Source organism: Dreissena polymorpha, chromosome 1 (assembly GCF_020536995.1).
Source record: "Dreissena polymorpha isolate Duluth1 chromosome 1, UMN_Dpol_1.0, whole genome shotgun sequence".
NCBI lineage: Eukaryota > Metazoa > Mollusca > Bivalvia > Myida > Dreissenidae > Dreissena > Dreissena polymorpha.
Genome location: NC_068355.1, coordinates 167,523,925 through 167,596,013, shown reverse-complemented (window position 1 = coordinate 167,596,013; position 72,089 = coordinate 167,523,925). Strand labels below are relative to the sequence as shown.

Genomic DNA, 72,089 nt, shown 5'->3' with positions numbered 1-72,089 from the left:
TTTTGTGACCCTCAGGGCAGGGTCAAATTTAAGCTCAGGGGAATAATTTGAACAAATTTGGTAGAGGCATATTAGATATCAATACACACCAAATCTAGTGGCCCTAGGCTCTATAATTATAATTAAAGAAGAATTTTAAAGTTTGCACAAAATAGGCCTTATTTAATCATATGTTCATTTTTGTGACCCCCAGGCCAGGGTCAAATTTGTGCCCAGGGGCATAATTTGAACAAACTTAGTAGAGAACTATTAGATGTCACTAAATACCGAATTTGGTAGAAATAGGCCCAATGGTTATGGACAGGAAGATTTTTAAAGTTTGCACAAATTGGGCCCAATATAAGCATATGTTCAATTATGTGACCCCTGGGGAACGGTGAAATTTGATTTAAGGGGGCTTAAGTTGATGAAACTTGGAAGAGGACTATAAGATGTCACTACATACCACATTTGGTAGCCCTTGGCCCAATGGTTATGGATGAGCAGTTTTTTTTAAGTTTTCACAAAATAGGCCTTATTTAAGCAAATTTTTCAATTTTCTGACCCCCCAGGGCAGGGTTCAAATTTGACCCTAGGGAAACATTTGAAGAAACTTGGTAGAGGACTATAAGATGTCACTACATACCAAATTTGGTAGCCCTAGTCCCAATGGTTATGGACGAATTTTTTTAAAGTTTTCACAAAATAGGCCTTATATAAGCAAATTTTAATTTTTTTGACCCACTGGGGCAGGGTCAAATTTGACCCCAGGGGCATAATTTGAACAAATTTGAAAGAGGTTCACCCCAGGAACATTCCTGAGAAATTTCATCAGAATTAGACCAGCAGATTACGAGCAGAAAATGTTTAAAGAAAAAGTTTACGCACGCTTGCACGACGGACACAGGACCATGACATTAGCCCCGCTGGCCTCTGGTCAGTGGAGCTAATAAAAGCAAATGAACTCAGGGTTCTTCTATAAAGATTAATGTATTTAAAGTAATGTTATGGGCATTTTTCACTGTTGAATTGAGCTGAACAGAATTAACAGGTCAAAATAGTAAGTTAAAGAAGTGTGGTTACTGACCAATTCTCTGCAACTTATCTTGCTACCAGTTGTTTATAAAAATATATTTTATATTCGATATTTTACGTGACTCACCCAGTCCTGTAAGCCGAACTGATCCGTAAAACAAAATTGTGTCTTTGTGTCGTATAAACGAATCTGCACTTTCACTAAATTTTGGTTCACATTTTACATGCATGATCAGTTGTCAAACGATAGTACGGTTGATATTCAAATGCATTATTTTTCTCTTTCCGGGATATTGTCTTAGTATGTTGATGCTGCATTAACTTATATAAGTGTATATGAAGTGAAAACACCAAAAATAAACAACGGTTGCGATATACACATATAAACGGTTAGATGCCCATAATATCACTTTAATGGTACACTACAAGCTAAAAGTTCAGAATAAGAAAATTTCCTTTTCCGAGTAAGCAATTTGATCTTGTCATTTGGTTACTTTTTTGGCTTTTTTTAAACAATCACTACACACATTTATTCACGGTGTTAGTTCCACATCAAAAGTTTTCTTTACTCCCTAATTTACCGTGAGGTTCATCCCATGGCCATGAAGCTTCATGAACAGTGATGAATTTGCATTTAAGTTAACGGGTGTGGCTTGGAAACAATTGCGCGAGACTCACCATGCCATTTGGAACAAATACATTAAAATAATATTCATAATAACAGTTGTCCAATTGTGTGCAAGTGTATGTTTCACTACATTTTTAATGTGAATTAGTAGATTATTCTTTTATATATTTTACACTCAAATAATGTTTAGTGTAATAGTTTGTGTTTGTATGCTCTACGTGAAAAACCTATGCGTTATTAAACGATCAATTTCAAAATAAATTTTTTCGAATAGCAGTTCTAATTACAGCAGCAAAATAAGCAGTGTAATTAAAAATACTGCCTTATTCGGGATTTGAATCTGGAAGCAAAAGCTAGTACCATACCACTCATCGTTGGAAACCCTCTGTCTATTCACTACGTTACTCTCCATTCCTAGATAGATGGGCGGAGCGTAATCAGCAGCCATATGTATCCGACGATGAGTAGTAGTATCAGTATAAGTAGTAGTTGTTGTTGTTTTTTGTTATGTGTAGTATTGCGCAGCCATTTCTCAATCAGCTGAGAGACATGATTATGACAATGGATTTTATGATGGGATAATATACTATGTAAGTAAGCACCAACAAACCGACCGGAGTGCTTCATGGAAGTGTGTTAAATGAATTCAAACTAGGCATTTAATTAATTTAATTGATCACGAAAATGTTGTATACTCTACTCAGTACATGTATAAACGAACGTCACGTACCGGTCAAGCGCAGTAAGTTATTTGTGTGCTCGACCGCCGGGTCATGTAATGCTGCACTTTATTTTTAGTTTGAGGTCAGCAAAGATCAGTTTGCGGACGCACGCTTGGGTTTAAAAAATCCAAACAAAGACCCCGATTGTTCAGAGTTTGTGTGCTCAGCTGCATAATTTGTTAAGTTTAAATTTGATATTCAATAAAAAATGAATTCAGTTAGCATAGTGATAATGGTTTTTAATGTTTAATTAGTAGTTAAAGCACTCTTTAAAACTTTTATTGTATGATTAACTTGATAGAATTACAAGTGGAACCGATTCAATTACAAGTCAACATAATTCTGACATAAACGTCGTGAATGCTGGCTATATCAAGAGCCGGGCACTTCCTTTTCACAGAACGACCACAAATTACAGTTCCGTTGAGAGGCTAGAGCTGTGCAAGTGCGACGCTGCCCCGGACGGCGGGTGGGGGTGGATGGTGTGCTTATCGTCATTCTTTGTGATCTTTATACTGGACGGAACGATATTCTCATTCGGCGTGCTCCTGCTTCAGCTCATGGACTCACGATATCGGTCTTGTTCAACGCAGAAATGAATTTCCTTTCTGGAAATGTATATGTCTTGCAATATTTTTACACATGCTGGGTCAACTTTTAAGAAATAACACGATACACAACTCACATGACCCAGATGACACTGATCAGGCAGTATTTAAGACTGAAATCTTCACGGAGTAAAGGGCATTTTCCCTGCAAAGTTCACGAACCTCGATACCATAATTCAATAAAACGTATGAAAAACAATTATAACCGTGCTTGCCGTTACATTATGCATCAAAAATTCAATAAAACGTATGAAAAAAAACATTATAACCGTGCTTGTCGTTACATTATGCATCAAAACTAACTGTCCAGTGCCGTTTGAAACCTTTGTTTATATACATTTCAACTAACTGGCATTTTAAACACACGAGTATATGGATTAATACATATTTAAACTGATGCTCCTTAATGTGTGTAAAAAGATATGTTTTTGTTTTTCCTGATTTATAGTTTTATACTAACTCGTTATACGATAACATCAGTAATAATAAGCGCATATTTTTGTTTCGTTATTTGACGGAATGCGACTTAAAAGAAATCAATTTTGCACAAAATATACATAATTAAAGTGATATAATGTGTATGGAACAGTATATCGGTGTCTATCGCAACCAATGTTTATTTTTGGTGTTTTTACTTCATATACACTTATATTTGTTAATGCAGCATCAACATACTAAAACAATATCCCGGAAAGAGAAAAAATAATCCATTTGAACATCAACCGTACTTTCGTTTTGACAACTGACGACAGAAATGATTCGATACACGATGTGAGTCTAAATGTAGTTTTCATGCAGATTCGTTCATACGACACAAAGACACACTTTTGTTTTACGGATCATTGGCTTAGAGGACTGGGTGAGTCATGTAAAATATCGAAAATAAAATATATTTTTTATGAACAACTGGTAGCATGATGATATGTAGATAATTGGTCAGTTACCCCATTTTTACGAATTTTTTGACCTGGTAATTATTTTCAGCTCAATGCAAGTCAGTGAAAAATTCCCATAATATCACTTTTAAGTAACAAAATTACTTAAAATCAACGAATCGTTTGCAACATATTTCGTAGCAAATAGTTATGCCATAAAACATCCGTGTTCCATATAGCTATAGCTCAACATTTAACGCTAGATGTGGTATGGTAACATAGATTTAAAGTGATATTATGGGCATCTAACAGTATATACGTGTCTTTCGCAGCAACCGTTGTTTATTTTTGGCGTTGTCACTTCATATATTTGTTAATGCAGCGTCAACATACTAAAGATCCCGGAAAGAGAACAATAATGCATTTGAATATCAACCGTACTATCGTTTTGACAACTGACGACAGAAATGATTCGATGTACGATGTGAGTCTAAATGTTGTTTTCATGCAGATTCGTTCATACGACACAAAGACACATATATACGGATCATTTCGGCTTAGAGGACTGGGTGAGTCATGTAAAATATCGAAAATAATATATATTTTTTATAAACAACTGGTAGCAAAATGAGTTGTTGATAATTTGTCAGTTACCACATTTTAATTAATTCTTTTGTCCTGTTAATTCTTTTCAGCTCAATTCAACAGTGAAAAATGCCCATAATATCACTTTAACGAGATACAAAATGCTCGTTCTTGTTTTTTTTGTGGCACAATATAGTCAATTTTAATTTCCTGTTACGATATCTATTCATACGACACACGATCACTAACATGGTACATGAACATATGTTGCACATATTGTCCCATTGTATTTCGAAATATTGTATGAAATATTCGTTTATTTTTGAGTGTTTACGTTCTTTTAATTAATATCGACATATTTAACAACGCTTTCAATTTTTGAGTTTATAGATTGGATTTTTCTAACTACCTAACTTTCAAGAGTGACCTAGATCTTTATATTTTTTTTATAATTGCAAAAATAACATAATCATTCAATGCCAACATGGTTAAAGTGATATTATGGGCATCTAACAGTTCATATGTGTTTATCGCAACCGTTGTTTATTTTTGGTGTTTTCACTTCATATACACCTGTATTTGTTAATGCAGCATCAACATACTAAAACAATATCCCGGAAAGAGACAAATAATGCATTTGAATATCAACCGTACTTTCGTTTGACAACTGATCACGCATGTACAATGTGAACCAAAATTTAGCTTAAGTGCAGATTCGTAAAAGTAACATTACTATTCAAAATCAACGAAACTTTCGTACAATTGCTCGTAAAATAAACTTAACCAATTAAAAATCAGTTTTCCTTATGGCAATTGCCGAAATTTCAACGTCAGATGTGGTCTGGTAAAATAGATGTTTGTAGATAAAAAATGCTAGTTTTAATTAATGTTTGCATATCTATTCATACGACACATGAACACTGAAACTGTATTCGTGTGTCGTATGAATAAATATATTCGTGGGAATTAATTGTGGCCACAAATAAATAAAAACGAGCATTTTGTATCTTCAAAAATCTATGTAATCATATCACATCTAGCGTTGAAATGTTGGCTATTGCTATAAGGAACACTGATTGTTAAGGTGTTAACTTTATTTTACGAGATACTTAAAGCGGGTATATACGATTTTTTAAATGTGTTTAATTGTAATATATTGATTAAATATGTTACAATAACACAAAATAGGCAAGAAAAATTATACATTAAAGCCGAATTTTATAAAATGCAGCAAAGACAAATTAGCGCCCGAGCCGATAGTGACGTACATATTTTCCTACAATAACCGAAGCATTCGTCTTTGTATTAGGATCGGAGATAGTGTTCGTGTGTCGTATGAAGAGATATCGTTGCAGGAATTCAAATAAACCGTTAAACTAAGTTTAGATGCACATCGTACATATATGGTATACATGCTGGCGAATTCGGCTGTACAGCCGTTTTCAATTTCAGAATTAAATATCTGGCTTATTTCGCATTTTTCGACACATGTTCTTCTTAACTTTTATTTTAATTTATATTGAAATATATATATATAATAAGTTTTTTACATTGTTTATATAAATTCATAAATATTTGACAAAATCGTTTATACCCGCTTTAAAGAATTTATTGTTGATTTTGAGCGTTATAGAGACTTTAATACGACACAAAGACACAATTTTGTTTTACGGATCATATCGGCTTACAGGACTGAGGTTTAGTAATTGCCAAAAACAATTTCGCAATATATCTTTCACTGACACATCTATATTTTCTGTACGCCTCAAGTAATATATAAGTGTCCTCTTGAGATCCAACACTTTGTCACTAGGAAAATGAGGCACAAAATTATAGTTAATCTGATGATTAGGCCTATCAGTTTTGGACAAACCAGTTCTCAAAAACGTGGCACCATGTTTAAGAACATTAACTAACCCTTCTCAAAGTTTGAGAGATTTAAAATCACTACACCTCCTAAATGTTGTTATCGCCGGCAGGAAACAGGCTTTCCATGTGACATACCTCAAGGACGCCGCTCGCATGGGTTCGAAGAGCTTGCACAAGGCTTGAAAAATGGCACTCTCGAAGGTTGATCCCATGTCTGTGTGAATTGACAACGGTGCACCCCATCTGGCTATAAACTCGTTTGCAATTTTTTAAGCGCAGTCATTGGCGCTCAGTGTCGGTACAGCAATTACTTCTACATATTTGGTTAAATGGTCTGTAGCCACCATAATGTATCGGTTACCCCGTTTTGTTACTGGCAATGGTCCCAAAAAATCAATTGCTAAGGTGTCCCATGGTGCGCCGCCTGGTAAATGGCCCATCGGAGCTTTTGCTTTCTTCTGTGGTTTCTTGTCGCATGCACAGGTATCACAAGCTTTGATGTATACTTTCAGGTCTTCCTTCAGATTAAACCAGAAGAACTGTTGCAATATTTTTTGAGGGTTTTCTTGATTCCGAGGTGCCCAGATATTACATTGTCATGTGCCAACTGCATCAACTCTTGCTTCAACTCAACTGGGACTATAATTTGAGTATATTGTCCTGTCCCGTTCTCTTTCTTGAAACGCTTACATAGCACCCCATCTTCAAGATACAGTTGTTCCCAGAGGGTCCAGTAAAATCTGGCAGCAGCACTTTCCCTTGCCATGTCACCAGCTGTTGGTCTCTCCACTTTGATTTGTGCTTGTTTAATGATTTGAATGTCAGGATCCCTGTCTTGTATTTTGGACATTTCCTTTGGGGTAAATTGTTGGAACCAGGGTTAAACTGTACTTGTAGTGTCAACGGTCCTTAATTTTCCGGTTTCCTTTTCAGCAAGCTGGGCCACCAAATCTTCAGACTTCATCATTTCTGCTCTTCGTCGACACTTCGAGCATGGACTACAGGGTAGAGATTCACTGGTATCATTCTTGTCACATTCACAGTCTCTTGGTACTTCACACATTGACAAGGCGTCGCAGTGTGGCTGATGTTTACCAGGTCTGTATTCAATCGAAAAATGGGATGCTGCTAATATTTCAATCCATCTGGCTATCTTTCCATTCGGCTCTTTCATACTAAACAACCACACTAGAGCCTGGTGATCTGATCTTACTATAAATTGTATACCCATCAAATACTGTCGGAAATACTGAACAAAGTACACAACGGCAAGAAGCTCTCTCTCGGGTACACAGTAGTTTCTTTTAGTCTTGTTCAAACCACGGCTGGCATATGCTGAAACACGTTCCTTATTGTCTTGCATCTGAGACAGGACCGCACCAATTCCAACACCTGACGCGTCAACGTCAAGATAGAAGGTACCTCCATCGTTTAGATGGTAGCTTTGGGACTTGTAAGTTGCCCTTTCAGTGCCTCAAATGCTTCTTGACAAGCCTCTGTCCATGCAAATAGGGCATCTTTACGTGTCAGGTCTGTCAATGGTTTGGCAATTTTTGCGAAGATTTTCACAAAACGACGGTAATATGATGCTGTTGCGACAAATTGCTTCGCCTGCTTTTGGTTAACAGGTTGTGGCGAGGATAGTATTTTGGATACATTCACTGGGTTTGGCCGAACACCGTCCTTGGAGACCACGTGCCTTAAGAAAACAACTTCAGTCTTTAGAAGGTGACATTTGTCAGGACTTAGTTTCAAGCCGGCCTCTACTATCCTTTCCAAGACCTCATAAACCCTCTTAATGTTTTGCTGAAATGTAATTGCATAGACAATAATGTCATCCACATATATGAGACATGTTTGCCATTGCAGACCCTGAAGTACGAGTTCCATCGTTCGCTGAAAAGTGCTGCCACTGTTGTTCAGTCCGAAGGGCATACGCGTCATTTCATAGTCCGTACTTGCAGGTAAATGCTGTCTTCGGGATATCCTTACTTTTCACAGGTATTTGAAAATACCCGGTTGTTAGGTCGAAACTGCTAAAGTAAGCAGAGCCTGCAATTGCATCAAGACAATCTTGAGTCCTTGGCAAAGGGAACCCATCAGGTTTGACCACCGCATTGAGCTTTCTGTAGTCTACACAGTGTCTGGCAGCTCCAGACTTTTTCCTCACAAAGACAATTGGGCTGGCCCATGGAGACGTGCTTTTCTGTATAACCCCCTTTTTCAGAAGATCATCTATTGCAGATTTCTCCTCTTCTGCGAATGCGAGTGACACGCGTCGTGGCCTCTGCTTGATCGGCTTAGCATCTCAAATGTCAATTGAGTGTTCCGCAACATTGGTAAGGCCTACATCCCATTCGTTCTTCGAAAATGCCTCACCAAATTTGCATAGAAGAGCTGCGACAGAACGCTGTTGTTCTTGGCTCTTGTCATCAACAGATTTTTCATAAAGGTCTTTTAGATGATCCGGTATTGGTTGATCCATAAACTGATGCAGTTTTGTTTGCGTACTGCTTACTTCAAAAACATTTCTCAATTGGCCATGTTTTTGCTTTACTTTTTCAGGTTCTTCTTCAGCGATGACGCTTACAATTCTTTTAATCAGCTCCTCTCTACCGACATCAGCTTTCTGCCTCAAGGTAACTTCAACATCCATCGGGTTCAAGACCCTGACCTTGCATGTCGACAGTTTATTGATATCAACAAGAGTGGAAGCCATGACCAACTTATATTTGTCCTTAAAGTAATTGCTAGGTTGCACTATGTATTCCGCAGCCATTAAGAAATCGTCTGATTCTTCTCTCTCTATGTAAACGTCCAACAGTGCTTCCGTTAATCCAGAGATTTTCACATCATCCGCCACTGTCACTCTTTTGGAGCATTTTCCTCTACCCACTTGAAAAACCGGGATCTCCTTACCATCTAACACGATCTTATTTTGGCTTAAAATGATGTCAGCCGGTCCCTGACCGCTACCCATCAGTATATCATATCCAAGTAGGGCTTCATCCTCGATGTCTGCCACAATCACTTCTTTGATAAGTTTGTGTGGCCCAAGTGATATTTCAAAACTCCCCTTTCCCACCTCAGGCACAGGAACACCCCCTGCACCTACTAAATATGCAGACCGCACCAACTTTTGCTGCATGGTACTAGGTAGTTTGTCAAATGCCTTACTGGATATTACAGTTCGAGATGCCCGAGTATCCGCTGTAAAGATCAACTCCATCCCGTTAACCGTTCCATGAACGTATACTCTATCTGCTAATGACCGCCTTAAGTCTATCAATGCTTCCCTTGGAGCTCCTTGCTCCTTTGTTATCTCCTTTGTTCGGCCTTCTACATGTTTTTGGACCTCCCCTTGGCCAACAGGGCTGGTCCCTTGAAGTTTAAAGGTTCCTGCCTGTGTGTTTCTTGAGTACTTGCCTTTTGTTCTATTTTGTTGTCATCCTTCTCCGGACATTCACGCGCAAAATGTCCAAGCTTGTGACAGCTAAAACATTCAACACCAGCCTTCTTCAGCTGATGCCCCTTATTATAAGCAGGTTGTTTATGCTCCAAATTATCGACGCGCTTTAGTATTTCGTTTAAGAGCTCAGTTTGATCAACATGTTTATTTGTATTTTGCGCAACTCTGTTGAAGTGCCTTTTGTCCTTCATGACTGTTTCGGTATGTGTTTTAGATGAGCCCCGTTGAGAGAACTGATCTTCTCGCACTACCCGAGCAAACGTCCTGCGGCGTTCTGAGTCTTGAGACTTTCTCACTTCGCTTAATGTAACGGCATAGTACACGGCCTCGTCAAGAGTCGATGGATCCTTGTGAAATTCAATTTCAAACCGTGCCTCCTCGTCACGTAACCCATCTAAAAATCTTCGCACAAGATCTTTATCCCTGGTCTTTTTATCCCGACGTGCATGTGCCCTGTCATATAATTCTCGCATATTGGCAGCATATTCTTCAACTGACTCCCCTTGCCGTTGATACCTGTGTGCAAACTTTGAAGCAAATGACTTCGCTGTTTCGATGACTCTGAAGCGGCTATTTAGCTCACCAATCAGTATATTATAATTGTGCATCACATCTTGAGGGAGTTGAGTGAAGACAAATTGTGCTGCTTGACCTTCCAACCGAGGTAATAGCTGGTCTATTCTTGTGTCATCATCCCATCCGTAACGCATACCTATTGCCTCAAACCTCGATATCCAAACCTGCCAAACTTCCTTTTCTGTGAATGGGGATATCTTCACATGCTCTGGGTTCACTGTTCTGTATCCGTGCCGTTGATACTGACCTATACCACATGGCATTTGGCGATTCCAGCGACCTTGTATTTGACCTTGGTTGCACCGTTGGTCATATGGAACTCATCTATTCTGATTTCTGTCTCCATATGACCCATCAGCCCTCCCATAGAAAGTCTCGCCCCATACCAGCATCGACAGGTACAGTGTTGGAGCGACCTTCCATAAGAGAGTGTTGTCCAGGGGGCTGTAAATTATTCTCACAATATTCTTGTGATTGGATTTATTCTGCTTATTTTCTTTCATGCACAGAAGCTCTTTGACCGAGTCCTTGATAATAAGCGTCAAGCTGTCTATTTTCTCTTTGCTACATTGACTTGGACAGTTGGTTTCTCCTGATGCAGGATGATCACTATCGCCAGACGCTTGCGACACAATGTCCAATTCGGAACAATTATTTCCAAACGATAAATTTTCACTACAAAGTTGTTTCTCCGCTTCACAATACCTTCTGTCCCCAGCAGTCCTGAAAACAATTTTACGATCACAATCGTCATCCATGGTTGTTGCACCAGACTAGGTCCGGATCACTGGATCTGTTGTAGTTTTAAAAACAGATCCCACTTCTGACTCCAAAAGATGTTGCGAGTCGGCCTTGACCTTCGCCTTCAGAGGTGACTGGTCTTTGTCAGGCTTGGCCTTCGCCTTCAGGGATGACTGGCCTTCGTCATCCGTTAGTACTTTTTAGTGATTGTGAATTTTTTGTGTGTGTAATTATGAGCGAGTGAGTGATTGCTGTTGTTAATGACTCCAACTTAAAGGATTAAAGACGACAAAGAGTTTGAAAACAGTTAAGATTTTTATTGTAGAAAACTCGTTAAGATATAGCGATAATAGTATAATAAAACCTTTACACAGTTTAGTGAAGTGTAGCCTATCAAAACGTACTATTATTGAAAAGAGACTAACTGGCTCAAAGTGCGTTACAGATATTCAAATATATTCAATTCATTAAAATATATTATAATATATTTATTTACTTAATAGTGTTTATATATCTATCTATAAGTTACTAAGTAAATAATAAGTTTGAAATACGCGCACCTGTTTGCTAAGTTTTAATTAAGAAGTTCTAGTTAAAAAAAAAACCGAGATGGAGTTCAGGCTCTTTTAGAAATCTTGGAGTCCCGAATGAACGTGCTCGGGCTATTTATACTCGTCACGGTGCCACATTGTGGCATGCCACATGCCACACACCCCAATGTGGCACCACACTGTGTCGCGCCACAATTTTTGTGGAACGCCACAGCTCCTGTGGCATGACGAAGCAAATCGATACTAATGTGGCAGCTAGGTGCGCGTCGTTTACAATAGCATATCAAAGGCCAATGTATTATTTTCTCGTAAAAACAACATGTTTACAAATAAATGGGTTCAAATTACACATGATAAATTAATTTAACGTTTTGAAGACGAACCTCAACTCGTTTTCGGAAGAAAAACATACTTTCGCTACTTAGCCGATACTGACATTTCAAACAAGATGGCTGCCACGAAAATGTTGGAAAGAACGCTAAGACAATATTAACAAATTACATCATCACAAAGTATTTTAAATGAACCCTGCTGCACTGTTATGTAGATAAGTATGCATTGTGTTGAAAAAATACTAACATTTTACAACAAAATCGTCCATGAGTTTGGAATCGAGCGTAACATAGTTCAAGAAAAAATGCATGGATACGAAGATCCATTACATAGCTTAAAGATATATGATAGTGGAAATACAACAGGCAAACCTAAATATAACTGGCAAACATATGCATTAAGTATGTTGTTTCGTGATAATTAGGAAACGACTACATAATTCTTGTGGTTCAGCCAGTGGAAACCAACATAAGTAAGTATAAAAGACTCAACAACAGAGTTTCAACTCAAGTCAATACAAGGTAAGTGATTTTGATCATGTTAAATTTAATAATGCTTGTTTGAGTTTTCACTGTCGTCATATTTGAGTTTCCACTCTCAACAATATTGATATAGAATATTGCAAAATACGCTGAAATCACTGATGAAACATTGTTTTTATCCAAGTTTGATCGTGAAAAACTAAAATATTAACATTATAATAGGGATTCCCAGTATGAATGCATAGTGCATATTTGCACAAGCACGATCAGGTACCGAAATCCCCGCTGTAAAGATCTGTCAAAAAGTGTCAAGTGTCAAAAAATCATCTGGGGCTATTTTAATATTATAAAGCAGCGGTACACTCAAAAACTTAACAGCAATATCCCACTTCTGTTGAAAAATATTGACTTATAGCGGGGATTTCGGTAATTCTACATTCGCCTAGCAGAGTTGTCGTTCGTGTTTCAACATTCAACAATGGCCGCCCCCCATGAGAGTCTCGTGTCAAAACTTTGTTACAGCATAAATTGGCTTGTTTCGCTATTTAGAAGCTGTCATTTATGATATATGAATTATTTATTCACTAAATCTCCGCTTATGACAATAGATGGAATTCGAAGGATATATACTCGATATGAATCAAGGACTTTCTGGATCGTAACAGCTTGACACGGCAAAACTGGCATACTGGGATTTTTAGTTATCATTTTAAGTCACATTTTGCTTTATAAATTGTATTCGAGCATTTTGCGACTTATTGAATGACTATGATACCCGATATCAACATTTCATCGGGGATTTGCAGATCACCAAGCTGTCCTGAAATTCAACATTGATTTCAAACTCTTTCCTGGTAGCAACCACCACATATTGTTAATTGTACCATATTAAATGGCAAATTATACATTTTCTTAAATGATTAATGAATACTAATAAGAAAATGTACACTTTGTACCCTATAAGTAAAAGAGTAAATGTTTAAATAAAGAATAAAAAATTGCAAAATTCAGGGGAGATAATAAATGGATATACATTTTTGAAAGAAAATCTATACCCACATGAAAAAGTACTATATATTTGTTTATATTACAGAATTAAATATTGCTTAATAATATTTTCTATATATCAAACATTTCACACAGAGAAGGAAACCCGGTTGGCTGCAACAGTGCTGTATACGAGTTCTTTACATCTTACACCTTCTGGATTGCACGCTGTGATGAATTGAAATGCACATTTTTTTATGATAATAATGAAAAATATTGTGTATATTTTTGCAAAAGAATAACCTCATCAAGATAAATATTATGTTATAATATAATAATTTAAGGTGAAAAATTGTGTTATGAGTATTTAATTTATTATACCTCCACAGTGTAATTTCATGACATGAAAGTTCATGGATGTGACATTTTATGACAAACTTATTTTTCAAATAAATGGTTATATATGTACAATAAATAGCACATGCTAATCAGGGAAGACACTTTCCGCTTTTATTGTGTTTTTCGTTTAAGGATGTCTCTCCTTAGCAAAAATACAGTTTTGGTAGAAAGTGTCGTGCCTGACGAACCTGTGCGGACTCACAGGCTAATCTGGCAGAACACTTTATGTACATGCATTAAAGTCCATTTTTCCAGAGTGACGCTCATGTAAATTCATCGTTTAAAATGATTACAATGTGTAGATAATTAAAAAATTGGGACTGTGAAGATACTTATCTAAATATATGAACATAACAAACAATGCTATGCTATATGTATTATAAATACATTAAATATATCAATAATACCTCATTTGTCTACACTGTTTTCTTATTCTCGGATCACCATAGGATGGAAATCAGATAAGAATCCTTAAATGGAGATAAATATTAAATAATACATGGTTTTACTTTATCCCACAGTACTGCTGCATTATCTATGATGGCAAATATTGGAGATGAAATAAATATTCAATACGTTTCGATTCATTTAAATACAATGATAGAAATGAAATATGTATAAGCAATAGTATATCATTACCAAATACATGTATTTGCGAACAATGAAATTCAAAAACAACCATTACCTTATTTTCATTATTAAACAAATTGAGCTTTTAGTTAAACATTTGTTGATGATAATTAAAAAGCATGAAAAAGGCATTTATACAATGTGGATGTGAAAAATGTTTATCCATTTCAGTGCTTAATTTCTTCAATGACAACACAATACTGATGTTATTGCTGTGTGTTGATGAAAATGATGTGAATATTGATGGAGTCTTATAACTTGGATGATGGCTTACATATGATTGCAATTTGCACCTCCTTCCACTGACATTCTATGTAAAATATAACCTCAAAGCACAGACATGTGAAGCAATATATAATTTGTTATAAAAATGAATGGCATTTACAAGTTGCTTCCTTTAGCATTCTTCAATAGTTTTGCCATGTTGATGCACACGGCAATATTATACATTTTTCAAAATAAAAATCGAATGCGATGATTGTTTTGTTCAAAATCATTTAACATTCGAATTTATTTCACTGTGTACATTGTAGAAGATTCATATTGAGCAATTAATTTCACAACCTTTATACACTTCAAGTATCAACTATTATCTTCAAATCACCAGATTTAATTTCCTTTAAATTAAACGCATATATTGTACTGTCATTTTCATATTTAACATTATACCACTCATTGAAGCCTGGTACAACTGATATAACAATACCTCTATATTTTACACCATCTGAAAAGAAATGTTCAATATGTTTATCAACCAATAAAGGAACATCTGTACTTAATTTCTCATGTGTTGGTTCAGCAAGAGTGTCTTGTATGAGAGACAATAAATTTCGTTTCAATTCTTCTATGCTTAATTTAACATATCTTCCACTATTATTTTTTAATGTTAAATTGTAGATTTTCTTATTTAAATGTTTTTGCTTCAGTACATTCTTGCGAAAGCGCAGTTGTGACTGTAATGCATTGCGTTGCTCACTGTCTGAACTAAATACATTTAACCCTTCATTCATTTGCTCTGCACTTTGCCAAAGTCCATAGAAGCATAACTCCTTTGTCATTGTCTCTAAACTAACTAACCGTTTTCTTTCTTGTTCCTCCACTTTGTTTTCCTAATCTACATTACTTCCAACCGCTTTTCCTCAATATTATTCAACCTTGCGTGAAATTACCTCCTAATCAATTTACCTTCCTTCCTGCACTCTTCAAGCAATTTTTCCTTTTCTTCAAATGGAAGTACTGCTAACCACTTACGATTTTTTTTGTGTGAATAGAGTTAATATGATTCATTCGTCAGAAGTGTTGAATTGGGTCTATACCTAAGTAGTTGATCAAGTTGGCCAAAGATAAATTCAGGCAGCTTGTTGTGCTATCTGGCTGAGCGAGTTTCATCTCTTTGCTGATCTAAATGCTCAAAAATGTTCCTCCTGGGAGATGATCTGCTACCATTCTGTAAAGCAACTCGTGAATGCTAAGGAACAGTGCTTGGAGCATTGGACACAAAATATCGGACAAATCTCCATCATCTGTTAACAAACACTGTGTTAACACGTCATAACATAACACAGTATGAAATGGACTTTCATACCCTGTTACAAAATTACAATTTTTTTCTACAGCATGTGCCCCTTGAAGCAAAAAATCTACAAGTTGTTTGTAGTTGTCATTCATGTCTAGTATGTGGCCACAATCTTCCAGTAATTTCCATAGAGGGCCCGTAATTAACTTCGATATGAGACTAAATGCTTTCAGACCTGTTCGATAAAGTTTGTCTTTAATGTCATCTGCCACTGCTTTGAGTAAATCATTTGTAGTTCCGTGAATCTTTTCAAGGAAATAGCTCGCTATGTTTCTGTGCAAATACAGACTCAAGGCAGAACTAAAAACCAGATTAAATCTGTTATGTTTATATCTAACAATAATTTTTTTCGTTTATACTATTTAAAAATGTCTGCCAAGCTAAACTAACTCCGTTTTTTTCATCTTGTCCCACTGCAAATGTTTTGGATGCTGTTCCAATCAATCTTAAAGTTTAATTTTAGTTCTGGCTTCAGAGCTGATCCAATTTCCTTGCCACTTAAAAAAATTCTTTCAAATGTTTTCATGGTGTTTTCACAAACATCAGCTATTCCTACCAAAAGATGTAATCCACAAAAAAAATATTCATATGCGAAACTTTAACCCGTTCCTCTTCACACAAATCTGTCCATCCTGAAATAACTGTTGGCAAAATGTCATTTCTATAATCTGCCAACAATTTATTAAAGTTTTTTTCTTTGGAAGCTCTGTCAGACATGGTATCTCTAATATTTGCAAGTAATTTATTACCACTTTGAACTCATTATTTTTTTCTTTTTCATGCCAGTAATTTGATATGTCATTTAGAATTTCTTTGAAAGTGTCTAGTGTGCTTTGGCAACTTTTATCTACCATTTTCCTTAAACCTATAAGATAAGAATTGTCTTCATTATCAGTTACAAGATATGTCTATACACATTTACCAAACTTTCTTGTCTCATCTGTATAAAGAGTTGTTTCCATTTCCTTTGTTACTTTTGAAGCAATGTGTTTATGAGCCAGGGCAATTTTACTGTCCACAAAACGATTAACAGTTGATGGTGCTGGTACTCTAGATACAGTTTTTCCACATAATAATGCTACAGTTCTTATAACTTCACCTACTTTTTCAGACGGCACTTTAAGGTCAGTCAAATTCATCACACACTCAACCGTTGCCATACTGTAAGTTTGAGAAATGGTGTCAAATAGTTCTAGTTCAATTTTTGTAGAGTCACTCTGCAGAGACTGTAAATAGTCATTACTGGCCTTTGCTTCTTTTAATTCTTTTTCATTGTTTTTAGCTTTCATTATAATTTCATTATTTGCAAACAGCTGAACTTTCAAACGTTCTATTTCATTATCTTTCACTTTCAATTTCCAATCATAATGATTTTCTGTGAATTTCAAATCCTTTAATCTTGATTGTATCTCATTAGATTTAAATTTGTATTTTACTAATGAAGCTTTAAACAGCTTCATATTCCTTTTTATCTGTTTGATTTCATGTTCATTGTCCTTTAATTTTTTCTCTGCATTTTCAAGCTTTGTATGCTTAACACTTAATTTTATTTCTGTCCTTTCAAGTTTCCTTTTTATCTGTTTAGAGCTTTCTCTTACTTTAATGGCAGCTTGACTACGCTCATTTAATGTATATTTGGTAGATTGTAACTGATTGAATGTTTCTTCTAATTTTAAATGTTCTGCACTGCCATTGTATTCAATAAAAGAATTATCAAAAATTGTATTTGTTGGAATCACAAAAATCTTACTCAAATATTCTCCTTTAGAAATACTACTCATTCGTTTAATCTTCAATGACTGAATTATTTTGCATATTTTACTTAAAAATGCATTCTCATTTATTTGTTCTAATGATTGTCCTGATAATTGAGAAAGCCATTTACAAACATTAATTTTAACAGTGACATTATTTTGCAATGCAAAATTATTTAAATCTAAAGCTAGCCCGATACACACATTTCCAGAATCTAATTTTATTAAAGGCACATTTGATATTAAGTTATCTAATCTGATGTTATTTTTCTCAAGGAAATTCATTTCCCCAAAACTGGTACTTGAATGAAAGTCTGTGTAAATTTTTCACACGTACACTACTCAACAAGGTTATGGATGTAAATCTGTCCGCTGTTCAATTGTATTGGCCCAGTTGAAGCTGTCTGTGTAGCAGCATCCACAATGGAAGTAATTTTTAAATTTTTTGCCTTGGGTTGATAAGCTTCAAGTGCTTCAGACACTAATTGAAGGTTGTTTTCCAGTGCTTCTGTACCTAACTGGAGACTGTGAGATTCATTGATCACATATGTATAAAACTCCTCAAGGCTTATTTGAATTTCTGTGTCCTGTGATGAAAACGTTAAGCTTAAACTGTTTTCAACATTTAAACCATCAGCATGACTTACATAACTTGATGAAGACTGCAGGCATTCTGCAACTTTGCTGTTTTCTTTAATTGATAACTCTTCTTCGGAGTCCGATGTGGCCAGCGTAGCAGAGGAACAATCAATAAATATAAATATTTTTGTTAAACTGTTGATGTATTCCAATCATACTGTATATGAATATTGCTTTATTTATTTAGATATTTATATAATATATCAAATTAGTATGCTTTTCATAATAAACATGTATTGACTTTATAGTATGTAATGTAAACAAGGGCTATTTGTAAAACATGCATGCCCCCATATGGGCTGTCAGTTGTAGTGGCAGCCCTTGTGTAAATACGTTTTTTTCACTGTGATCGTGACCTTTGACCTTGTGACCTGAAAATCAATAGGGGTCATCTGCGAGTCATGATCAATGTACCTATGAAGTTTCACGATCCTAGGCATAAGTGTTCTTGAGTCATCCGGAAACCATCTGGTGGACGGACGTACGGACGGACATGCGGATGGACTGACATGTGCAAATCAATTTTCCCCTCTCTTCTTCGAAGGGGGCATAAAAAGCACCACGATGATCACCTATGTGTTAAATACATCTAAGTGTGTTGTGTGATGCATAAACATGATTAAACCACAACGTCAGGCTGTTAATGGTTTAGTTTTTAGCCTCAGAATATATACTTATATGAATTTCACACTTAATGTTAAAATATTGTGGAGATTAATATTGTGAATTTTAATGAAATTAATTACTAACAATTAACACCATATACTATATTAAAATCAAGTGAATTACACTCAAAAATTGTGTTTTATTTTAATATAAAGAATATTTGAAAATACATGTGAGTTTTAATTATGTTTGAATATTATGTAAAACAAGATGTAATAACCGTATGATAATTTCAGCAAGCAGAGAATGACATTGTCACCTAGTGACACATGGGAAGTATTGATACAAATAGCTTCTGTATATTTAAGGTAGCGTTTGATGACAATGATGCTATTGATACGCAAATAATTGGGTTGTAAATTGATATGAAATTAAATATAATTGATTAATTTAAAAAATAATCAAGACCTGTCACCATAGGATGACATATGCCCCTGCAAAACGATTTTTCCACATTTTTTCCAACATTTTACAAAATCTAAACGAATTTTTTCCGCAAATTTTTCAAAACCTAAACGCAAAAGTATGACAGAAGGACAAACAGACAAACGGAAATGCAATCACTAGATGCCCACCTTCGGGGGCATACAAATGTAGTCTTGTTCAAAATCACTTGACGACTTTTTAACTTGTGTGCCTTTACCATGACTTACAAAATATCCTAATGGTGACTGGGACCATTCAACTTCCTGACCACATTCATCCAGAGGTGGCTGTGTTTCTGTGTCAGGTGGCGGCTGTGTTTCTGTGTCAGATGGCGGCAAAGTTTCATCCGAATCTGTAATCTTTATAAAAAAGTTTTATAACACTGTAATAAATGTATTAAAACACATTTATTTATTTATAGTTATTAGTTGTATACAGTTACTTTAAACAGTATGATAATGTGTATGATATTTTATTTAAAATACAAACAAGTTATTGTTTCATGTCAAACACAAATAGGTCAATGCGTTAAATAATTTCCTTTCAACTTAAATATTATAAGTGCCATATGTATTAATGTCATGATCAAATCAATATCTTATTTGCTAATTTAATTAAATTAGTAATCTTATATCTTTTGAAGAATATAAAATAATTATACCTAACAAAAAGATGTACTGCATAAATTGCATTGCTTTTAAAACATAGCACTTATATAAATTGTTGAAATATTTATGAAACGATTTTCTCGAATAATCCTTGCTTTCCCCTTGCTTGCCAGTGTTTGTACCTCGATAACTGCATCAATCCCATCAGTTCCTTCATAATCATAATCGTACAGGTCTTCACTCATAGTTCATTAGTGACTGTGCAATATATAAAATATACAAAATGTCATTTAATAGGTACGACTTTCTGTGTCAATGTTATTTTCCATAATTATGTAAAATAAGTTAAAATTGGTACGAATGAAGTTGGGTACAAATTTTAAAATTTTGTTTCATATATTAAACAGTTATATTCGATTGCTATCCTTAATGTTTACACAAAAACAAGTTCAATGGGTTCAAATTAAATAAAAACAAGAATATCAGTTGTAAGTATTAAAATTATTTTATTAAACAAACCAATAAACTTCTCGCGTGTTGCAGCCAAGTTGTTGTTGTTGTTTGTTTACAATATAACAGTTACCTCCCTTGTATTTTACCTGGTAGTTATAAAACAAGAAACATAACATATACGTGCAAAATATTTCATGTTTATATTTTTGTATGTAAATTATACATTTGTCTTATAAATAAACCCATTAAATACAAAGAATTCGTAATATAACAAATAAATGATTTACAATGAAAACTTACCATAAAAATCGGCAAAGAAATCAACGCGATCGCGAAATATTTTGGTCAAATTCTTCAAGTATGTTCATCGTTCTATCAAATCCATGTACTTTTTATTTGCTAAAAAAACGTTTTCAACGATTAATTGACGCGTATTTCGGCGACCTACAGTGGGGTCAGTTTTCGGGAATATACAAAAAACTTATCTCCCCTGAATTACATAGGTGCGGCGGTTGCTATAACTAGTTTGTACTCTTTCTTCTAAAGGCGATGCTAGGTGGCGTGAGAGATGTTGCACTTCCATTATTGTTCGATTGTTCATTGTCGGCTCGGGTACTACGTACATGTACCCCGGGAACTCTTAAGTATACTTACATGCATCCCGGGTACGGTAAATTTACTAAAATGTACCCGGTAAATTGAACCCTAAATCAGTCGTTGTCGTTTAATTTTTGTATTAATTATGTATACACATTTATGTCAATTTTCTCTAGAATGGCCTCTATATTATCGGAACACATACTCAAAAATCATGTTGATGCAGTGTTTTTTGAAGAGGAGTTTGTTTTAGATAATCGGTTGCGCGTTTTTTCGACATCGGATTTTGGGCGCGAATACAACTCGGGTACAGTCTAATATGGACCGAGTACAATTACGTATATTTACCGTACCTAGGGTACATGTAAGTATACTTAAGAGTACCCGGGGTACATGTAAGTATACTTAAGAGTACCAGGGGTTCATGTAAGAAGTACCAGAGCCGACAATGACCAATCAAGCTCCATTATCTCTCATGAACCGACTCAAAAAACCGAGTCAGCAATATTTGACTTAATTTTATGTTTGGTTGCTCTCGAGAGATCGAACAATTTCAGAATCTCCCTAAAAGCCCTACGGGTTTGATCCTCAGAAGCGACATTGAAAACTAGACAACTGTGTTATCTAAAAGGCTGCTAAACCTGATATACAATGATAATGTGAATTTTCTCTCACATGATGTTCATCAGTTATATTATATAAAAACTCACAGCAGTAGTAAACAACTGAACAATAATTAATGAACGCATCTTTCATTTGTCTTTGACACTTTGATTTTGTCATGGCCTAGATTTAAATATGTGACTTGACTTGACCAGCACTCTTGCAACAGAGCTAAAGTTTAAATGTACCATTGAAGATCACCTAAATCCAGATTTGCTATTATAGAAGTATGGAAAGTTTTAAGGGTGTGACAAGTAAGCAAAAAATTGGTCATTACCCAGAGGCCACAACTGATCTACGACTGTTTTAAAACAAGAAAAATAAGTGCCTGATTTAGATTTCCTTACATAGTTCAATAAAATCTAATTTCAGAAGCCTGGTAACAGTTTAACGGTAATGTTACCAATGTGTCAGACCAGGGTCTTGGTTTTGAAATCTAGGACATGCATGGTCATTTCTTCATGAAATCTGGACAAAAAATTGTATTTTAAGTCCTTATTTGACCTGGCTATAGTTCTCAGATTATTATAAGCTCAATCAGTATAGTTATATCATTATTTATGCTTTGTGTATTGTAAACATATACACAATCATGCAGTTAAATGATAGCAATTAATAATATCAAAGCTACCCATACTATAAAGGTCATTGACAAAGCCTGTGGTAAAAATGTGAACACATTGAGTGTAATCGCCCTCTCGTGCCAGCAAAAACAACATGTTGACAGGTTGTCATTTTTGACAGTTCTACTTTCACTTTCATTTTGTGATATCAAACTATTAACAATTATGTGGCTGAGAAAATATCGCCATTGCTTTTTATGCCCCCGGTAGGGTGGCCTATAGCAGTTGAACTGTCCGTTAGTCAGTCAGTCAGTGTGTCAGTCCGTCCGTCCGTCCGTCCGAAAACTTTAACGGCCATAACTTTTTCAATATTAAACATAGCAACTTGATATTTGGCATACATGTGCATCTCATGGAGCTGCACATTTTCAGTTGTGAAAGGTGAAGGTAGAGGTCATCCTTCAAGGTCAAATGTCAAATATAAAGCGTCCGTCCGTCCGAAAACTTTAACATTGGTCATAACTTTTTCAATATTGAAGACAGCAACATGATATTTGGCATTCATGTGTATCTCATGGAGCTGAACAATTTGATTGGTGATAGGTCAAGGTCATCTTTCAAGGTCAAATGTGAAATAAATTTTGCAATATTGAAGATACCAACTCTATATTAGGCATGCGTGCGTATCTCATGGAGCTGCACATTTTGAGTGGTGAAAGGTCAAGGTCATCCTTTAAGGTCATAGGTAAAATATATGGCTTCAAAGCTGCGCAGCAGGGGGCATTGTGTTTCACAAACACAGCTCTTGTTTAGTATATTTTCTTCACATTTCTTCAAAAAACGTACATCAATATACAATTCTCTTCGTTAATTCAAACAATCCTGACAGACCTGTGTACATATTTCGCTTACATTTTGACGCGCGTGGGTAGGACCGCATTACCGCTTCCGAAATGTGTATTCATACTATTGCCTTCGAGGGACTTATCTGATGTTTGACGGAGAGAGCCGAAAATGTGCGATTGTGGGTCAAGTTCCCCACAGGTACTACTTTCCCGTTCCGCAATTTTTTTTCCGTACCTAAAATTTTTCGTGCCCAATTTTTTTTTTCGTACCCAAATTTGTTTTCGTACCCAATTTTTTTCTCAAAATGTTTGTACCAATTTTTTGTTCGTACTTACATACACAATTGTGGTGATTGTGGTGATGTAGATAAACTTAACTTGATGATTTTATATCCATCCTCGCAAAAGCATCGTCACACCAGTACTGTCAGTACTTTGATTTTGTTCTGCAATGGTGCAAAAAGATCCAACTGAGGTTGATCCCACAGATTGCAAATTTTCCAAACCACTGAACTGTTCAGAGACCATTGTGATGGACTTGTTCTGTATCTACTTGCTCTCTGCTCGGAAATTTTGAGACCTCAAAATGTGAACGCGTTCAAATAGATTTTGTGAAGTTCCATAGTTAGATGGCACAACTGGACATACTGTGTCCCCTCCCCTGACAATTAATACATTGCCAAACAGTGATACTGTCCGATCTGATCAGTACATTCTGACTCTTCAAGCGTGATAGAAAATTCCTTAAATATAAAATCACTGCCTTCATCTCCAGACAATTGATATGCATCCTTTTGTCTTGAACAGACCACTGACCCTGGCAATTGACATTGTTTACATGACCACCCCACCTCCACTTCTTACTTGCATCGGTGGTTAGAGTGGAAAATATATTTTGATGAAAGATCTGCCCTTGGCAATGTTCTTATCCTTGAACCATTAAGCAAATGCTGAGCAAGCTGTTGAGAAACGTTCACTATAAAGTTCATAGACATGAACTTTGGATTCCAGTGCTCCAAAAGATGAAGTTGTATAGGTGTCATGAACAATTTTCATTGGGTTCTAGACACGAGGATATCATACCCAGAAGAACCATGTAATCTCTGGCCTTTAAATTTCCCATTATAATTTTGGTCACAGCCAATTTTAAGCTTTTTTGTCTAACTTGAGTGGGAAAAACAAGACCCTCCTGTAGACTGAACAGGCTTCCTAAATATATCACTATCTGACATGGGCTAAATGAGATTTCTCTATCTTTACAATCCAACCTAGTTGAAAAAAGAGGTTGAGAGCTGTGGATACGTATTCTAACAAAATAGCGCGAATTTTGTTTAGTTTACGAATGTCCTGTGAGCTGTTTAGGGACCAAAACAGAGAGCCCGAAACTGATAAGCTACTCCGTGGAAACAAAATCTTAGATACTTGCGATGACTTTTGTGTATCATGATATGGTTATACGCATCTTTTAGATCTATCGTCACAGCCTAATCTCCTATTTCGACTAAGTTCAAGACTTGAGCAATCGTTTCCATTTTGAAGTGCTTTTTTCTGAGATACCGGTTTAGAGATTTTAGATTGACTACAGGCCCATTCTGTTTTGACACTAGGAACAGCGTTATGTAGAAACCTTTGTCTATTTTAGATTGAGGAACTTTTTCTATTATATTGTTTTCGAAAAGGGTATGTATTTCTTTTAGAATTAAACAGTGATCTTTTGGGGGAACTACTGTATGTGTTATGCCCTTGAAAATGGGAATTTGACTTAATTCCAGCTTGTGAACCTACTCTATAATGTCCAAAACCCATTGGTCTGAAGTTATCTTTTGCCATTCCCTTAAAAATGAGTCAATCTCCCTCCAACAGGTATCTCCGATTTGTTTATCCGTATACTTACCATGTCATTTGTCTGTGGGTTTTTCAGTTTTTCCACGCCTATATGACTGCCCCTGTCGTCGTGGGATCTAGGCCTAGACGGGTCTTCAAAACGATTCCTGTACTGGTCCTTTGGAATAAGAAAATTATTACAATTGGTTCCAGAGGTCTGGGGAGTTGTGAATGTTGCTGGTTTTACATATGACTCAAAACGTGGTCATTTCGCGGTGTCAAAATCCGATGGAAATTTCCGTTTTGGACGTCTCACATCCGGAATCAAGTCATCGACCTCTTTCTTCTTTTTTTTCTTGCCCTCAACAAAGGCTCAAGTCCAGGCCCAAACACACCTTCACCTGACAAAGGAAAATGGAAAATGGTCATATTGTTCAAATAGCCCAGTATCAGTCATGGCAACTGCTCTCCTGGTAATGTGATAAAAAGCACCTGTCCGTCCAAGCTGGTCAAGCACTTTTGTTGAAATGGCGAACACATCCTTCACCTTTTGCACTATGGCTTCTTTATGCAAGTCCTCGGACTGTACCGAAGTGAGGAGGCTACCAAGGCATTGCTGTAGGTAACATTGCATTTCAATAACCATACTGGCTGCATGCTGACCTTTGTAACAGATCTTGTCCACCATTTTGTATGGCTGTGTAAATAGCACTGTGCCTTTGTTCTTCGCAAAGGATGCCTTTCGCCCATAACATTTTGTAAAGCACCCGTTCGCCAAGTCATCTAAAGACGGCACTTTGAGTGGGTTTTTTTCACATGTTCATGGTCATGGTCAATGTATCTATGAAGTTTCATGATCCTAGGCATAAGCGTTCTTGAGTTATCATCCGGAAACCATTTTACTATTTTGGGTCATCATGACCTTGACCTTTGACCTAGTGACCTGAAAATCAAAAGGGGTCATCTGCGAGTCATGAACAATGTACCTATGAAGTTTCATGATCCTTAGCATAAGCGCTCTTGAGTTATCATCCGCAAACCATCTGGTGGACGGACGGACCGACATGAGCAAAACAATATACCCCCTCTTCTTCAAAAGGAGGGGGGGGGGGGCATAATGAGAAAACTGCCGACCTCCCAGCAGCCATGTTATTCAACTGACAGGAACCATTTTTGAACTCAACTCTCGTATCAAGGAAACAAATGTTCTGAGCAAATTTCACGAAAAGTGGGCCAAAAATGTGACTTCTACTGTGTTCACATGTTTTCACTATATACATATAGAGAAAAATGCCCCGCCCACTGACGGCCAGGTTTTTTCACCGATCCCGACCATTTTCAAACTCGTCCGAGATATCGTTAAAACCAATGTTTTGACCAACTTTCATGATGGTTGGGCAAAAGTTGTGACTTCTAGAGAGTTAACAAGGTTTCTCTATAGCCAAATAGGGAAAGCTGCCACTATATACATATAGAGAAAAATGCCCCGCCCACTGGCGGCCATGTTTTTTCACCGATCTCGACCATTTTCGAACTCGTCCGAGACATCAATTGAACCAATGTTTTGACCAATTTTAATGATAATTGGGCAAACATTGTGACTTCTAGAGTGTTTACAAGGTTTCTCCATAGCCAGATAAGGATAACTGCCCCGCCCACTGGCGGCCATGTTTTTCAACGGATCGGAACCACTTTTGAACTTAACCAAGATATCATAAAGACAAACATTTTTACAAAGTTACATGAATATTGGGCATGAAATGTGACTTCTACAGTGTTTACAAGGTTTTTCTTTTTTTGACCTAGTGACCTAGTTTTTGACCCGGCACAACCCAGGATCGAACTCGGCCGAGATTTCATTGGGACAAAGCTTCTGACCAAGTTTCATGAAGATGGGACAAGAAATGTGGTCTATAGAGTGTTTACGAGCAAATGTTAACGGACGGACATACGACGGACAAAGACCGGTCACAAAAGCTCACCTGAGCAATCAGGTGAGCTAAAAAGAACGATTCGAACTGTTTCACCGAAAAAGAAAAACTGAATAACATGTGTAATAGTCGGAAGTACACCTGCGCATGCGCAGAAAAAACATCAGGTGTATTCTCCGGGTAAACCGGGGAAGTGTAAAATGCGGACTAAGAAAAGGAAATCCTTATAGTAATACCAGGTAAGTATTGTTTGAAACAAAAAGAAATAGCTAGAAATATCAGCTGTGATTCAAAATTCGTCCCAGCTTCCTCGAGACAAGCAAGTTAATTAGTTAGGTGTGCAGGTAAACACTCCGTGTCTTCATATAATGCAGCGTCAGCCTTGGAAGAAACTCATTATCTCCGAAAAACACACGGTGTAATAAAGAAAGATTAGCTAGAGCACACACCAGACAGCTTGGTGATCGGACGTGTTTCTTTAAGTTTGCACACACCAGACAGCTTGGTGATCGGACATGTTTCTTTAAGTTAAGGTCTCCAGTATATATTCGTTAGACTGACTGAATCCGTATTTTTTGATATAAATAGTGTGTGGATTCGGCTAGCGTCTTGTTAAATAGCATAATACATTTTAGTTAACAATTCTTCGATTAATGTGCGTCTTTATTATAATGAACAATTCAGGAATACTCAGTTCTATGCCAAACTCACATTCTGTATCTTCATATTTGACAAATCAAATCACCCTACAATTAATGCACTCGCAGGATATGAAATATATCTTCACCAGAGAATATTTTTACTTTTCATAATTTAGGAAATTAAACAACACATGATAAAAATTGCAAACATGCATACATGACCCGAAAACAGTCATATACTTCTGTTTTGCTAGAAGCTGTCCGTTTTTAGACAAAACATATCTACAACGCTAATGCTACGTTAGAGTTACCGATCGCCAAAATCGCATTTTGCGATTACAATTCTTGGTTGGCGATCACAAATAAGATTTCCCTGACATTGGCGATTGAAAAAATAGACCCTTTTTCAAATTCACTCTCTAAAGTCCTGTTTTATGCCGTATAAATTGCCAGAAACATCGTGTATACATTTTATTACCGAATATACTGAAAATATGAACTTTTTCAAGTGATGTTATATATCAGTCGTGATATTTTAATCAATATAAACTAATACTTGTAAAAATACGGTATTAGAATTTTTATTTTATTTTTCAATCTGGTTGACGGGACCGTTAAAGCCTGCGTCGGACAATTTCATGTCATCTTTAAACAATTAATGTAAACTTGCTTTTAACAATGGTTATTATGATAAGTTTAAGGCAAATGGTACTCAATTAATTACTTCTGGCGAATGACGACAATAACCGATAATAATTTAATGTGGTAACAATTTAATTCCAGAACATGAATCTTTCATCATGTCTATTTATTTATTTAACTTATTTAAACCGTTTTTCTCAAGCCACGTGAAAGACATTTCTGGTACAAGTCCATTTGTACTCATCTACCGCGTTCAACATTCACTATACATGTATAACCCGTGTTTAAAGTGATAATATGGGCATCTAACAGTTTAAATGTGTATATCGCAACCGTTGTTTATTTTTGGTGTTTTCAATTCATATAAACTTATATTTGTTAATGCAGCATCAACATACTTAAACAATATCCCGGAAAGAGAAAAATAATGCATTTGAATATCAACCGTACTTTCGTTTGACAACTGATCACGCATGTACAATGTGAACCAAAATTTAGTTGAAGTGCAGATTCGTTAATACGACACAAAGACACAATCTTGTTTTACGGATCATATCGGCTTACAGGCCTGGGTGAGTCACGTAAAATATCGAATATAAAATATATTTTTAGCGAGGCTGTTTTCGGAGAAAACCCGAGCTATTGTCATAGCCTGCTCATCGTCCGCCGTCCGCCGGCGTCGTGCTAAAACCGTAACATTTGCTCTTAAATCAAAGTGCTTCCGCATTCAACTTTGAAACTTCATATGTAGATGCACCTTGATGAGTTCTACACGCCACAACCATTTTGGGTCACTAGGTCAAAGGTCACGGTCACTGTGATCTCTAAAAAAATAATCTGACAAGCTTTCGCAGCCGAGCGTGGCACCCGTTTTGCGGTGCTGTTTTTATAAACAACTGGTAGCAAGATAAGTTGCAGAGAATTGGTCAGTAACCACTTTTAACTTACTCTTTTGACCTGTTAATTCTTTACAGCTCAATTCAACAGTGAAGAAGAGGGCCTGAACGGCCCAAAGTCGCTCACCTGAGATAACAAGATATTATTGGGACAAATCTTCTGACCACGTTTCACGAAGATTGGAAAATAATTGTATCCTCTAGAGTGTTTACAAGGTTTTCCTACAGCCATATAAGGAAAAATGACCCGCCCCCTGGCGGCCATGTTTTTCAACCAACCGGCATCATTTTTTATGTCATCCAAGATATTATCGGGATGAATCTTCTGACCAAGTTTCACGAAGATCGGGCAGTAAATGTGGCCTCTAGAGTGTTAACAAGATTTAACTATAGCCATATTAGGAAAAATGCCCCGCCCCTTGAAAGCCATTTTTTCAAGCAAACAATTATTTTCATACTCATCCAAGATATCATTGAGACCAATCTTCTGGCCAAATTTCATGAAGATTGGAAATTAAATGCGGCCTCTAGAGTGTTAACAAAGTTTAACTATAGCCATATATAGCCATATAAGGAAAAATGCCCCGCCCCTGGTGGCCATGTTTTTAAAGCAACAAAAACCATTTTCCATGATCGGAAAATAAATGTGACCTCTAGAGTGTTAACAAGGTTGTGGTGGCCATGTTTTTCAACCAACAGGTATCATTTTTGAACTCGTCCAAGATATAATTGGGATGAATCTTCTGACCGAGTTTCATGAAGATCGGACTATAAATGTGGCCTCTAGAGTGTTAACAAGATTTTACTATAGCCTTATATAGCCATATAAGGAAAAATGCGCCGCCCTTGGCAGCCATGTTTTTCAAGCAAACCTAACCATTTTCGATCTCATCCAAGATATAATTAAAACCAATCTTTTGACCAAATTTCATGAAGATTGGACAATAAATGTGGCCTCTAGAGAGTGAACAAGGCAAATGTTGACGTCGCACAACGGACAACGCAAGACGGACGACGGACAAAAGGCGATCACAATAGCTCACCGTGAGCACGTTATGCTCAGGTGAGCTAAAAATGCCAATAATATCACTTTAAATAAGAGAGCGAAATTATTGCTATCACTTGAAAGGTGTAAAACAAAAACAAAACTTAATATAATATAATTTGTAACTTAATAAACATTTTACAATATCGTCAATGAAAACATTTCTGCTTATTTGTATGTTTGTTGCAGCATTAATATGACATTTCTAACATTTACAAACGAATCAAAGGTTATATTTGTATGCTTGCAATTTAATTACAGTAAATTCATCATTTGACATCTTTGCAAGAACTTTGCGATACTTTGCAAGAATTATGCAGCAACTTTGCAAGAACTTTGCAGCAAAGTTACCGCAAACTCCCATATGCAGATGAAGTTTGCAGGAACATGGCAAGAACTTTGCGGATAATTTGCAGCAAACTTTTACCGTGTAAATTAAGTTTGCTGCAAAGTTGCTGCAAATCCATATGCAAATGAAGTTTGCAGCAAAGTTGCCGTTAAGCTCATTTGCATGGTAAAAGTTTGCAAGAAACCATATTTGCTGCAACTTTGCTGCAACTTTGCTACAAATTAGCAAGAACAGTTTGCAGTAGGCCTGTTTTTTCGGTAAGGGTTGTGACCTTGATCTGTGGATTATTAACACACAAATAGATACAAGTCTTATATATATAAATCAGTTCCCTTGCTGTGAGCCTCTTTCAAAGTGAACTCAAACCCGTTTGGAAGTCAACCCTTTTGCTTCATTTATTTTGTAAGCGTAACGGGATCTAATCGGCTGATCTCCTTTTAGTGGCTGGTTTAAGCCAGAAAATGTAACTGTCTTTTCTTTTGACTGCTTGCCCTGGAGCCGTGCTTCTGTATCATAGTAATTATCCCTGAAACAAAGTTGTTAAATTAAGTTCATCTATTGTTAATCAGTGTTAAAGCAAGAACAAAAGTTGTTCAGATAGAGGGCAACAGACACAAATACCCAAAATAATGACATATCAAACCATCAACTAATAATTTCAGCAGTAATAATGATGGTGTAACCATCACTGAAAGTTTCAGAATATACGAGTAAACCTTATAACCGAAATTTCTTCCTAAATAGCAATATAACTCGACCCCAAAGTAATTCACACGAGCGAGAGATATGTTGACTACGAATACAACTTATGTATCCCAATACCACTTATGTATCCCTATAAGATTTTGGTGAATTGTGGCCGTTCCAAAACGTTTTGCGACACAGGAGAAGATTCTGATGTCGCTGGCAATATGAAATGTTCAAAATATAACATCAAAGTACTGAAAGTACTGGTGTGATGATGCTTTTGAAAAGGATGGATGTATAGAGGATATATGTTGGATTCGGTGGAATATCGATTTTCCCAGAAAAACAGCGAAAAATATCGATATTTTCACTGTTATTTTTCACTGTTTAAAACAGATAAATACCAGTTTATTTCACTGATATTTCTGTATTAATCACCGGAAACCATGAAATAAATAAGCATCCATTTAAGTTAATCTACATCACCGCAATTGTGTAATTTTTATTGCTTGTCATTTATCCGCAGGTCAATAGTTAATGGTTGTGGTGCAATAGTTTTCGTTCTTGGACACTGACATCCCCTTCAATGAGATTTATTTACCTAAAAGTCTCATATTTGAACTTATAATTCTTTTGGGAGTAATGGTCCAGACAACCAATGGATAAGACAGCAACAACATGCTAACCCATATTTTTTTAGGAACATAATTGAGAATTCCAGTGCTAGCCCCCAAGCACAGTATGTTGGGGTATAATAGTAGTCTAATTTTGTTGTTCTTTTCAAAAGATTGTCGTAGATTATAAGTTGAGGAATATATCACCCAAGACTACAACTTTTAGAAAGCCATTTTTTTTCATTTATTTTTATTGATAAACAAGGTTTTGTAACAATCTATACTATACATAGCTTTAGTGTCCTAGTGATATTAAGCAATTTTTCATGAAGATCTAGAAAAAAATATGGCATTGTGTGTATGAACAAACTATTTGCGTCTATCCGATCTAGTTGAGCCTTGTTACCGAGTTCCTACTTTTATTTATTTGAACATTCTGATCAACTGCCATGAAGATCAGGTAAAAAATGTAAGTGTTAACATAGATTTTAATGATTTTAGTTATTGATCAAATGCATGGAAACACATGACCCACTTTGGAACGTGACATGGTTATCACTGAGACTAGACCTTGTGACCTAAATTTTGAATATGCTACTTTCAAGCTTGACTTTGAAATCATTTAAAATAATGTTCTAACCAATTTAAAAGTGGATCAGAGAGAGAATGTGACCACTAAAGTATGTACAGACCTTTTCTTATATTTGACCTAGTGCCCTAATTTTTGACAGAATATGAAACCCAAAATGACATAGAGGTGACTACGTTTCATAAGAATCTGGCAAAGAGGTAACACTCAAATTTAAACATTGTAAAATGATATCTTATGTGTTCACAATAAACTTTGGACAAACAAGAGGAGATGTTTTCGTCAGAAACACAATGCCCCCTATTGCGCCGCTTTGAAATTTATTTATTTTTACCTTTGACCTTAGGATGACATTGACCTTGAACTTCCACCACTCAAAATGTGCAGCTTTATGAGAAAGCCGCTTTGAAATTATTTTTTTTACCTTTGACCTTGAAGGATGACCTTGACCTTGAAGGATGACCTTGACCTTGAACTCTCACCACTCAAAATGTGCAGCTTCATGATAACGCCATTTTTTTTTAACTTTGACCTTTAAGGATGACCTTGACCTTGAAGGATGACCTTGACCTTGAACTTCCACCACTCAAAATGTGCAGCTTCATGAGAACACCGCTTTGATTTTTTTTTTACCTTTGACCTTGAAGGATGACCTTGACCTTGAACTTCCACCACTCAAAATGTGCAGTTTCATGAGATACACATGCATGCCAAATATGAAGTTGCTATCTTCAATATTGAAAAAGTTATGGCCAATGTTAAAGTTTTCGGACGGACAGACGCCATATATTTGACATTTGACCTTGAAGGATGACCTTCACCTTCACCTTATACCACTCAAAATGTTCAACTCCATGAGATACACATGCATGCCAAATATCAAGTTGCTATCTTCAATAGTGAAAAAGTTAAATTTTTGTTTCTCACGGACGCACAGACTGACATACACACATACACACATACTGACATACTGGGTGACGGACAGTTCAACTGCTATATGCCACCCTACCGGGGGCATAAATACAACAGACAAAGAGTGATAACAAAAGCTCACCTTGTCACATCATAACAAGTGAGCAAAATAACCAAAACTATGACATCATGTAACTTCCAATAACAATAAAATGTTACTTTTGAAACAAACACAATACCTTCCCTTTCTTACTACAGGCTGTTCTAAAACAAGATAGCCCTGTATCGCTCACCCAAATCTCCTTCTATAGTGTCAAAAACTTGTGTATGATTTGACTGAGTTGTAACCTAGCTTTAGCCTGCACATGACCAACTTGCAAATTCAGCTTTTGATTTGATTAAGATGATTAAGATCAGGAAGATAATGTGACCTGTAGAAAGGTAAAAGAAGTTTTCTATAGTTTGACCTAATGACCTAGTTTTTGACAAACTACCAACATTCAAACTGAAACTTTATTTCATCGAGATAACATTCTGTCCAATTTTCATGAAGATCTGGAAGAAAATGTAACCTCTGGAGTGTTCACTTACCTTTTCTGTGATTTGGTTTGTTTACCTAGTTTGGTCCACATATGACCCCCTTTCAAACTTAACCTAGAATTGACCGAGATGAACATTTACCAACATAAGAACAAGAGCTGTTTGTAAAACATGCATGCCCCCCATATGGGCTGTCAGTTGTAGTGGTAGCCATTGTGTAAATTCATTTTTCTTCACTGTGACCTTGACCTTTGACCTCGTGACCTGAAATCAATAGGTATCATCTGCCAGTCATGATCAATTTACCTTTTCAAGTTTCATGATCCTAGGCCTACCTATTCTTGAGTTATCATCAGTAAACCTTTTTACTGTTATGAGTCACAGTGACCTTGACCTTTAACCAATTGACTTGAAAATCTATTAGGGTTATATACCAGTCATGATCAATGTACCTATGAAGTTGCATGATCTTAGGCGTAAGCATTTTGAGTTATCATACGGATACCATTTTACTGTTTTGACTCACTGTGACCATGACCTTTGACCTAATGACCTGAACATCAATAGGGGTCATATGCCAGTCATGATCAATGTACCTATGTAATTTCATGATCCTAGGCCTAAGCATTCTAGTCACTGTGACATTACACTTTTACCTAGTGACCTGAAAATCTATTTGGTTCATCTGCCAGTCATGAATAATGTACCTATGAAGATTCATGATCCTAGGTCTAAGCGTTCTTGAGTTATCAACCGGAAACCATCTGGTGGACGGACCGACTGACGGACTGACCGAATGTGCTAAACAATATACCCCGAACAAGTCACATAAGAAATGCAGCATAACACATTCTAAAAGTAAAAGACATCTGTGCAATGATATCTTTTCTTCAAATGGTAGGATGAACAAACATGAGGGCCTGAAAGGCCCAAAGTCGTTCCCCTGAGATAACAATATATTATTGGGACAAATATTGTGACCAAAATTCATGAAGATCGGAAAATAAATGTAACAATTCACCCATCATTCGATTTGATTCGATTTCGATACCAAATGGTCCCATTCGATTATTTTCGATTCGATTCAAATTAAACTATTTGCTGCTTATTTTGCAAACTATTTTATGTTTGGTTTGTCCAGAGCATGAAATAATATGTTCGGTATTTGTTATTAACTTATTATGTTGTACATGTAAAGTGTTCAATTTTTTAAATACAATTTAAAACGCAACATTGTTTTATGAGTAAAAAATTTATTGAACACAACATCCTGTTGATTTATTCTTAAATAGCATAAAATGCAGATGCGTTTAACAGAAAACAACAACAAACAAAAATGTAAGTATATAAACAACATCCAGTTGACTTCTTAACAGAATGGACACAGTTTAGTATACAAACCATATGGGTAACTTACGTCAACAAAACACGTTTTGCAAGTTACCTTTGCATCAGAAACTTCGAAAACCCGAAATGTTCGAAATACTTTTAATTTTGACAGTGCATCTTTCGGCATGGTTGAAGAAGCCATTTTACCGCCTGATGTAATGCTCAGCATGTTATTCATTCATTCATTCATTTGACCATATTTGCTATTGACCAATCACAATACGTATTACAAATGACAAGAACGTTAAGACAACGGTTTTCGAAAGTAAGATTTAAAATGCGGATCAATCGGAATTGCAGTTAATCGAATCGAAATTGGCCGTATTGGTATCGAAATCGAATCGGAGGCGTTGAACCAGATTTTCGATTCATCGAACTAAGTCGTTACAGCTCTATTTTCAACCAATTGTAACCATTTTCGAACTGATCCAAGATATCATTGAGACTTATATTCTTGCGAAAGTTTATGAAGATTGGAATATAAACGTGGAATCCACAGATTTAACAAGGCAAATGTTGACGGCTCACGACGGCCATAAAGCGATCACAAAAGCTCACCACGAGCACGGTGTGCGATTACACTCAACGTGTTAAAATTTTTCTCACAGGCTTTGCCATTGACCTTTATAGTATGGAAGGCTTTGTTTTTATTTAATGCTATCATGTACCTGCAATATTGTGTGTATGTTTACAATACACAATGCATATGATAAAAATAGACAAATTGAGCCTATAATAATCTGATTACTATAGCCAGGTCAATTTAGGACTTAAAAAAACATTTTTTGGCCCGATTTCATGAAGACATGAGATATTTATGCACATAGAGTTTCAAGATATGGGATGATCCACAAATAAAAAGTATTTTTGATCTGTTGTGTGCAGGCTCTTCTTCCATGACTGTCAAAGTGAAATTTCCATTTGAAAAGGATGTCAATATTTTTCTGAAGTACTTCATTCAACCATTGTGTATATTGAAATATTCTGCATATAATTTGTCATTTTGATAGGAGATGACCAGGGTGACAGAGAAAAGGGATATGCATTTGAGATCTGGTCAGAACTCCATATAAAAGTGGTTATATTCAAAAATGTTTAATTACCACATGACCACGGACTCTAGATCTCCGTGACATGACTAAGGTTCTACATTAATCTAGTATGAACATTTGAACTATATCTTTTTAACACTAAAAATAATATTTGATGTAGAAATTTAATCTTCCAATGTGTTAAGATACTACTTAACATATATTTGACTGTATTGAATGTAGGAACAAATTAAAATATCCATTAGAAAAAGAGATCAGGATATGAAATATTCCTTGCCCGAAGCACTGACCCTTGAGCTATATTTATATATCTTTAAACACACGGATTAAAGAAGTTAAACAATACATTGATACAACAGAGGTAAAATCATCTCCTCTTAACAATATGATACATAATTATGTATCATATTTTTTTATCTGGATCTGGATAGTTTCACAGCAGGATGTTTATGTGTGCGCGCTGCGGGAGAGATATAGAAGTTACTTATATTTTGGATTTAATTTAATTCACTGACATTTATCACTGAAGTTACTGTATGATCTCATTTGATATAGATGTACATGATTGTATCAAGCAAAATATCTTGAATAATTATCAGTATTAATTCACTGTCATGACTTCAGTATCATTTCAATGATTTCAGTAAAGTCTATTATTCATATGCATCAATTTTGTAAATATCAATATAAGTTTACTACATGAAAACATTGTTGAAACAAGGGCTGTTTGTAAAACATGCATGCCCCCATATGGGCTGTCAGTTGAATTGGCAGCCATTGTGTGAATACGTTTTTGGGCATTGTGACCTTGACCTTTGACCTAGTGACCTGAAAATCAATAGGGGTCATCTGCGAGTCATGATCAATGTACCTATGAAGTTTCATGATCATAGGAGTAAGCTTTCTTGTGTTATCCTCCGGAAACCATTTTACTGTGTAAAGTCACTGTGACCTTAACCTTTGGCATAGTGACCTGAAAGTCAATAGGGGTCATCTGAGAGTCATGTACAATATACCTATGAAGTTTCATGATCCTAGGCGTAAGTGTTCTTGAGTTATCATTCGGAAACCATTTTTCAAAGTTGAGTCATTGTGACCTTTACCTTTGACCTAGTGACCTGAAAATCATTAGGGGTCATCTGCGAGTCATTATCAAAGTACTTATGAAGTTTCGTGATCCTAGGCATAAGCGTTCATGAGTAATCATCCGGAAACCATTTTACTATTTCGGGTCATCGTGACCTTGACCTTTCACCTAGTGACCTGAAAATAAATAGGGGTCATCTGCGAGTTATGATCAATGTATCTATGAAGTTTCATGATCCTATGCATAAGCGTTCTTGAGTTATCATCCCGAAACCATTTTACTATTTCGAGTCACCGTGACTTTTACCTTTGACCTAGTGACCTGAAAATCAATAGGGGTCATCTGCGAGTCATGATCAATGCTCCTATGAAGTTGCATGATCCTAGGAATAAGCGTTGTTGAGTTATCATCCGGAAACCAATTTACTATTTCGGGTCACCGTGACCTTGACCTTTGATCTAGTGACCTGAAAATCAATAGGGGTCATCTGCTAGTCATGATCAATGTACCTATGAAGTTTCATGATCCTAGGCATAAGCGTTCTTGATTTATCATCCTGAATCAATTTTACTATTTCGGGTCACTGTGACCTTGACCTAGTGACCTCAAAATCAATAGGGGTCATCTGCGAGTCATGATCAATGTACCTATGAAGTTTCATGACCCTAGGCCTAAGCATTCTTGAGTTATCATCCGGAAACAATCTGGTGGACGGACATACAGACCGACATGTGCAAAACAATATACCCCCTCTTCTTTGAAGGGTGTATAATAATACAGTAGCATGAACCGACAAGGGAGGCAACTCGTTATGTCACAATTTGGCAGTGTATAAAAAGTGGTATTTAATTATCTCGCTTAACATGGATCTAAATTACGTTTAAAAGCTATTTTCTGATTGGATGAAACAGTCCGAAATCATCCAATGAATAAAGTCGAGATATTTATCTTGCGGAACATGCAATGCCAGTAAAAGTTTTTAGTATGGAAGTACTTGATATCTAAATTTATTAGCCTTTGGGTGTTGTAAAGACATAAACTATTTAATGAAATGTCTCAAAGTGTAGAATTATTTTGCATTTAGTAAAAGAAAGGCAACATATAACCCTTAAGTGGCTGACAAGAACTTGTGGCTAAATACAAATAAAAAGAGGCATTATGCATCTTGAAAATAAAAGTAAACATCATTATATATGAATTTTCTGATCAAAATTGTTATTTTTAGTGAATAGGGGAAGTACATTTTCAAAGAATAAATTTTTTAATTATAAATGTTTTGGTGAAGTGCATCATAGTATTATCATAGTACCAGTTTTGGTCGAAAAATCCAATAACATTTTTTAAATTTCATAACCCCTTGTTGCAAAAAAAAAATCATGAAAAATAGAATTTTCAGAGTAACCTATTAAAATAAAATAAAAAATGCTTTATTAGACCCTAGATATTATTTTTGCAATCATTTTTCATCAATTACATATGTTTAAAAAAAAAAATTGTTTCATGCTACTCATGGTACCAGTTTTTTGTCAGAAAATGTATTATATTTTTTTTTAAATGCGTTACCCCTTGTTGCCAAAAAATTCATAAAAAAATATAATTTTCAAAGAAATCCTTTAAAACAAAAAGAAAATGCCTTCTTAAATTTTAAATATTATTCCTGCAAGCATTTTACATCAATTATCAAATGCCTTCTGACTTAGTGCATTTTACTATTTATAACATCTACATCAGCAACAGATACTTGCATGTGTTTGAAAAAATGTATACTCTTTAATGACTTCTTCTGACCATGCATGCCCTAGATTTCAAAATCCAGGCCCTGGTTTGATGTTATTTGTGAGAAAACAGTATTACTGAACATTTACCATGGTCTTATATAGCCATTATATGCATCTGTTAACGATTTAAAAATTATACAGCGTTGCAACGCGAAACGATTGAATAATTTGGAGAGTTCTGTTGTTGTCGTTTAATTTTGTGAAACTACGAAGATTGCTTATATTAGGTATAAAATACGTCAACCATTTATACTTGGCAGAATAGTCGAGCAGGCTAATGCGTTTTTACTCCAGGACTAAGGGGGTCACTGGTTCGAGCCCTGCTGCGGGCTCCTTTTTTTAGAATTTTATTCTGGGTTTTTTAACTGGAGCTTTTAAGATCCAATGTTTACATTTTTCAATATTAAGCATTTAATGACTAACTTCAGAACATGCAAAAATCTGTGAAAAGGCCCCTTTAACATGATATCTACTCCTATAAATATGAGGTCGATATACATGGACTAAACGGTATATTTCGTCTAATAATTTGGACTATAATGATATCAAAAGAAGAAAAAACTCATACAAACCAGTAATTTGAGTAAAAAGTTTGTAATCAATGTTGTATTTCAGGACAGCTTGGTGATATGCAAATCCCATATGACATGTTGATATCGTGTATCAAAGCCATTCAATAAGTCGCAAAATGCTCGAACAAAAAATTTATAAAGCAAAATGTGACATAAATTGATAACTAAAAATACCAGTATATCAGTATGCCAGTTTTGCCTTGTCAAGTTGTCGAGATCCAGAAAGTGCTTCGTTCACATCGAATATATCCTTCGAATTCCATTTATTGTTGCATTACTAAATAGCGAAGCAAGCCGATTTAAGTTGTAAGAAAGTTTTGACACGAGTGTTATCAAGTCTCTCATGTGCGAAGCCATTGTTGTAGAAAGTGATTCATTCACATCGAATATATCCTTCGAATTCCATCTATTGTTGTCATTAGCGGAGATTAAGAGAATAAATAATTCCTATATCATAAATGACAGCTTCTTAATAGCGAAACAAGCCAATTTATGCTGTAAAAAAGTTTTGACACGAGACTCTCATGGGGGCGGCCATTGTTGAATGTTGGAACACGAACGACAACTCTGCTAGGAGAATGTTATCAATGAAAATCAACGAGGTCGTGGTATTCCGATTAGAAAAACTGAGTTATCTCAATCGGACTGGTTCGGTCTTTTACATAGGCCCCAATTGTGAAGAATATTTTGATGGTATAATACCTTAGACGATGCTGAAACAGCATCGTCAAAAATGGATACAATGTCCGACTGTTACGAATAAGAATTTCGATGAAAATGCAAAATGCTAACCCCATTGTCTATCTAGGTCACCACTAGGAAAGCGATTTCAGGACGGATTCAAAAGAATAATCTATAGTCAGTACAAATTAACCATAAATAATGTGTGTGCGGTCGAATAGCATTGAGCTTTTTGGGAGAAAAGGTATCCAAGTAGAGGAAATATGTGAAAAATCAAAACGACTCACCTCTTGAGGCTCCATTTTTGCAGTTTTCCTGTCAATTTATGTATCCCCGGAATTACAACTTATGATTTGAAGCGTATCCCTATTGGGGATTCATAAGTTGGTTTACCGGGACGTGACACCGCACATCTCCGGCCAAAAAACCACTTATTTTCGTAAAGTTTTGTAATATTTCTACCCACCAAAGTACCCTCACCCTCGACCATATTCCATGAATCATGTTTGGCAAATCTCTTTTGTTTATACCGGTATTACCGGAAGTTTATCATTAACGAAATATTCTTGCTTTGTTATAATGCCCTAATTGTATATTCTGAATACTTGGGTGAAAAAATATTTTTTTGTTCTTTTTTGTTCTGTTCGGATAATTTAATTAAATGCTTGTTTTTCGATACCAATACATTTAAGATAATATTTATGTTGTTGTTCATTCTTTGTTAGCCTCACACTGGGACACAAAGTGACAGGTGCACCCATATATAGAGCAAATTAGATTATAAGTGGGTCGTCATCGCAACGCTGAAATTTGGTTACTACTTGTAGTCCTTAGCGCCAACCTAGCTAATGGCAAACATGATATACATATTTAAAATTACAATCAAACCAGTAAGCGTGGTATTTTAAATTACAAGCATCACCTTGTAAAGTAAACTTGACAAGTTTGTTTCCATGTGTTCTCAATCAGCGACTACCAGAATTAAGTGAAATAAAATGATGTTATTTCCGAAACCCTGTTTACAAAAGCCAGTCATCCAGATATACATTTTTGTACCCCATTAAATTATTCAAAAATACGTGAATATGAATATACGATTGTGCCATCCTAGGAAGGGCTGCTCCCAAGAACTTGAAGCTTTTCACCTCTTTCAGCTTCTCGATGTTCATGGTGATATCTGCAATTGTGTTGTTCGTTCTGTTCATCATGATCTTCGATTACTTGATGCTTACCCCCATTCTGTATGCTCCTGCTCTATCATCAAATCTTTTGGTGAGGTCTTGGAGTTCACAGCGGTTGTCGCATATGATGTCAACGTCACCAGCGAATCTCAAGTTAGAGATGAGTCTGTCACTGACGGATATGGAGTTGTGATGGTCTTTGGGGATTATCTTCTCAAAGAAAAGGTTCTACAGGACGTGGGAGGGCAGAAATCACTAACGGACGCCCACTGATGCCCTGACGAAGTCACGCATCTGTTCGTTAAGAAGGACTGCACTACTTTCGTTTCTGTAGAGTTTTAAGATGACTTGCATACACTTTTAGTAAATATATTTCGGTATAGTGTGATTGATACAAATTTTTCTGCAAAATCCACTTGTTATATTCATGTATGTTGTATGGGCATGTTGTTTATTACTAGCAACTGTTTAGTTTATGTGTGATAAAATGTTCCGTTCTGCTCTAATAAATTGGAACGGTATAGAATGTACGAAACCTCCGCCAGTGATAACATAATCATAATATTGTTATAAGCAAATAGTAAGTCTGGCTATCGGCTATACGATAGTGTGCATTAAGTCCGTTTCATTTATAAATAAGCTTCTGACACTGAAAACGAGTGTATAGTATTAAAATGGTTATTTCAAAATATCGCCGAGCTATCATTTCTCATCACTTTTTTGTAGAAGGAACTTACGTAGGGGAGAAAATTGAATCTTATCAGCAATATCTTGTTTGTATTTGTTTACATATTATAACATGTTTTGTGTGTTTCTATTAATATGACGAATATTGCTGAAGCATGGGGGGGGGGGGGGTAAAAGTCACTCGGGGACACCACCACATGATTGATATCGTTACCACCAACCCAACCCGGGTCGCCGAGGTGTTAGAAACGATTGAACCGAACCGCCGCGCCGGGCGATAAAGACAAGTTTTGTATCAAGAATTCAAGCTTAAAACGCCTAAATTTTTCTTCTACCGCAGGGCCCGTAGTGAGTTTTCTACTGGAGCGGTTCTCTTGCCGCCAGGTTACGCTGGTCGGGACTCTGATGTCCGTCGTTGCCTTGTCGTCAGCGCGTTCTTCCCCAATATCGACGTGCTCATAATTACTTATGGGATCATCGGAGGTGAGCACTAACAGTAAATTTCATATTTATTACATATTTATTATATTGCATTATCTTTACAAAAACAGATATATCCTAATTATACCTAATGAAAAAGTGTTGAATATTTTTATTAGCAGTGCATTAAACGACGAAGAGTTTTTAAGACAATAACACGGCAGAGCAGGGTGTACATAATCGACCCGCTGCCGACATAACGACCCGAGGGCCTGTTGCCCGTAGACTATTATGAGGCTTGGGTAGATAATTTTACATATCGCCCTATTTGTTTTCTATTTTTAAATTACCAAACTGCCTTGCCGTACTTTTATTTATTTATCCCATTTATCTCCTGTGACGTTATTTTTGCGACGAAACACACCAGTTTAAGATAGAATCTGATGATTTAAGGGACATCAATTCAGATTCGGTGGTTTATTGAACTTAACATTTTCCCTTTAAAGCAACTAACGAAATCCACAACGTAGTAAGTATTGTGTTGGCGTCGCCTTTCAATGGTGAAACTATAATAACGAACTGATGCTAATATCGAGATATAAAACCTAACAATAACCGACGATATGGAGCTAGGTTTCATTTCAAGCCGGCAAAGGATCATCACGAAACTTCAAAGATAAACGCAAAAGCGGAGCAAACCTATCGATCCGTGTCGGCGAGGACCTCCCACAGCGCATAGCCCAGGCGCGATCCGGCCTTTATCATCTAATGAAAGAGAGTATCGACAATCAAAAGCAGGCCTATTTCAAGTATGACTACCTTATAGTAGAAGGTAAATAGTACGTTTTTGATCCGTTACTCAAAATACCAGTACTCGTCCCGGAACCGCGAAAAGAGAGGACAGCGTTTATCGAACCGGGTTCTTTACCCGCGAATGCCGAAATTTCAAATGCATAGGGTGCCGGCCAACGTCCAAAATACAAGCTCGAACTGTGCTCCTTGAACATAAGAGGATTAAGTAAATTTGTAAATAGTTACACCTTTGTATCATATTGTGAAGGCTTTGATATTATCACATTAAATGAAACTTGGCAAATCGAACGCAACACATTCAAAGACATGTTACCGGGGTTCGTTAACTTCGAAAGTATTAGACCGGCTGGTAAAGGATGCCGTGGTTCTGGAGGAATATGCGTGTTCGTTAAATCGTGGCTAGTTGAAAATAAACTTATAAAACAAATATACAGTGAATTCAAAGAATGTGTTGTATTCCCTTAACAATAACAAAACGGATATCGTACTATACGCCACATACATTGCCCCTGAAGGATCGCCGATATATGACTTCCGGAATGGAAACGGTATAAACATATTACGAGAGAAATTGACAGCTATTACATCTGACTTGCCAAATACGTCGTTTGTTATCGCGGGAGACTTAAATGCGCGCGTGAAGGATTTACATGACTATATTCCCTCTGATGATTTAGACTTTATTTTTAACGATTCCATTGATTATCCCAGTGATACTTTTCAAATTCCGAGAAAAAGCCGAGACACAGTGCTTAACAGTTTTGGCCAGTCTTTAATTGAACTTTGCTGTACTCACGACGTTCATATAGTAAACGGCCGTACTAAAAGTGATCCGAACGGAGATTATACGTGTTCCGCCAATCAAGGGAATAGTGTTGTGGACTATTTTCTTATGTCTACATCTCTATTTTCACAAGTGATCGATATGTACGTTGACGTCCAAGACTTTTCGGACCATTTTCCCATATGTTGTACTCTAGAGATAGACCCCTTTCGTAATGCTCCAATCAACAGCTTACAGGGACGAAAACAACAACACAACTTATCACAACAGCACATACGTTACAAATGGAAAGACTCTATGCAGTCCATATTTCTCGACGAGTTCTGCACTAGACTTCAAGTTTAACGATACAGTAAATTAAACGAATGTAATAGAAAAACGTACTGACTTTATTAAGTTATTCCATGATGCTGGTGAATGTATGAGAGTAAGAAATTCAATGCACTATATTAAAAAGAAAGTCAAAGTCAGCCGATATGGTGTGAGAAAGAATGTGACATTGCTAAACGCGACAAGTACTCAAAATTACGTAAGTTCAGGTCTACAAACTTCCATTGTGACTACCGCCAGTATTTAATCAGTAGGAACATATTTAAAAACATGACTTGTGAATAACACCTCGTCTTAGAACGAGAACGCAGAAACGAACTGATAAGTTGTCGCAATAATCCGAATAAGTTCTGGAAATGTATAAAAGATATGAAACAAAAAGCTACTATAATAGACACTAATATTTCGGGATCGGATTGGTTCGACTATTTTCAAGGCTTGTTTTCGACAAGTACTACTACGTAACAGGAAACGAACATTTTTGAGAACATTCAGTACAATGCAGACGACACATTATTAGATTTAGAAATCAGTGACGACGAAATAACCAACAGTGTAAAATCTCTGCGCTCTGGGTGTGCATCTGGAATAGACGGTATTTGCGTTGAAATGTTCAAGTTTACCATAGAAAAAACTCTGCCTTATCTCAACAAACTATTCAACCAAATTCTTAATTCGGGCGAATTTCCGGTAGAGTGGTGCGAAAGTATCATAACTCCAGTGCATAAAAATGGTGACACTAACTCCCCTAACAATTATAGAGCCATTTCGCTTGTGAACAGTATAAGCAAGATCTACATGAAAGTTTTAAGTACGCGATTGACCAAATGGGCAGAAGAAACGAACTTGATCGACGAATCCCAAGCTGGTTTCAGGCAAGGCTATTCGACCGTGGACAATATTTTCAATGTGCAATCCGTCATACAAAAGTACTTATCCAAGAAAGGCGGCAGAATATATGTATTTTATATCGACTTTTTTAAGGCATTCGATAACTGTGCACATCCAAAACAGTGGGATAGTCTAATAAGGAAGGGTGTAAATGCGGACGGTAAATTCCTACGAGTATTTCGATCTATGCATAGACAACTGAAATCGCGTATTAAAATCGGAAACTATCTAACCGATGCATTTTGTTGTGAAAAGGGAACTAAACAAGGCTGTGTTAGTTCAACAATAGTTTTCTCCCTTTATATAAACGACCTTATAGATAACTTGAAATCTGCAAGTGATTGCGGGGTAAAAATAACTGGTTACGATGAAAAGATTCCTGGTTTCCTTTTTGCTGATGATGTCGCATGCGTAGCAGATACTGTCATCAATCTTCAGCGATCGATTAATCATGTGGCCTCCTTTTGTGATTCAACAGGAATGCAAATAAACATTGACAAGTCGAAAATCATGGTGTTTCGAAACGGAGGACCACTACGGGCATACGAATCTTGGCCGTATAAAGGAGTGAAATTAGAAACAGTCCCTTTTTATAAATATCTCGCGTCTTACTTTACGCCAAAACTACTATGGACTAAAACAAAATAGATTCTTAGCCTCCAGGCGCTTAAGGCAGTCAACTCCATACTGAACCGACAGAAACACTTCGGTTATTTTCACCACCATGAAGCATTTAAATTGTTCGATTCAGTAATGAAACCTATACTTACGTACTCGGCAGAGGTGTGGGGATACCAGTATTGTGAGCAAATTGAAAACGTGCAAATAAGGTTTTGTAAACGCATAGCTTGTCTAAATAGAAATGTGGCCGATTTTTTCGCGCTAAGTGAATGTGGGAGATATCCACTATTCGTAACATATATGAACAGATGTGTGAAATACTGGTGTAAACTCACGCAGATGCCAGTAAATCGATACCCGAAACGGTGTTACAATATGCTACGACAATTAGACGAGGCTGGACGCACTACATGGGCTACGCAAGTGAAGATGTTACTATTCCAATACGGATTTGGGTATGCGTGGATACACGGAGACGTTGGAAACACTGTGGCGTTCTTGAAACTTTTCCAAGACAGACTATAAGACTGTGCTAAGCAGAAAATATTGGCTAGTATAAACTCCTCACCAAAAGCGATTAGTTATAAACTTTACAAAAGCAACTTACATCCAGAAAGATACCTCTCTATACCTTTAACCTACATTTTGAAGAAAACGCTATCACACTTTCGTTGTTCTAGCCACAACCTAATGATCGAGAAAGGGCGTCACATGAAAATTGACCGCCAGTTCAGATTTTGTCAATACTGTCAAACCAAAAATATTTAGGTTATAGACGATGAATTGCATTTCCTATTAGTATGTGAAAAAGTTAAACAGCTTAGACATAAATACTTTCTAGAAGAGTGGCTTCATTCTGATTCATCAGAAGCATTATTCATTCGTTTAATGTCAGACTCTTCTCAGAGAGGTATTTATGCACTAAGTCGTTTTCTGAAAAGCGCGTTTGAACTATCATAGACGCTTTAATCATAATTGTATAATATTTCTATATATACTGTTTGTATCTTTATAGTTTAATTTCGTAAACGGAAACATTGTGTGAACGTAAAACATAGCTTGTATTTTGGGCCGGAGGCCTTGTATTACTAAATAAACTTATGTTATGTTATGTTATGTTATGTTGGAAAAGTGAATTAGCCAGTTGGTATACATTTAGCTGTATGAGTCATAGTTGATTGAATAGGAAGATATTTGTATGGGACAATAATGTTGCAAGAAGTACATGTAAAAAATAGAGTTTAAAAGTTTGTAAAATGCTTAAAGATTATAACTTGGAAAGGTTTTGTAATATGAATATACCTATACAAAAACATGATATTTATGCTTCTGTACTACCTAAAATATTAGACAGTTTTAAGCAAGAGTGATTGAATGATGCTAATCGTGCATCTGCTAGAAATGGAAATGGTCGTAACAAACTGAGGTTGTATAGAACTTTCAAACAAACTTATGAAACTGAAGGCTATTGTCGCACTATTTTTAAAAGGTCATAAAGGGGAGCTATTGCAAAATTCCGCAGTGGAACTGCGCCAATTGGTATTGAGTTAGGAAGATACAATGGTTTGCCAGTTGAGAAAAAAGTCTGTTTTCATTGCCCAGATACTATTGAAGATGAGACGCATGTATTGTTCTCTATATGAAACTATAAGATTTGATTTGTTACAAAAGGCAGAATAATTAGATGCTTATTTTGCAACCTTATCGGATGCTGATAAAACAGGATTTTACTATCTAATTCAGACATAGCTTTTTATAGTGCCAAAACATGCTTCAACATACTGAACAAAACAAAACTGGTATTGTACAATAACAAAATGTAGTTTAATAAATGTATTATAGTGTAAATACTTGAAAACCAATAAATTTGATGTTAGACATGTTTTAGTTTTGAAATCCTAGATACATGTTTAGTGTATATATGAAAATTGTTTTAAACACTTGAAAACCCAACAAATTTGATGTAAGACATATTTTAGTTTTTAAATTCCTAGACACATGTTTTAGTGCATATATGACAATTGTTTTACTGGTCAAATTGTTTAGCTACATCTTAAAGTTCCCGTGTTAATCAACTTGTGTTAAAATCTGATCAAACACTTTCCATTAATTAATACCCGTTTTGAGAATGTGTTTTAACATCCCTTCTTAAGGCAGATTTTAATTACCAGATTAACAAGGGTCCTTTAGATCTTATTTGTATTAAGTGTACATAAAGTATAGTCTATGGATCATGATAATCTTATGATGTTTCTAAGTTTGTCATGTCAACATTAAAAGTCTCTTGTAAATATTTCCAGATTGGCAATGTACTGTATTTTAAACTGTGTTATGTATGTGATTATATACTGTGTACATTGATGAGACTATAATAAATAAATAAATAAATAAATAAATAAATAAATATATATATATATATATATATATATATATATATATATATATATATATATATATATAATAATGTCTATATCTTTATATCAACGTTTGACTTAGTTTGATTGTGTTAAAGTGGTGGTAATAAAAGTTGCTTATAAAAAAATATATATTATTTTCGATATTTTACATGACTCACCCAGTCCTCTAAGCCGAAATGATCCGTATATATGTGTCTTTGTGTCGTATGAACGAATCTGCATGAAAACTACATTAAGACCCGCATCGTACATCGAATCATTTTTGTCGTAGATATCAATTCGAAAGTACGGCTGATATCCAAAAGCATTACAGGATTGCGATAGACACCTATGAACATAGCACATACTGTTAGATGCCCATAATATCATTTTAACAAGTGTATATGAAGTGAAAACACCAAAAATAAACAACGTTGCGATAGACACCTATAAACTGTAAGTTGCCAATAATATCACTTCAAATCTGTGTTCATGATACATAAACATACACTGTAACTCCAATATAAGCGCCAAACATGTGTTATTTTAATTGACCGCGTAAAAAATAAGTCATATGCTCATATGTTGCCATGTGGTGTTGTACATGTGTAAAAGTATAATTTGCAAAAACACCTCATTACACCACGCCCATCGACATTACTCAGAAACAACTCACATTTGACAGTTATGTGGAAAAAAATAAAAAATAAACACTTAAAGTAAATTTTGTTTAGTTAATGTATTTACCAGAAATTTAATTTAATATATTTAACCCTTTTCCTAATATGTATGTCATAATCGATTAGCCTAATTACTGATGAATTATTTTTCATAGCAGAGGCTGATATGGGCGGCTGAATTCAACAGGCTGCATATCAATTATTATAAAACATAAGTAAATAACACCTTTAGTTTAATTGTTTGTAATTGATCGTAAATTATGATGGTGCTTTTATTTTTTACCTGTACTGGCGAATAAACTTATTAAAAAGTATTCAGTTTCTTTTTGTTCCTTGAAGTTGCAAATTTTGGGCAATGTAACATTTTTTCAAACATACTTATTTTTTTTTTAAATATTTGTTTAAAAAGTTCTCATTTTACTGCAAAAATTCCAAATCTGACCTTTAAACGAGCCCCATATGTATTGCCAGTGCCAGGAAAACTTTATTTTAGCAGAGGTTACCTCTACTAATTTTCTCTGAGTGTTGTTTTGATAAGCAAATTAACTTTGAAGACGCATAGCAGAATGCAACTTATCAAGGCTTCACATATGTCAGAACAATATCAAGAAGTCTATTGGTTCTTGACTGTCAATTTCAATGATCAACTTTGCATGACCTCTGAATGGGACAACTAATGGCAGAAACCACTATATTAACCAGCAATTCTTCACATCTAATTAATTGTAATCGCCACTTATTTTCTCAAATTGAAAGGTTGTCACTCTTTGACATTTGGCGACAATTGCCAATGGAAGCGGGAGCCCTGTTATTACTAATTCAGTCACTACAAAACATGCAGTTAAAGTAAGAAAATACCAAATTCAGTGCCTTGTGAGCAATTTAACCGAAACAAGCAGATAACATAGCGATCAAAAAGACGCCATTATATACTAGTAATTAACTTTCTACCAATATTTGCCGCTTGATAAAAGAAAAAAGTACACAAACGCCTTTTTGATGTCATATTGTGCCACAAAACATTCTACAATTAATCTTTATGAACTTAAATGTCGATTAATTCTGTCTGAAAAAGATTTGATAAAAAAGTTTGCTTTAGATAAATATAATCAAAAACGCTGTAGGAAGAACTTCATACATAATTGTTCTAAATAATAATGTTCTCCCTTGACAAGAAGCGACATTCAAACTGCGGTTCCGTCATCGGATACGCTTTGCTATAGAGCCGGGGATCAGCTGGAGGCAAGTTGCTGTTTTTAGGGGGAACCACTTGCACGCGCTGCATCAGTGACGTCATCGTGACGAATATTCTGGAGCGCGCGAAATCCTGCCCGGGGCACTCCCTTTTACCGACGCTGAACGGGATTACACTGAAAAATAGGTGAACACTTTACACTATGTACTTAGGGTGCGGGATCAACGGGGTTCACATGGGGTTTAAACACGACTGGACAGAATGTAAACAATTAATGTTTGCAAATATCATAAGTTATTGAAATACATTTGCAAAAATCTTTAGTGCATAAAAGACAGCTTTTCTTGAAATTTGCGTCGATATGTTAAGAGTTATGAATAAATCCTTCAATGCGTCTTAAAGCGGGTATATACGATTTTTTTATATGTGTTTAATTGTAATATATTGATAAAATATGTTACAATAACACAACATAGGCAAGAAACATTATACATTAAAGCCGAATTTCGTAAAATGCAGCGAAGACAAATTAGCGCCCCGAGCCGATAGTGACGTCCATATTTTCCTACAATAACCGAAGCATTCGTCTTTGTATTATAAACCGTTAAACTACGAGGGGTGTTCCAGAAGTTCGTGGATTTTCGCTATAACTTATTAGTTTGCTGGTAAAAGTCAATGAAATTTACATATTATACAAACCAATTTCCACGGACTTTATATATAAGCTAAACATGCATGAATTCCATAAAGCGCGTTTGAAACGCGTTGCCATAGAGACCTCAGTAACGACATGCGGCGCACGCGTGTATTTTATTATAAGTATGAGCGTTACGCGAATTTAAATTTGGTTTAAATGTCGTTGATAAACAGAATTTACGGCAAATTTCACGTTACAGCGCCTAAGTCCTCCTTACAGCCCGGATTTGGCCCCTATGGACTTCCGCGTCTTCCCGGAAGTTAAATCACAGTTGCGCGGTATTCGCTTTGCAATTAAACAGGAACTTACAGTTGCAGCAAAGCGAATCGTGTCGTCTTTTGACGCTGACTGGTAAAGAGACACTTTTGACAAGTGGATTTCCCGACACATAAAGTGCATTCGCGTTGGAGGTGATTATGTGGAAAAGATTTGACAGTTGTTAACTTCATAACGTCATTGACGTTGAACAGAAACGTTACACGTGCGTCGGTGTGCGCATTGTGCACATGTTTAAATCTCTGATATATATTTATTGTTTTATGTATTTCCATGATATTTGGAGAGTAGATTTGGAAAGGACGAAATATTCTTAACATGCTATTTGTTTGTCCATTTATGTAACCAAATGAAAGTTATAGCGAAAATCCACGAACTTCTGGAACACCCCTCGTAAGTTTAGATGCACATCGTACATGTATGGTATACATGCTGGCGAATTCGGCTGTACAGCCGTTTTCAATTTCAGAATTAAATATCTGGCTTATTTCGCATTTTTCGACACATGTTCTTCTTAACTTTTATTTTAATTTATATTGAAATATATATATAATAAGTTTTTTACACAGTTTATATAAATTCATAAGTATTTGACAAAATCGTATATACCCGCTTTAAATCGTTGCCAATATTTCACGTTGCGTATTGAAACGTCTTCTTAAAAAAAAGATAGTTCGACTATGTACAAATGTACAAAGCTGTGTACAAAGACGTTTTGTCGAAAGATTTTTATTGATTGAGTATGCGTATGCATTATGATACATAACGGGTAACTAAACAAATAAAAATAAATTAAAAAAACATTGCCATCGAGCGCCTATTGAATACAAGTGTACATTAATGCTTTACACATAAACTTTTTCCAAAAACACAGGCTTATTTAATAAAGTGATTCTGATGTATATTACATTGTCATAAGCAGCATAAAAATAAATGTCTTTTATGCAATCGTTGAAATTCTTAAGAACAATTGTTTTTAAAACTTATCTGGAAAAAAATCACTTACAGGTGTGTTTATATCCCTTAACGTTTAAATGTGAAACTAAGAAAGTCACGTGATACTGTACCCTGGTACTATACTGGTCATGTACGTAATTCCGGCCACTTTTGGGACTATTTAAGAAAACTCTTTAGTGTTAGGCAACTGCTTGAAACTAAACTTCACATATATAATCCTGGGTTCAAAACTCACCTAGCATGAACATTTAAATAGAATTAGATCAGTGAATGTTACTTAATGAACAGAAAATGATGACATGTAAACTATCCATTTTCGTAGGTTAAATGTACCTAAAAAATCGGCCACTTTTCAGTTTGATCTGCAGATAAAATTACAAAGCAATATCTTTAGACAAATGTCCTCAATTTCTGAGTATTAATCAATGTTTATACTATTAAAATTTTTGACTTGAAATTTAAAATAAATGCGAAATTATTATACCAGTTACTCCCCCTACCTATTTTAATAAATATAAACAATGGGCAACTGCTAATTCATAAAAAAATAATTGTTTTTAATGGGTTTAATCAATTTTTTCAAACAAAGCTAAACAAGTGAAAACATTTTGTTAAAAAAGTTTACTTCAGTGTTGATTATTAGTAAACGCTTATATATAATTTTAAACATGTAATCTAGTAATATTCTTATCAAGGGAGGTAATTCATATATTAAAAAATTATATTTATGTTCTGATTTTTATGTTTTGAATATATTTTTGTGTACAATTAATCGGTAAAACTTTATTTAAAGTTTATTAGATAAAATAAAAATAATTTTGTCAAATATATATGTTTCTTATATGAATATAATTGTTGCAACTAATGAAGACATCACTTTCCCCACGAGCCAAATATTTCCTGCTATATTTGTGACATTTTAACACAAAAGTTTACAGTGATATGGTTCTTACATTTCCAAAATATTGAGAGTAGGGATGGTTTTCATGTTGATTTTTCTAAATAAAAACAAAAAATGTGCGTTAAGATCATGAAAATGATTTTACACAGGTGGCCGATTTTTTACGTACAGGCCGGAATTACGTACATGACCAGTACATGTATATGTATATTCGCAGTTACTGACACAATAATTATTTAAACTCATTTTTGTTATTCCACTGAATCTCAATAGAATTGTGTCTAAAATACGGATGTCCCACTATTCCCACCCCGTCTCCCACGAAAATTGACCCATAGTATTTTTACATTGAATTTTAATTTAACAATAGTCAGAGGTCGACCTTTAAACCGATGCATAAAGCCTGCTTTTTCTGACTGATTGTTCACCGAAGACATCTTATCTTAATGTCCAATAGTGCAATCATGTCCACATAACATAAACCTTTCTTTCCAAGTGCGCTTCATTACGCTGCAAACATCGGTCGTTTTTCTTTTGTGTATGTTTTATAACGCTAGCTGTACATAATAATATATCATAGGGGAGTTAACTCCCCTGCATAAAGAGCTGAAATCATGACTGCAGCCAAGAGAAGAAATTTTAAATCAGTTTTTAACGTGTCGTTTATAATTTTATGTATATGTTTATTAAAGCCACCGGAACAGCCTTACTTCTGCATCAGTATGTGGTCGGACGGAAGTAGTTCCCCAGCCTCGTTTAGGAATCGTTCTGGACGGAATTCCCAGGGGTCTCCCCAGGTAACCTCGTCGTGGTGCACTGCGTACAAGTTCGGGAATATCTGGAAAATAAATGGATCCATTGAAATACATGTCATTCATTGTAAATCATCTATTTCTGAGTCACAAACTTTGGAAACGCAGGGCAATTACGGTATTAGAGACATAAAAAGCGGCATTATTTCATTAGTTAAGAAGTGAATTAGACAGCATGTACAAATTTACCTTCATATGCGTGACATTAAATGATATATTATATACTGTTTGACGTGAACATGTTATCATCGTTGTTTTTTTTTAAACAAAACTGCTTCGGTTGGCCTAAGGATCTTTGAGCCCCTGTCTCAGTGTCTACCGCGAGACAGTACGTACCACCGAACCGGCCTCTATCAGGTAGCCGTCCAGTTCGACGTTCTTCTGGCACAGATGCGGTATAGAGAGCGGCGTCTGTGACCCATAGCGCCAGATCTCCAACATCACCGCCTGCGTGAATGGCATCCACTTTCGGTCTTCGGGGCACGGGAAACGCTCCGTACCTGACACCATTTTACGTTTTATCAGTTTTGAAAGCTAGATTTTTAGTTGTTTAAGGTTTTTATTGAGAAACTAGTATCACAATTGCTGCAACTTAGCCGTTTACCACCTCAACTGTACTGGTATACTAGTATACACAATGAACTCACGAAAGATATTTTATCGGTTCCTATTACCTGCGGATTGATGCTGCAGCAGTTTGATTTTGACAATTTTAACAATGAATAGTTATTATGCTTCTTCGCAGTACCTATAATTGTGTCAACCTCCGCTTTTAGCCTGGTCTGAACTTCCGGATGGTGGCACATGAGCAACAGGAAGAGGCGGAGCGTCTTCAAAATCTCGGTCATACCTGTAAAAGGGTGGGCGTGACAAGTTAATCACGTAGCGCTAATGGCTTGATAAAAACTGACGATTCATTTTACAGGACCGACAATATTGACGTCAAAGATTTATCGTCTTAAATATCACTGTTATGTTTGTAAGAGAGTTGGCAGAGTTTCAGTCAAGTCATGTGGTATTTTTTTTTTTATAAACAGATTGACAGCATTGTAGGATCGACAATTTTGGAAACGAACGGCGTTGTCTTCAACATCTCAACCAAGCCTGTATTAGAGCGAGTCGCGAAGTTCCAGCATTGCAATAATTTAGTGAACATTTCGCAATTTACGTTACATAAATGACCAAGAACGAATTAAAAAAAAAATCATCAAAGAATAGCGACATTAGTCCATACTTTTGAACCATTTGAGCCGTGTTCTGAGAAAACTGGGCATAATGCATGTGCGTAAAGTGTCGTCCCAGGTTAGCCTGTGCAGTCCGCACAGGCTAAAAAGGGACGACACTTTCCGCTTTTATAGTATTTTAAGTTTCAAAGAAGTCTCTCCTTACCGAAAATCAAGTTTAGGCGGAAAGTGTCGTCCCTGATTAGCCTGTGCGGACTGCACAGGCTAATCTGGGACGACACTTTACGCACATGCTTTAAACCCCATTTTCACAGAACAAGACTCTACCCATCTCAATGGTATAAAAATGTTAAATTCATATCCCGTTTCATGTTTCAATGTTATCAAAAAGATAAATTGTCTCTCAATGACGAGTTTTCATTGTTTAATCTAGACTATTCTGAAAACCATGAGTCTTGCGTCTCTCGTCACATACCAGCAGCGAGTGTGTCAAAGATGAGGCCCTTGATGTGTTCGTCAGTTAGCCAGGAGTTACCGGTCTTGGTGAGCTCTTCCAGTTGATTCAGGATACAGACGTCCACAAGGCCCCGGATGTTCCCTGGTCTGTAGCTCGTCTGAAGCCGCATGATACACAAACATATAGAGAATAATGTTGACGGCTCTGTCAAACATTAAATCCATCATTCATTAGTATAAATTGCTCGCTTTTCTTATCTTTCTAATAAGAATCGAAACGACGTTGGGAATTTATTCAAATTGGGCGTCATTCTCCGTGCAGTTACTGCACTAATGAAATGGGGAAGAATGCAATATATTTCTTATTATAACAACGGCATGTGTTTAAACGCTGCTATCTTTTATACTACAGTAGCCACAACGGGCTCTCATTTGCAGACGTAAGCGTCTCGTTTCTCATTCGGTTTCATCTTCGGCAAAAGGGAAACGTTTAAATCGCGCACAAAACGGCGGCATTTCTCTATTGACGAATGAACAGCAACGTCGTTAAGATTCGTGGAATACATTAACGTCTCATGAATACTTGTTGATGAAAAAGTAATAAGGTTATGAATATTTATGAGTTCATTTGCATACACAATGGTTTCATCGGAACAGGTCAGGTGACCGGATTATCCAAATGCAGCGTCAATGTGAACATGCAAAAACTTAAGAATTGAATAGCATTTTTCTGCATTTCATCGGTGTATGAACTGTCGGGAAAATTACGCCTAATTTGCATAAACGCCGACGGCATTTACGCATAAATTAGGTGTATTTTTACCGACAGTTCATACACCGATGAATGCTGAAGAATGCTATTCAATTCTTATAATTACAACACAAAATGATCATCTCCGTGAAATGGGTATATCGTTGAAGTCCGCGCAAACAATATAACGTCATTTCGCTATTGACCAATAAAAAACAACGCCATTAAGTTTCGCGCAAAACATAACGTCATTTTGGCAACTTGTTTATGATCAGAAAGTAGCACCATGAATATTCATGTTTAAATTTGCATACGAAGTGGGTTCATCGGGAAATGAAAAACAGGTCACGTGAACAAATTATCCAATCATAATGCAGCATTTATATGAAAGCGACAGAAGTTGTTATAATTTGTCATTAAAGAATGCAAAACAGAAGACTCCGCTATTCTTTAAAAAAAACTCAACACGGTGAAACGAAATGAATAGAAAAGATCTGTCGACGTTACAACATCTGAATTCTCTGCACTTTAATTCAAGGGACAAAAATTAGTCTATTACATATTGATAATTTTTCAATAGCAACAGTGGTCAGTTGTTACGTAAAAAGATTGTTCTTAGAAAAATTAAGAATGATTGAAGAAATGTCCAGAGGAATAAGAGAAAAAAATACCACACTTTTCAAAACGGTTTCTGGCTGCCGCGATTATATTGCCAGATGAAGCTCGGGATGTAAAAGCGATCATATTATTGGTTAATGTGCACAATGTAATAATACCAGAGAAGACGGGAAACTGCATCTGGCTTCTTGCTTGTGTTCTAGAAATTGTTCATATTAAGTACTTTGAAAAAATCGGACATTTGGTACTGACTCATATAAATGGGTAGTCTGGTGAAATTTTGTTTGTAAAAAATCGTTATTATCATATGAGCCGCGTTCTGAGAAAACTGGGCCTTATATATGTGCGTAAAGTGTCGTCCCAGATTAGCCTGTGCAGTCCACACAGGCTAATCAGGGACGACAATTTCCGCATAAATTGGATTTTTGCTAAGAAGAGACTTCATTTTAACGAAAAATGTCATAAAAGCGGAAAAAGTCTTCCCTGATTAGCCTGTGCGAACTACACAAGCTAATCTGGGAGATACTTTACGCACTTGCATTATGACCAGTTTTCTCAGAACACGGTTCATATGTCATGTTGATTGTTCTTGTTCCTTAAGTAACGCTCTTGCAATATTTATCTCGCTCAGCGGAAAGCTTCTCTTTAGACATGCACCTTTACTATATAAAACATGAAACATGATTTGCCGAATGTTTCAGCACTTAAATTTTCTAAAACTTCTTAAATAATACTATTTTATATTACACATTAAAGGGCGCTAGTCACCGTTTTTAAAATGATATATACATTTTTACACAATTACGTTTATCTGAACATAAAGGAAGAATCAAATACATGTACACGCCGACCATGCGTATACTTCGATAACAGATGGCACTTAGATATAAGAGAACAACAAAAGCCACGCACGAAAGGCGAGTTATACGGCTCTTTTGCATTAATCTTCTGTTCATTGGGTTTTCAGACACGGAACATTGTTTGGCAGTTTAATCGTTAAGGCATTGCGTAAAGCGAAGAAAGAATATCGCGGGAATACGGTTGATCGTGCAAAAACCCCGATAAATATGCACAAAAAATAGCATGAGCAGAATGATCAGTACAAACTAAAATACTTTTCGAATAAAATATCAAAATGTTACAATATATTAATTGTATAATTTACTGGCGTATTTGAAGAAATTCAAATGTTTAAAGCGTCGAGTGCCACATTTTCACAGACACATCTTTAGCCGATCATCTCAATGACAGTGGCACTTCTGTTCCCGACTACACGACAGATATAAAACGCTATTTAAGTCAACCAGAAGTTCGTTGTTTAATACTGTATTAGTTACCAGGTAAGAATTAACAAAGTCTGAAAATTAAAAAAGAAACACAAAAATGTGCTTCATTGTTCCCATACCTTAGAAATACGAGCATGATTTTGTTTAAACGTGGCATATTCAATTGAGACAAGACATCTTGGGGATTAAAATCTGAACATTTTAGAGTGGTTTCAATTCATTTTTCTTATATCAATTGTTACGTTTAAGCTTATATACATTTCTCTCTCGATGTCAGCTTCTGAAGTACTACACCTGGCCTCTCGCCTGTCTATATCATATCAGAGTGCAAAGTATGTTAAAAGTCTCCTTTATCCAATTTCATCGTATACCGTGTTAAAAACCAATTTTAAGAAAATAAATTTAAAAAAAGGGGGAACTTATATTTCGAACGTGGCTTTGTTGTTTTGTTTGATTGTTGTTGTTTTTTGTTATCGATGTGACATCCGTTATCGAAGTATCTTCATTAGCAGCGTGAAATAATATGGCGAACTTGGAAATAATCACTTTGCCCAAACGAAATTGCAGAAAACCAGCCATTATTAAAAACTGATCAAAAATGGAATGTGTCAGATAATGAACTAGAATCGCGTCGACTTCAAATGTTCATCATATTATTCGTATAATCATCTGGCATCTGCCAAACTCACCTTTCATGTAGAACTTCTATGGCATTAATGATAAAGCGCTCAATTTACTTTTAACTCGTACAGAGAGCGGATTCTTGCGAAAACATCACAGGCAAACATTCGGAAACTTCCGTCCAACATATTTGATATTGTTTACGTTTGGAGTTAACGTGTATATTCTAGAAGGGACGTTTGTTTATAAAGCGGAGAACCAATTTCTGCTTCTACTTTACTGTTTATTATCAGAAAGATTCGCATTTATTGAGCCAGATGCAAACATGTTTAGCCAAGGTCTACACATACATTCATTTTGGTTTAACATTTCCCTAGATTTATTAAGATATAGATCGTCGATTGGAAGAAAAAAAGGATGTTGGGCGAGCAAATTTATCCATAATACAAAGCCTTATTCGAAGCCTTTTTTGTCATTCAAGAAACGCATTCAATATTCTGTGCCCTGGTACTAGTATTTAAATATTCATCAAACTCGTCAGTTCAAATTAAACACCGTACAGCAAACAACGTGTTACCGTATGCAGTATAAATGATGTGCACGCTCAAGTTAAAAATAAAAATACCGGTAACAATTGGAATTGAACTGCAAACATGTCAAACTATTGAGAATCTTGCAACGCAAGCATATACAAGCTAAGATTCTTGTTGAACTTCGGAAATATAACAGTCAACTTATATATTCTGCACACGCGATACTGATTGTCAAGATGACGGCGTCCATATGTCGCTCTATATCTCGACGTTACGCGCCACGAAATTTCTTAGTGGGATCACAAAATTACAACTCCTTCCACGAAAATTCGTTGCGAGAGGATTCGATAATTAAAGCAAATATTAATACGAAATGATTAACAACTTTCTTAATGATAGGGCAGGAAAGTGTGGGGCATTTAAAAATTAAACATAAGTGATATAGGGTCTTAAGCGAAAAATACCTTTCTCCGGATCGACATCGCCATCTTGAATATCAGTTTATCACCCCCAGTGTGGTATAGTTTGAAAGCAAAACAGAGGCTAAGATCTCTAAGGCGAATGAAACGAAACTTTGAACACTTCAACGATCGGGCGCCAGCCTAATTAGCGGAAAATACGTCGTCAACTGATCGGACGGTGATCGGTCTCCATTTGTTACTGAAGTATTTGACTAGGTCACTCATCGGACGGCGGACGGCTCCGAAGACAGTCTTTCCGATGCCTGGAGATCGGAAACATCGGCCGGCGACCAGATTATTTATGACTGGGGCCTACGTGATTAATGACTGAGGCATAGGCGAGATGTCAATTTGGAGAGTTATGTTGTCGATATATTTTGTGACACAACGAGGATTGCTTACATAAAGTATAAAATACAAAACTCATTGTATGAGCACGGGTGGCCGAGTGGTCTTAGCGTTAGACTTCTACTCCAGGGGTCAGTGGTTCGAGTCCAGTTGAGGGTTACTTTTTTCTTTCTTTAATTTTATTCTTGTTTTTTTTTACCAGAGCTTTTTAGATCCAATGTTTTCATTTATCAATATAAGGCATATACTGACAAACTTCAATATCTTCCAAAACCTGTGAAAAGTTTCCTTTAATATTAAAACCGTATTTTGAAAATTAACTGTCAACCAACAGTGTGTCCATAGCACATGATTGCCAGTGGGATGGATCAATCTGCTTAAACATATCTCCGGGTCGTGTCGGCGGGTCAAAATTTAATACCCGAAGAAATTAGAGATGTATCGGATCACGTTTTAATACAATTATATAAATATAACTACAATGTACTTTCATTTTTTTGTAACATATTTATGCACATTACAGATTCCACTGTTTGTCAAGTCAAATATAAAAAATGGCACATGTTCTATTTACTCAATTTCTTTATGACTGAAAAACTGTAAAACCTACAGTTATTTATTGGGTATACTCTACATTGTTGACCTTTAAAAGCAGCTGTAAGTAGTGGATGTCTAACAAGAATGCCCTTATTTGAATATCATGCAAACATTACGATTCAAGTAAACATAAAGTTTCTGTCACATTTAGACAAGCTAAAATAACTTTTATTGCTAGCTTCAACTGCCGTTTCAACTTTAAAGTGCATATATTAACCGGTAATATAAAAATTCCTTTTTAGCTGTGGCAATTTTTGGATTTGAAAAACGTATTATACTCAACGTTTATCATTTTGATAGGATCCGTCAACTTATTTATTAAGATTCGGAATAGAAACACAGCTTAAAATCATAAAGAATATAATTTTACAGCACTTGTGTCACCTATCTACACTTAAGCGTATGTTCTTTCACTTCGTATCAAACAATCCGAACCGGTATTGTTCGCATTATGTTTTACCCGGCTCCGCTCTTCTCTCCCACACTTAACAAAAGAGGCATGAAAAGACCATCGTGATAAATGACAATGCAGCTAGACCGGGCCTCATCATCAACAGCGGAAATAGTGAGGTGTTCAAGACCAACGCGTCCAACGGCACACCATTACAGCCCAAGGCGAGTTGCTAGAGCAGGTAAACTGCTTCCCCTATATCGGAAGCATCCCCGATAACAATGATGGAACGGGGGCAGACATCAGAACGAACATATAAGAGCACGCGCAACATCCGTCTGAAAAATCTTGGAATCAAGCGCTATAGCATCACCACCAAGATTAAGCTCTTCACAACAATCGTGAAGCGAAAAAAATACTACTTCATGAAGCAGAGACCTTTCAGAACCATGTCCACCAACCATAATATAATCGAGGTCTTTACCAATACCTCCCTCGTGAAGATCCTCAAGATCCGCTGGCCAGAAAAAAATCACCAACGAGCAATAATAGATAAGAATCATAAGACATCCTCCAGAGACGTTTTCTATGGCAAGGCCACACCCTTTTCAAGCCTGCATTCAATACGACAATGCAATATCTCACCTGGAACCCCATATGAACACGAAGAGAGGGCGGCCAAGAAACTCCTGGCCCCATGACTTAAATACAGATGCTAAACAGATAGGCAATACGTGTGTGTGTGTGGGGGGGGGGGGGGACTACTGGAGAGACTCGCAAAAAAAAACGAGGCGAATGTATGTAGCTGGTCGAGAGCCTTTGTCCCAAACGGGACCACATGCAAAGATAGGACTAAATAATTTCTTCAAAATATTTGTACCGAACAGGAGACTGAGCGGATTAACCGTATAAAAATAAACACAGCAACGACTGGAGTTCATGGGTACCTTTTGGTCTTCATAGAAGCGTTTTGCCACTTTGTCGCGAGCCGTGATCGTCTGTCGATAGATGTTACCATAGTAACCTGGTAAACGCCGTAAGAACGGAAACGTTCGCAACGCGCCATCTACCGAGGGGTCAATAAGTACGAATAGGAGGTCAATGAATTCCCACAAAACATCTCTGTCGGGGTCACTTCTGTCCAACGTTTCTCCAATAAGCTGAAACGAAGACAAATAGCGTTATTTACAATATCACAGGGTAATCACGTGATAGTCAAGATGGCGACGTCCATTCCGAGGCATGTATTTTTCGCCGTTGTATACCCTATATTACTTGTATTTTTTTTAATGCCGCTCACTTTCCATCCATACAAGCAATATAGTTCCTAGCGTGTATTTCGTATTCATAATTATTCGATCTATACCTCGACTTTACTCGCTGCGAAATATCTTAAGCGGGACGACCTAATAACAGCTACACTAAGAACAGTGGCAGGGAGTTAAGATGAGACATAAAGCGAATTTTAATACAAAGTATGTTATAATCACCATTTTACTGATATGGCTGGAAAATGAGCGTCATTTTAAAATTACACAAAATAATGAGGGGCGAAAAGTAACTATCTCGGCATGGACATCGCCATCTTGACAATCACTTGATTACCGCCTCTGAATATAAATATTTCCGCTTAAAGAAACTTGTTGAAAATTTGGAAATAGGATTATTTAAAAAGTCAAATATTCATTTTTACATGAAATTCAGACAAGCTAAATAACACTACTGACCCAAACTCACTGTCGAAATATCGGTTCGTTGATGGATATTTCAAATCGGTTAACTTGAATATGGCATCTCGTAATGCTTTCTATTGTCTGAATGGTCCAGTGTTCGCGCTTCAGATTTAATTTCGAAACCACCGTCCCTGGTTCGACTCACGGTGGAAATTGAGTATTGATATTACACTTTTTTCCATATTATACTTTTTTAGACTGAACCGAAGTTTGTAAATTTGTTATCAAATATTTTTGATGTCATTTACAAAAAAAAAATCTGTGAACTCTTTCATGTTCATATTGCACTATGTTTATGGACTGTTAATGTCTCTTTAATTTATGTTAAACATTTTTGTACTTTTATCTATGCGTCATTTAAATAAAACCACAAGATGCTGATAGAGAAAAAAATCGTTCAACTAACATAATTATCATGATTACTCGTTTAAGTCCAACGTACAACTCACAACTGATGTATTTGTATTGTTAGGTGAACAAGGAACCTATACCACGCTGGTAATGCAGATACTTGGATAACGGATGGCTCTTCGAAAACAGAGAAAAACAAAAGCGACCCGCGAAATATAAGTGCCTCGTGTTTTGTTTATGTATATCCTGATATAAGTTTTTGAGACACAGTACATGGTTGAGTTGACAAATATGGTATATCCTTTTGTATTATGAAGGAAGAATTTCAATAAAAATGGTACATTTTTGCGAAAATACGAGAACATTCCATCGGAAAACAGCATAAACTGGATGATCAGTACATGATTCAACAAAATAAACCTACTAAGAAATATTGCAATGCAGTGATTGCTATTCGAGCATGTAGAGTAATTAATGTGCTTCAAATACTGAAATTGTAATAGAGCTCAATTAAATATGAACGAATATATAGCATATTTTAATACGATCGAGGTATGCATGATTTTGTAGACACTTCGATTCCCGATAAAGGACACGCCGGATAACGGAGATTCTCTTTAAATTGGGCAATCTAATATCCGAGTTTTATCCTCTACTTGAAATGAGTTTATTTATATTGTTACCTTTTTTACCAATATGTTTGATATCCCAGCATGAAGATTAATCACTGTGCTTAAAAAGCTGAAAATGGTATAATGTTCAATGAAATATGTACGAAGAAAGAGCATGCTTTAAAAGGTATACCACCTTGTTTTAGACATATTGATCACGGACACGTCGGAAAATGGATTCTTTTAACAAATCTGGCACACTGATACATGTATGTTGTAGACCGGAGAGAGTATCTGTGTAGTACCAAAGAAGCAAACGTTGAGAGGAGTGTCTATAAGCTTCAGCCTTAACATTAAGAAAAATTAATTGAAACTTAACGCTATAATTTTAATTTTAATATGCCACAATAAAACAAAATTATTGTGATATTCCAATTAGAAAAATGAAGCAACTTTTCGATGATTTGTTTTAAATTTACGTCAGTCCAGAAATTGTTAATTATTATCTGCTTTCTATAACAATATTCAGCAGCGAATTTTGCATTTCTGGTTCATAAAAATTGTGTATAATATTTATTAAAAAGTGTCGGGTAAACGGGAACAGAAGTGTAATTGAGATAATAGGCTAACGAAATGTCCACGAAAATGTGGCATCCGACTCTTTTAAATTTGAAAAATTCTCAAATACGTCTGTAAACTAAACATTTAAGATGTTGTAACATTAATAGACATTTAGATCTTTTAATTCGAAAAGTAAACCCGTTCTATATATATTTCTACCGATTTTTATTTAGTTGAAATGTGTACTATCATCCACTTCAAACTGATTTTCGATGGAATTGTATCGTCTTTTTTATATTATCAACCGTTTTTCCGAGAATTTCTTTCTTCGCAATACGAAGTGCTATACCATTAATTGATCAAACAATGCTTCGTGTCTGAAAACGCAATGAACAGAAAATAAATGCTGAAGAGCTCACCTCTCACGCGTGGCTTTTGTTGTTCTCTGCACTGTTATCGAAGAGCTATCCGTTATCAAAGTATTCGCATTACCGGCGTGTATACAAATACTTGTTTGTATCTGTCCCTGGTGAGCTAACGAGGAAAACAGCATGCTGTTAAGTTGTTTAGTGACGAATACTAACCACGTGTCTGTCCGAGTGCGTACGAAGCAACAACACCGAACCCAACACAAAGGCGCCTATAATTTGTACTAAAGGGGCCTTTTCACGTTTGGTAAATTGACAAAATTTCAAAAAGTTGTTTCAGATTCGCAAACTTTTGTTGTAGTGATAATAATTGTGTGAAAACAGTAAAACAGAACATTTAGCATGCTCTAAAATATCCATTATAAGAATCTTTTACGATTTAAAAACCTGACAATTATATCGCGTTGCAATGCGAAACGATTGAATAAAATTGAAAGTTCTGTTGATGTTGTTATATTTTGTGACACTACAAGCTAGAATGTTCTACATAAGTTTAAAATACAGCAACCATGGTATGAGCACGGATGGCCGAGTGGTCTAAGTGATTAACTTTTACACCAGGGGTCAGTGGTTCGAGCCCAGTTCTTGTTTTTACTAGAGCATTTTAGATCCAATGTTTAAATTCATCAATGTAAAGCATTTAATGACAAACTTTAATACATGCTAAAATATGTCAAAAGGCCCCTTTAACAAAACGATGTTATAAATTGCGGAGTAGCAAGCGTTCCTGCCCTAGCGATGTTTTATAATGCGGAATAGCAAGCGTTCCTGTCCTATCGATGTTATATAATGTGGAATAGCAAGCGTTCCTGCCCTATCGATAATATATAATGCGGAATAGCAAGCGTTCCTGCCCTAGCGATGTCTAATATGCAAGGAGATGTTAAGCATAACATAACGGCTAGGCTTCTTAACCTATAACGGTGTTAAACAGGTTAGTAAGATAATTGTTATATTCAGCTCGAGCCACGCTCTCGCCCAATACTAATTAAGTGACACTGTATCACTCTCGCCAAATACTAATTAAGTGACCCTGTAACATACCGTACGAGGCTAGTTCTAAACCGCTAACTAACAATGTAGCTTCATAATTTGCCCTATTTAAGAAAAAGTAATAGAATCAGTCGATATTGTATCGACAGATACGTAGTTCCGTTTAAATTGTTATTGAAAATGTACCGGGTCCGATGCCCTTCTCAAAAGTTTAAAAGCCACAATAGAATAGTTGGAATTATTAAATGGTTATACTGTAAGTTATAAAGGCATCAACTGCATATTTGATAATAACTACTCATGCTTTTCAAGAACTATTCAGACTATAGACAATCCCAGAAATTGATAACTCCCGTAATACCGCCCTTGAATACTCGCGTGCGCCTCAAAAACGGTACTGAAGAAAAAAAATAGGGACATATATGTTTGTATAGGTCCCTGAACAAAAGAAGAAGGCGAAACGATTTTATCGAATATGTTTGAAGATTTAAATAGGTTCGGTTAACGATCTGAAAATCAAATAATAGTTCGTGTTTTTTTAAAGATCAGTTAATACGTAATTAGTAGAAATAAGGTTCATCTGCATTCATTTAAGAGTAATAAAACTCAGCATGAACAGGGCCCTATTTGTAAAGGTCCCTAACAAGAATAAGGTATTGATTGTCATTTAAAATGTTATTTAAAGGCGACACGTGATATGTTATCTTAATTACGGTATCTACACATGTGCAGACATGTGGTGTCACGGGCATACCCGTAAACGCTTTTAATCCACGCTTGGAACATTTCAATAAAAAAGTATGACATCTTACACAGTTTTGCAAATGAATAGCTCCGGTACTTGTTCAGTTAGAATCACAAAATTTATATCCGGCTAGTAATTTTTGTATGAGGTTGAGAGCGATTTTTAAATAAAAGAAATTGCTAAAAAGCACTTTAGTTTTAGACTTAACCAGATACATACATTTAGTTAAAAAAAGGTTGCCTCTACCTGAAATCTTACAGAGATTCGCTAATAAATATTTCCGGACCAATTTTAGAATCACAAACTTCATTTTGGCTATAGATTTTTATATTACCTTTAGAATGACACTTACAAAGGAAATATTAATAACGAAATGGAAAATGTTAAGAAAAACTATTCAATAAAAAAGTCGGCCTCTGTCTGTAATCGTACACGGTTTCTTATTGAGTATCTCCGGAATTATATAAGTACGGCATTCTATAAGAAATAATACTGGCTTAAACTAAGGCAGATATCTACTTTTCAATAAATTTTTCTACCTCGGTCTGAAATCTTTCAAAGTTTCGCCAATTAATATTTTCGGCACTATTTACGCTAAGACCACAACGTTTACTTCAGACTTTAGATATTTCTATAAACTTTATAATTTTCATTGAATTATTTAATTTCATAAGGAAATCATTAAATTTTATACAAAGGCATTACTGAAAGGTATGCTTAAAAAAGCAAACTTGACCTTTAACATTACGTGTTGTCACTGAATATTGTTACAGAGACACATTTTATAAATCTATCGTGTACATTTCTTATTAACTTATATTGATTAACGATGTTTAACAAATCGACACTTGGTTTCATGTTTCAATTGTTTTCAATCCTTCTGTGCGAAGTCATTAAGTACTGTTTATTGGAATAAAGCGGGTGTACACTATGATTACGCTATAATCTGCCAAATTCTTCAGTACCGTCAGGATCAGCGGGTCACGTGATAGCCAATATGGCGGCGGTCAATTTATCGATTCTGGGATTGTCTATGTTTCGATAAATCTTATCGAAAAAAGGAATCGATGAATGTTGAATTGTGCTCTTGAAACATCGACAAAATAAAACTTTACCCACGGTGGTTCGTCCAACCCCCTTCATGTTTCGGAACTATTTTTTTACTCGACCGCAAATGTTTACACTTGATAAATATCGGTACAACCAAAGATGCTATGCACGTTTGTTATTTAAGATTCGTGCCTTTGTTTTTAATTGTCCCTCCATTTTGAAAAGTGCATGTATATACACTTTATTAAATGTATTTATTTAAAATATAAAGTTCAAACATGTACCTGGTAATTAGCGATAGGAATCGTATCCGAAGTCGGTATCCGGATAACCGTATTCGTTATCCGAATATATCCGGATATACGTATTCTATTGTAAGTAAAGTAAGAGGCTTTTACCATCGTCGCAACACTGTGAATACTTTAATTTGCACTGTTTACAGAATAACAAACAATATAACGCATTTTTATGATTATATTTTTTTAAATTATTTTATTTATAAGAACAATATCAAAGTCTCAAAATACGTAATTTCTTTAAAAAAAGAACACATCGTAAAACAAACTCAAACTAAAACAAAAGCATACTATGATATATACATTATACAGACGTTAAATACATTCAGTTTTTAGTTTCATTTTTATTCGCAAAAAATTGTTTATACAACAGCAATGACAAACACATCGTTATCAATACCCTTTTTTAAAAAAAACAGATAAATATTGATTGACCAATGGAAAAACATTTTTCTGATTGGGCAGAGATATTTTTTCCATACTGTTGCACCCGTCGATTGAAGCTAAGTGGTCATTTGGTGTCAATTATCGGGACCATAAAACAAACCAAGGAGGCTCAAGTTTGCAATTATGCAACTCGGCCATTATCACCAAGTTGATCGGGAACTGGCAGGGACACTCGCTGAGCAACAACCTGTTAACGGATTTATGTCAGTCTGTCAACGTTGTCTGGTATACAGATTAACGGCGAAATATACGATAAGGTACATAGTGTGCATAACAGCAATGCAAGTATCGTTTAAAAAAGTACTTGGATGCACTTTTTAATGCGTATACTTGACCAGTATTCAGATATCCGGATAATCTTTAACTTCTCTAAGGGTAATACATGTTAACTACAATAATAAGCCATGGCGAAATCAATCGTTTATTTTGTATGTCCCTGTTAACTTTTAACAACTGGGGTATTCCATTTATTGTTCAATGCATCAAATGCATCAACCACTGAAAATATCTTTAACGCAAACATCGATCACTTACCCAGAGTACCCATGAATGTTCTGAAATTGTTAACAACAAAGGCAGTGTCTGAAGACAGATCATGTTAAATAACGTGTATCTCTCACTTGAACTTTCCTCAGCATCGACGCAGTACTTAAGAATTGTGTGGTAACACAATTTTGCGAGTTTTCATTCATTTAGATTTCCCGTTCATACGATTAGGAGCGCAAATAAGGGTGCGGTTCAGCCCAAGTACAGTATACCATGCTTTAATCGCTTGATAGGGAACGATGCGAAAATTAATTGATGAACGAATAAGATTAGCGTTTACATTAGCCTTGCTCTGTGAAAAGAGGGTTTAATACATGTTCGTAAAGTGTCGTCCCAGATAAGACTGTGCAGTCCACACAGGATAATCTGGGACGACACTTTCCGCTGTTATTATATTTTTCATTTAAAAAGTATCTTTGAGCAAAAATCTAGTTAAGCGGAAAGTGTCGTCCCTGATTAGGCTCTGCGGACTGCACAGGCTAATCTTGGATGGCACTTAACGCGCATTCATTAAAAACTCCTTTTCACAGAGCACGCCCAAATGGGTTTAACATATAGTAGTACATGGTTTAGCAAAACGGCGCTGATATAAGAATGGTCATGTTTATTTAAAACGTACAGCTGTCTGCTTTGTGTTTTGATATGTATCCATATTCCCCATATAACGAGTGAATGTTAAATAATGTAATTTATGGTAGATACGATTGAATCTCACGATATAAACAAAAAAAAGCAGATTGCCCCGTAACGTAGACATTAGGAAAAACGTTCATTTTAACTCAAGTTCGTGCACGCGATAATACTAAAACACAATAGCGCAGATTTTATTTGAGACTGATTACACTTACATAGCTGGCAGTAATACGTGCACATTATAACTTAGTTTTTTTATTCTTAAAAATATATTTGTTAAACATTGACTTGGAAGTTAATTTTGTAATGGATTATATAACCTTCAAACAGTGTACACATCAGCTGACTGCATATTTCTACTATGATCATTTAGTTTACTCGCTGTGTAAGATTGGAGTTGTAAGTTTTTGTTGCCTTGGTTACTTATGCATAATAAATTAAATCAACATGACGATATATCGGGTTTATTTCATTGTTTTCAACATTGTACCTAAGTCGCATTATCTTACTGTTATGTCCCCGAATAAAAAATTCAATGCACTCAGTGATTTATTTAAATGCTGTTTCTTTCAGAATACATATTTTCAACATTCTGATGAATCCATGCGGTTTGCCTACTTATTCGAACATCAAAAGGTACTAGGCAAACCCGTTCAGAACGATAGAAAGTCGCTTTCAATATGACTGGAAACGAGATTTGACTCATAATGCCCTGACGGCTTTTCCCTGTAAAAGTTGTGACTAACGTTTCGAGTAATATTTCAACCCAATTTTTTGCTATTAAAAATTACGAAGTTAAACATAGCCCGAAATTATTTAGTCCTTTGAATAATAATTTTCGACATATTCTTTTGAAACCACAGCGTGTATTTAAAAAAATCCATACAACAGGTCAACACTCGGCATTGTCAAGTTTTGGATAAACTTTTTCTTTTGACAAGGCATGATTTTTTTGCATTTTGTCTTAACAATAATAAATTGCAAACGTTTTATGTGAACATAGTTTTCTATATCTCAGTGAAATCCATTCCATAAAGCATGCTGTGAGTTGATACGTTTAGTAGTGATGCTGAATAGTGTACACGATATGTCTTTGTTTGTCTTTTACCCGGCAGTTGTTGAATGTAATTGTTTGTTAACTAATCAATTGTTGTTGAATTTTTCTATAATGCCAGTCTTAACTTATTCAAATTTTTGTAATCAGCATTACTCTTCAAAGTACTTCACAATAGGTGTATTAAGTTTACATTTAAAAATCACTTGACAACTGACAGACTGTGAACTGGAAAGGTTTGTAAAATCGAATTGTTGCTGCATGTCTTTGCACAATCCAGCGATGGTCAGAAAGCAATAACAAAATATTTGTTATTCAAAAAATATTAAATGGGCCAGCAATCAATGATTCAATTAATTTGATGCCGCTGATAAGTAAAAATATTATTATCGTTATTCTATTCAGAATTTTAAGTTGTTGATTTCCATGAAATGGCTGTATTAATGATCAAGTCGAACATTAAAACAATTATGCTTACATATTTAATACTAATTAAAAAAAGAAGAAAGCTATAATTCTGAAAATCGGTATTGAAATGAACTATTAACTACACAATTTTATGTTTATCTTGCTTGCATATCTACATGTGCTAGCACTAACGAGAAGGAGAGAAGAAAAGTTAGCTTACCAATATGGAGATCAAATTCTGAAGAAATAGTCTCAAATGTAGGTGAGGATTAACATCAATATTCCTTCCACTGATAAAATTTAAATGTAACACCTTGATTTCCGTTTCAAATTGCGTATTGAGTTTCCGCCTTTTTCGAAAACCCGTAGGGCAGAAAGTTTATGGAAATCCCGCAATAAACTCGTTACATAACTCCAGTCTGCTAGCCCGATGTGTTTTCGTCCGTAAAAAATATCCGACGTAGAATTGGTCGGTCTGTCATTGGCAATTTGGCAAGATGGGTTCAGTTCGAACGCTTCGGAAATATATTTAGCAGACGACAATGATATCACTTTAGTTCCGAATATTTGTAATTTTATGATTTTACCGTAATCGTCATGGAATCCTTTTAAATTATGATGGATATGATCAGAGTCAATTTGGAAACTGTTTCCGCAACATAATATCCCTTAGGTCCTGGCGGAAGTCGCCGATTTCTCTTGTGCAGAAATGCGCATGAGAACACGATGAAAACGAAACTCGACGTGCACGTGCATATTATTAAAATGTCTGTCAATGAGATCATTTTGCATTCAGTTACAGAATTAAATGCATTTAAACGAAAACGCTATTAACTCGTAGTTAATGATTAACGAGTG

At 35.8% G+C, this 72,089-nt stretch overlaps 2 protein-coding genes across 2 annotated transcripts; both read right to left on the bottom strand.

Moving 5' to 3' along the window:
* Positions 1-9,640: 9,640 nt before the first annotated feature.
* Positions 9,641-10,609, bottom strand: LOC127864304 (uncharacterized). Its single transcript, XM_052403971.1, has one exon. It carries the CDS (start codon positions 10,607-10,609, stop codon positions 9,641-9,643), a length of 969 nt encoding a protein of 322 aa, XP_052259931.1.
* Positions 10,610-49,644: 39,035 nt separating this feature from the next.
* LOC127864290 (cytochrome P450 2C31-like) lies at positions 49,645-71,607 on the bottom strand (the record flags this gene model as incomplete). The annotated part of the gene is made up of 7 exons (XM_052403968.1): positions 49,645-50,661; positions 54,028-54,155; positions 54,466-54,629; positions 54,878-54,979; positions 55,789-55,927; positions 62,323-62,535; positions 71,452-71,607. Coding segments are annotated over 7 exons (1,125 nt in total), but the record flags the coding sequence as incomplete, so codon positions are not given.
* Positions 71,608-72,089: the final 482 nt, after the last annotated feature.

Excerpts from the sequence above, each read along its gene's own strand:
- LOC127864304 (XM_052403971.1), bottom strand. The coding sequence starts at position 10,609 with ATGCCATGTGGTATAGGTCAGTATCAACGGCACGGATACAGAACAGTG.